This window comes from Balaenoptera musculus, chromosome 1 (genome assembly GCF_009873245.2).
Source record: "Balaenoptera musculus isolate JJ_BM4_2016_0621 chromosome 1, mBalMus1.pri.v3, whole genome shotgun sequence".
Taxonomy (NCBI): Eukaryota; Metazoa; Chordata; class Mammalia; order Artiodactyla; family Balaenopteridae; genus Balaenoptera; species Balaenoptera musculus.
Genome location: NC_045785.1, coordinates 1,345,077 through 1,415,626, shown reverse-complemented (window position 1 = coordinate 1,415,626; position 70,550 = coordinate 1,345,077). Strand labels below are relative to the sequence as shown.

At 53.5% G+C, this 70,550-nt stretch overlaps 2 protein-coding genes across 4 annotated transcripts in view; both read left to right on the top strand.

Annotated features, from left to right (window-relative positions):
• The first annotated feature begins 18,744 nt into the window (after positions 1-18,744).
• On the top strand, positions 18,745-40,476 carry TTC34 (tetratricopeptide repeat domain 34). The gene is made up of 8 exons (XM_036871042.1): positions 18,745-19,525; positions 27,228-28,074; positions 29,505-29,730; positions 30,847-31,051; positions 31,924-32,090; positions 35,843-36,113; positions 36,898-37,112; positions 39,949-40,476. The coding sequence occupies exons 1-8, from the start codon at positions 18,745-18,747 to the stop codon at positions 40,474-40,476; spliced, it is 3,240 nt and encodes a 1,079-aa protein (XP_036726937.1).
• An 8,138-nt stretch (positions 40,477-48,614) lies between these two features.
• Positions 48,615-70,550, top strand: part of MMEL1 (membrane metalloendopeptidase like 1) — a 42,388-nt gene continuing 20,452 nt past the window's right edge. For all 3 annotated transcript variants that reach the window (XM_036869538.1, XM_036869529.1, XM_036869519.1), the window contains exon 1: positions 48,615-48,874. In XM_036869538.1, the coding sequence (XP_036725433.1) occupies positions 48,730-48,874 (145 nt within the window). In that variant the 5' untranslated portion in view covers positions 48,615-48,729. The remainder of the gene's footprint in view (positions 48,875-70,550) is intronic.

The following is a 70,550-nucleotide window of genomic DNA, read 5'->3' as shown; positions in this document are numbered from 1 at the left end:
TCTGCCATCCCTGGACCACCCCCAGGGTTAGAGCCTGGAAGTGGCGGCCAACTCAGTCTCCAGTCCAGGACCCATAGGAGCTGCAGGCTGTGTGGCCCTGATCAAGCCCCTGGCCCGCCTGCCTGGGTCTCCCCTCCCATGCCAGGGAGCAGCCTGGGGTGGCCCAAACACCTCTCTGTGCACCGTCTACCTGACCAAGCTCCCCAAGGCCAAGAGTGGACGCTCGGAGGGCAGGCCAGCCAGGAGGGCGTGCGGCCAGCAGCCCCTCACCCCCATCCTCCCCACCCCATTCACGGTGACATCTCGGACACCAGGTCCGAGGCCCCAGCTCCCAGTCCCTGCAGATGGCCTTTGTGCATTGGGGGTCCACTCTCCACCCAGCCTCCTGCATACACGGCAGGCCGCCTCCGCCGGGAGGACGGAGCTGTGCATGGAGCGCGGCCCCCCTCTGCTGGAGCCTGTGTGCAATGACCAGGGCAGGAAGCGGGTGGCCACCTTAATGGGGCTCAGGCCTTGGACCATGGGGCCCAGAAGGCAGAGCTGTCCTGAGCTGTCCCAGGGGGGACAGTGTCCCTGACCCCCCGCAGCCGCGAGGGGGCATCGTTAGACTGTTTTATCGGGAAGGAAACTGAGGCACAGAGGGGCGACGCGGTGATCCGAGGTGAGGCTTGCTCGGGTGGGGGCCCCTCTCTCCAGAGGCCACTCCCCTCTGGACAGGGACCGCCACACAGGCATCAGGGCCATCAGTCACCCTCCGCCCACAGCCCCGGCAGAGACTGAGGCGCAGGCCCCGTGTCACCTGCTGGCCCAGCCGGGCGCTCTTCCCTCTGCAGCGTCTCGGTGTGGGGGCTGCTGGCCTGGGGCTCCTGGGAGGGAGGCGACTGGGGACAGGGAGGAGGAGGAGCTGGGGTGGACTCTGGCGGGGGGGGCCCAGCACCACCCTCACACCCCTAAGACTTCATCCCCAAAGCAGCTGTGGGCGGGGCCGGAAGCCCAGGTGGGGCGGGACAGGGGAGCGAGAGGCTCCCGCTGCAGGCTCGTGGGGTCGCCCCGTGGCCGCCTTTCTGCCTGTTGCCGGGTCTCTCCTGAAACGCAACCCCCGGCCCCGCATCCCCACGGTCAACCGTCCTTCCAGCCGTCGCCCTCCTGGGTGCTTCCCCAAGCCCTCGCCAATGTGGGCTCTGCGTTCAAGGCCTGACCCCACCCCCCAGTGTCCAGGGCCGCCCACACCACCAGAGGCCCCCGGCGGCCCAACACCCCTTCCCTGGCACCCGGGCCCAGCCGACACCGAGCCCAGCTCGGAGGTTTCAGGTCTCAGGCTCCGCCCCGACGGCCCCCCCGGGACGCCAGGTCCCGCGGGCGACCCGCAGGACTCGCTGTCCCAGGCAGACGAAGAGCTTCTTTCATCACGTCACAGGCGACTCCCCCCACTCTGAAGAGAAGGGCTGGTGGTCTCGGCAAAAGTAAACAGCAGGCCGACTGTTTATCTGTCCTGACGGCAAAAACTGGGCCATTTCTGACCACCGTGCCGTCGCTCCTGAGCGGGGCTCCAGCCAGGACTGCGCATCCGAGACTGAGCTCACCCCCGCCCCTCCCCGACGCCCGGCTCACTGGGGGCGTGGGGTCAGCACCCCTGCAGACCTCCTGCCACCCCGGCCCCCCAGCTTCCTGACCTCCACCCCACCCCTTGTCCCCCAGCGCCCCATCCCCCCGACCTCCAACCCCCAGCCCCATAGCCCCTTGTTCCCAGGACCACCCCGTGGCCCCAGCTCTCTGGTCCCTAGGCCCCAGGTCCCGGGCCTGGCACTCCAGCCCCGCCTATGCGCGTGGGAGAGGACCAGGATGGCCAGCCCACCTTCGCCCCCAGGAAATCCTCCGCACGGTGATTCACGTGAGCCTGTCGACTGCCGTGAGCTCAGGGTCACGGCTACTAGGAGCAAACAGAGGCCCCTGAGGTTAAGGCAGGTGTCAGCTCTCACTCATAGCCTGGGCGTCCACACGCGCACACACACGTATGCACACTCACAGGTACAACGGGCACACACATGCGAACATGCGTATTTACGCACAGCGTGCGCACATTCACACACACGTGGATACATCTGTGGCCACACTCAAATGCCCACGTACACACATGTGTGTGCATGCGCCCACATGAACGTATACACACGGGTGTACTGTATGCACACACACACATGCACAGCACATGCACACGTACACACACAAATGCAGCCCCACACACTCGCATGCAGACACAGCACACACACGCACGTGCACAGAGAGCATCCATGTTTCCGGTGCTCTGAGAAGCTCAGGGCATCCCAGTGAGGAGGAGGAAGGGCAGAGGAGTGGGTGGATGGGCCTGAGTCTCTGCAGTGCTGGTTACGGGGGTCCTGAGATGCCCCCGAAGCAGCGAGGCCCCCAGTCAGCACCCAAGGGCCCGTCGGGACAGAGGGGAGCGGCACGTGTGGCCCCAGCTCTGAGTTAGGAAGGGCCTGGAGGCTTCTGCAACACCGCGGAGTGGGGAGCCCTGGAAGAGATGGACGCTGAGCCCCCCACCTACCCAGACAAGCTCAAGACATGGTTTTGTTTGAGTCCGAGAGTAAAAAGCGCTCTCAGACATTCTGGCACACCACAATGTTGTGGGATCAAGGTCAGAGCCGCCACAGCAGGCGAGAGCGTGCAGCCTTTGCGGGGAGTGGGGGCCTCGTCCCTGGGGCCATGGGAAGGCACTGGGCGGGGCTTCTCAGGGGAGAAACAGCGACAGGATGGGGCTCCGCTGACCAGCAGGCTCGGCCCAGGCAAGGCAACCCCGCTTTACGGGACCCCTGTATCTTGGCATCCCATAATACCACACTCTTTTTAAGACTCAAGACCCTGGAAGATGTGCGGGTGTACTGCCATGATTTCAGTGTTTCTAAAAATTCCAAACCTCACCTTTCACATCATGAGGTCAGGATCAATGCCTCAAATGCTCGGTTTATGCAAAAAGAAACCCACACAGAGCTTCCCAGAAGTCTAGACCGGCCGCCCTCAGGGCCCACAGTCTGCAGGCATGCAGCTGCAGCAGAAAGCGTCTGTGTAGGAGGAGTCCCAGCTCCAGTCCAAAGGAGTCCCAGCAAGGTGAAGTTTGTGCTGGATGGCAGAGGGAGCGATATCTGTATAATTGCGTCAGAAACTCCATGCAGACCACACGAAACCCAGGGAACAAAGAGGAAACTCTCTCTAAACGACAATGACGACTTGCTGCCAGCACAAAAAGGGGAGTCCCTTAAAAACTGAGGGCTTCTCAAAGGCCACAGAACATGGCCTTTCTCCTCTCCCCTCATTGCCTCGTTTGCAAGCTGCTATTGCAAGCATCCCACAAAGGTGGAATCCTGCCCCTGACCCTTTGGATCTGGGGTGAAGGATGCAAGTCCAGAGCAGCCTGGGTGATCTGTGCTTTCTCTCTGTCTCTCTCCTCACCCTGCTTCTGCTCTGAGAACAGCTCAGACTGGCCTGTGGAGGAGGCTGAGGTGCCCAGCTTACAACCAGCCAACCCCCAAGGGTGGGGGGGACACAGCCTGGCCTGCAGGCTCCCCTACCTGATCCACTGCTGACCAAAGAGATGTGAACAATAGTCAGCACTGATTATTTAAGCTCCGAGTGTTGGGGTGGTTTGTTATGCAGCTGTAGCTAACTGATACAGACAGGTTCACTTGGAGACAGAAGGGTCAGAGACAGACATTTGGAGAAACAGCAATCTCCTCACCATTTTCTAAAGTATTGAGACACAGAAAGAGCTTTTGTCCAGCTGTTCTTACGTGCATTAACTTTTTGTACAAGATACTTTGTTTTAATCCCCATCCACCCCCACCGCACACCACAGCTGCTACAGCCCAGGGGTCTTGTCCTTAAAAAGACCTTAAAAAGTTAAACATGTCCTTAAAAAGTTAAAATCCAGCTCTTCTTCCTTAAGCTCTTGAGTAACACGCAGAAACCTTACCATCATTTTCCTGACTTTAAAATTGCAACCATGGGACTTACCTGGTGGTGCAGTGGTTAAGAATCCGCCTTCTAATGCAGGGGACGTGGGTTTGATTCCTAGTCGGGAAACTAAGATCCCACATGCCTCAGGGCAACTAAGCCCGTGCACTCTAGAGCCCGCGCACCACAACTGGAGAGAAGCCCACGCACCTCAACAAAGGGTCCACGCACATGCCGCAGCAAAAGATCCGATGCAGCCAAATAAATAGATATTTTTCAATAAATAAATAGAATAAAAATTAAGAAAATAAAATTGCAACCATAATTTTTAAAGGAGGGAGAGTAATTAAATGCTTGTAAACATTTTAGACATTAATAAGGGAATAAATTGTATTTCCTCTTAAAATATTTCCATATTCTGATGAAACAAACCTCCCCAAGTACTTGTTAAATAACCCTTAAAATTCCAATGAATTAAACTGATAAATATAGAAAAATCTTTAAATTCTCTTCAAATTCCGATACTGTTCACACTTAGTAAAGTTATCTTATGTCGTTCAGCTTAAAATTACAAACCTGAATCAATTATTTATAATTTGAAAGTAGAAGCCCAGGGCTACTCTGTCGGACACTCTAATACACCAAATTCTCTTAAATATTGCAAGTACATAAAATACCAAAAAGAAATTATTTCTAAATTTAACAATAAGCTGTGGATAGTTTTGCTTTACTGTCATCTCCTTGCTGGATTCCTGTCCTCCGAGGGGACAGAGTTGGTTACTCACCAGGGAACGATGACTTGCCCACTCCCAAGTGACCTTTCTCATGATCCAAGCGGCTGAGCTTTTTATAGCAGCCGTGCAGTGGGCTCTAGCCCTAAAAAGGGATGGTCTCACAGTCCAAGCCCGTGGGTTTAAATCCGGTCGTCACTCAGTGCCCCTAGGGAAGCTGGCCACTCCTGCTCAGACTGGGGCTGGCCTCATTCCCGGAATCCAGCTGGTCAAGACCAGCAGAGCCCAGCAGAGCTGCGGCCAACCAAGCCTTCACGTGATACAGCCGAGAAAGAAACAGCTGTGGCGAGTCACTGAGATGCTGGGCGGGGCTGTTCCTGCAGCCGAAGCGACCACCGCACCTGTCTCTGCTCCTCTGGAAACACTGAAGCATCTTCTGAGCCTGAGCGGAGGACACTGGACACCATCGTCACGTCCTTCAGCCCCGTCGCACCCTCTCACTCAGCTTGGATTCGCCTCACCTTGCCCCCGGGGGCAGGACCACAGCTCCTACCGGAAATAAAATGGCTCTGGATTCTGCCATCTCCCTTGGCTTCAGATCCTGCTGACGGTAGCGACACTGACGTCTACGTAGAATCACGTCAGTCACTGGGCAAGGGACTCCTGGATTTACTGTGCTTCGCAGGCACTGCGTTTTTCACAAACTGAAGGTTGGTGGCCACCCTGCACCGAGCAAGTCTATCGATGCCATTTTTCCAACAGCATTTGCTCATTTCATTCATGTCTCTGCGTCACATTTTGGTAATTCTCGCAATATCTCAAACGTTTTCTTTATTATTATATTTGTTATGGTGACCTGTGATCTCTGATGTTACTGTTGTAATTGCTTTGGCATATTTTAGCAATAAAGTATTTTTTTGGTGAAGGTATGTACATGGTGTTTTTAGACAAAACGATATTGCACATTTAGTAGACTACAGTGTAATATAAACATAACTTTTATACGCACTAGGAAACCAAAGACTTCGCATGACTTGCTTTATTGCAATAGTCGCTTTATTGCTGTGGTCTGGAACCGAACCCGAAAGATCCCCAAGGTGCCCGTGGTGAGTTCCAAAATCACACCTTGCAGCATCTCCCAGATGGGCTCGGCAGCATGTCAGGAATTCCTAGGGGTCAGGGGGGTGGTTTCTGATTAAAGGTACCTGGCAGAGGCTTTGTTCACCCTTCGGGAACGTCCTAACACGTTAGACTATTAAAGGCTCTGAGAAGTCCTGCAATGAGAAAACCCGTTTACTTGTATTTAACCCTGTATTTTCCCCACCATGTTACATTGTTTTCATGTAACCCCTGTTGAAGACTGTATTATTTGTTCACAATTATCTGTTTCCCCCCAGTTCCCAAGCTCCCCACGGTCAGAGCTTCTCCACCCTCCTGACTTGGGGCCTGGCCACTTTGCTTCAGCTGAGGGAGGTGGAGTGCGTGTGCCGTTTGCTGGACTCCGGCCTCTGGCTCCTGCCCTCCAGTTCTCACGGAATGTGACCAAGAAATAAGCAGCTGTTGTGAGTCTCTGAGATGCTGGGCGTGTCTGTGCTGCAGCCAAAGCTGACAGATGCAGAAAGTGGTACACGAATGATGACCATGACAGCATCGTGACATTGGCTTTGGTGCAGAGAAAACTCATAGGAGGCTGCAAGAGCGGAGACCATGTCACGATGTAGCCAAACAATCCCTGAAACAGATGCCTGTGATGACTGGGAGGGCAGACCCCGCACCCAGTGAGCACGTGGCCCTGGGGAAGAGGCTCAGAGGCAGGTCCTCGGCACTGAGTTGTCCTCAGTTGGATTGCCTCTGATCGAAGGTACCACAAGAGGAGGGTCTGTTCACGGAAGGGGGAAAGGGGCATCCAGAAATTCTGGGGTCCAAGATGCAACTCCTTCTCTTGAATAAAAGCAAAAGATTTCAGATTAAGACTCGGCCTGGCGACAAAGACCACCAGATCGGAGAACAGGGTGCCCGCCGTCTGATGGGGTGGAGGTGCTCTTAGCAGGAAACTGAGGTGAAGAGGACACACCTGGAAAAGCCTGTGCTGGTCTCAGCTCTGCTCAGCCTGATTCCACACCACCCCCACCTTCTCTTTCCAGACCCCAGGCCGAGGGGTAGCCTTCCTCGGGGCCATGATGATCTCGTGTGAGGTGTGGCGGGCAGGATAATGTCCCCCCAAACACATACACACCCTGATGCCTGGAATCCATGGATACGTGACCTGACACGGCAAAAGGAAGTTTGCAGATGGGATTAGGTGAAGGGTCCGGGGATGGGGGTTATCCTGGATTATACAGGTGAGTCCAGTGTCATCACGAGGGTCCCCAGGGACCAGGAGGATCCGAGTCAAAGAGAAGAAATGACAGCGGGAGCAGAGTCCAGCGGGGAGAGGACCCCGGGCTGCTGACTGTGAGGATGGAGAACGGGGACGTGAGCTGAGGAGAGCGGGCGCCTCTAGAAGCTGGAAAAGGCAAGAAACAGACTCTCCCTGGAGGCTCCAGCAGGAGCCCGCCCTGCCCACACCTTGACTTTAGCCCCGTGAGCCTACTGGGGACGTCTGAACACCAGAACTGTAAGAGAATAAATTCTGCTTGTTCTCCACCACCTCAGCCACACCTGAAGCCCGTGGGCCACAAAAGCCCGCTCTCCCACCGGGAAGCAGGCGCTCGGGTCCCGCCCTCACCCCACTGGTGAGGTTGTGCTCACAGAGCGGGATCAGGGCCCTCAGTCAAGGAAACCGCGCCGACCACCGGCAGGTCTCGGGCCTGGGGGGAGGGGTCCAGACTGTCAGACGGGGGGGGGCACAGAGAATGCTGTGCACTCAGCCCGGGGCTGCTGGCCCCCAGGTTCCACGGGGTCCCCAAAGAGCCCTCCTGCACCCACAGCATCAGGACCCCAGGGCGATCCTCACGCGTGGGTCTCGGGGCCCCATTCCAGATCCAGTGAATCGACCTCACCTGCCCGTGGAGCCCGGGAACCTCCTTTGTTCAACAGCCTTTAGGGTGAGGCCAGAGGCCCAAGAACATGGGGGCTGCCATGGCAGAGTTTGGATTCGGGTAGAGGCATGGGGCCAGACCACAGGTGACCATCCTCAGGTCTGTGTGCCCCTCGCCAGCGCCATTCCTTATCCCTCAGGGGCACGGGGTGGAGGGTCTGGCATCTGTGCTCTTGAAGAGGTCCCCCTGCATGCCGGGGTGGCCACTGTCCCCCTGTGCTCCTGTGTCACCACGTCCCTGCTTCCCTTGAGAGAGGCTGGCACGCACAGATGTTGGCACGTCCCGCATGGGGCTGTGCCATCACCCTGGGTCCCTCCAAGGTGGGAGGGCACGTATAGCAGACCGCAGCCCCCCACAGCCAGGCCGACCAGGCAGGGCCAGCCGAGGCCAGGTGACCCAGCAGAGGAGGTGGGTGAGGGGGGCTTTCACTGCTGGTTCTTCTCCAGGGAGGGCCAGCATCCTGCGGGGTGTCCACGGCGAATTCTGCCCGTGCCGAGTACTTTGTATGTACTAGGAGTGGTGCCGGGGGTCCCCTCTCCAGAGGACCAGCCCCCCTTCTACGGGCGGGGGGCACAGGGGACCAAGAGGGGAGCTGAAGCTTCCCACTGTGGGAGCCAACATGGCCCTGTTGCCCAGCTCTGGCGTTTTCTACGGGCATCAAGGCCCCAGAGCCAGGCTCGCGGCAGCAGCACCGCCCCAGCACCCCTACCGGCGACAGTCCGGAATCTCCCCCATCACTGGTTACCCGGGTGAAGAAGCGTCTCGTCAACCCCCGCCCCTACCCCTCACACATCACCCCCGACTCAGAACCTTAGTGCACCTGTTCCCGGGAGGCTTAAACAGGACTTTGCTTTCTCACAGTCTGGAGGCTGGAAGTCCAAGACCCAGGTGTTGGCAGGTTGGTGCCCCTGGACTCTGTGAGGGAGAATCTGGTCCAGGCTTCTCCCCAGCTTCTGGTGTTGCCGGCAACCCCTGGCATTCTGTTCCGTGGCTTGTAGATGCATCGCCCGATCCCTCTCCTCCGTGCTCACGTGGCGTCTCCCTGTGTGTGTGTCTGTGTACAGATTTACCCCTTTTTACAAGAACGGCCCTATTGGAGTGGGGCCCGCCCTAATGACCTCCTCTTCACTCGGTTACCTCCATAAAGATCTCATCTCCAAATATGGCTGAATTCGGAGGCAGGGGAGGGTATGACTCCAGCACATCTTTTGGGGGGACACGATTCCGCCACTACACTTAGGGAACAGTTCTCCTTAAAGACCCTCTCACCCCCTCCCCCACCCCCGTTTCCTGGTTGCCGTAGAGAACGGAGCTTCCTGGGGGCCGTCCTGGACTCTAACACTCCCGCCCCCCAGAGCCACCCCATCAGGACCACACAAGCGGGTGCTGGCATCTCCTCCTCACACGCTCCAAGGGGCCGCCCGACAGCCTCTGACACCGTGGACCCCGGAGGCGCAGGAGAACACCCACACGGGCAGCCTCACGTTCCACGCCCCTAGCCCAGCACCCGCAGGGTCCACGCCCACGTGGTCCCCCATCCTGTGCATCTGCTGGCCCTGCGATTCCTTCCGAATCCCTCGAGGGCAGGGCTGAGCCCACCCTGAGATCATGGGGGAGGGGCTCCAGGAGAGAGGGGTGTCCTGCAAGGCACCTGCCTCAGCTGAGGTCTCTGGGTGGCAAAGGGAGGGGCCTGTGCTCCTCTAGGGGTCAAGGGTCTGCCTCTGCTGCCAGAGGACTAGGGACCCTCGGGCCCAGAGCCTCAGGTGCCCCCACCGTGTGTCCCCAGCCGGGTTCTCGGGGTCCTGCTCCTCTGCTATCACAACCCCACCCATGTCACAGGAGACCCTCAGAGGCCAAGCACCCAGCCACCCTTGCAGCCCTGCCACCCACTGTTACGTCCTGGGCCTGCTTTCAGCGGGGTCTGCCTGCAGTTTCAAGGGAACTTGGTAAGACCGCATCCCTCCCCGTCCCACTGCCCTGTCATCCATCAGCCGCCCTAACCCACCGCCTTCTCTCGCTGAGGCTTTCAGCACAGGACACAGAGGCTGTCCTGCCACGGTCCCCATCGACGCTGTTACCCTCGCTCAAGTCACTGCCACGGTCACTGCACGCCCAGCCTCTCACCTTCCACCTGTACCTCTGCCCCCGCTGAGAGCCTTCGCCCCACCAGGGCTCCAGACCAACGAGAGATCAGCTCCAAAACGCCTTCCTGACGGTCTGCCTTCCAGGGCCACCTAGGTCTGGGCCCTGCAGAAAACACAGCCTAATAGGGAGGCTTTGGGGCTGCTGTCTAACCAGGGAGCAGTGGGGAGGGAAGTGGAGGCGGGTGGCCACCAGGTCAGGCCCCCATGGCACAGCGGCCTGTGCCCGGGGCCTTCCCTCCTGCAGGGAAGGGGAGGTGACCATCCACTGTCTCAGCTCCCCGCCCTCAGGGTGTTCCCTTCTGCAGACTCTGGGCACCGCCCTGCGGCAGCGTCAGCAGGATGCCCTCCGGGGCCGGGAGGTGTCACAGCTCACACCTCCGTGGGCTGGGAAGAGAGCAGGTGTGGCTGGAGCGTCTGCGTGGAGTGTGGGGATATCTGAAACAGCAGGTGCAGAACCCAGAGGCCGGGGCCCAGGCTTGCCCAGGGTGACACTCAGACAGGGTCATCGCTAGCCATACAGCCAGGGCTGGACGGGGAGGCCCCATCCCCGTTAGTCAGCACCGGACAGCAGCTCAGGTGATGTGCGGGCAGGAGAGTGAAGTAAGAGGCACTAAGAGGAGGAAGGAAAGCCAAGTGCTTCCAGGGGCATGATCCAGTGCCGGAAAATCCACCAGAATCAGTTAAAGGCTGTTCTAAGCCGCAGGAAAAGTCAGCCATGTGACCTGGTCAAAATTAATGTAGAGAAGCCCGTGGCTCTCTTACAGGCAAACAACCCACCCAAAGCTACAATGGAAGAAAATGTCTGTGTAAAATAGCAACTGGTAAAAAAGATTAAGCAGCTCGGGGTGACTCAGAAATGTGCAAGATCTAGATGAAACTGGCCAGCCTTTCTGAACTAATCAGTACATTTAATAAAAATCCCCCTAAAATAGATAAACAACAAGGACCCACTGTATAGCACAGGGAACTATATTTAATACCTTGTAATAATGGAAAAGAATCTGGAAAAGAACAGATGCATATACGTGTCTAACCGAATCATTTTGCTGTTCACCTGAAACTGACACAACATTGTAAATCAACTACACTTCTATTAAAAAAATTTTTAATCCACCTAAAATATGCCATGCAGCTTTTTATTGGAACCAATCAGATTTTAAAGTCCACACAGGGGACTTCCTTGGTGGCGCAGTGGTTAAAAATCCACCTGCCAATGCAGGGGACACGGGTTTGAGCCCTGGTCCGGGAAGATCCCACATGCTGCGCAGCAACTAAGCCCGTGCGCCACAACTACTGAAGCCTACGCGCCTAGAGCCCGAGCTCCGCAACAAGAGAAGCCACCGCGATGAGAAGCCCGTGCACCACAACGAAGAGTAGCTCCCACTTGCTGCAACTAGGGAAAACCCGCGTGCAGCAATGAAGACCTAACGCAGCCAAAAATAAATAAATAAATTTTTAAAAATAAATAAAATTAAGTCCACACAGAAAGGGAAGCATGAAAGAATGCCCAAATCTGGCCCACTGGCTGGTCTTGTGAGCTATCAATGGTTTATGCACATTTTAATGGTTGGAAAATATCAAAAGAAGAGTAGTCTTTTGTGACACAGGGAAGTAATGAGATGTAGGTGTCAGTGTCCATAACTGCAACTTTACTGGCACACAGCCGGTCCACCTGCTGACCTTTGTCTGTGACCACCTCTGTGCCCCAACGGTAGAGCTGGCTTGTGGCAACAGAGACCTGACCCGTGAATCGTAAACTCCTCACTCTCGGGGCCACCCCTGCTCTGGAGTACCACGCAGCCAGACTTGGCCCCAGCTCCCCAGGGCTCCCTGAGTCCTGCCGCGTGCCAGGCTGTGCCAGGCTCCGGGAAGACGGGGGTCTGGGGTTGTGGGGGTCCCTGCCCTGGTGAGCTGACCTTCCAGCCAGAGAGATAGACAGTAAAACATGTGACGGGGTGGGTTCTGGCTGGGGCACCCAGGCAGGCTCTCTGGGAGGAGAACCCTAACAGACTCAGAGTGGCACAAGCGAGCCACACCAGCGTCTGGAGGGCGGGTGCTTTGGGAGACGGGAGAGGCAGGTGCAAAGGCCCCGGGGCAGGAACGCCCCTGGAGAGCGGTGCAGTCAGAGCGGGGACCCAGGGCTCACCAGACACCACGGTGACCCCCTCACAGGGCTGTTCTGTGGCGGAAGGGGGTGTAAGGCACAAGAGGCAGCACAGAGCTGGACCCATCATAGGAGCTGGTGAGGAGTAGGACCCGCAGTTGGCCGAGGAGCTGCGGGTCCAGTACAGGGAGGAGGTGCAAACCTGGAGAATCTGGACTTTGTGTTGACAAGGACTGTCCTCTAGGCCGAGCCTCAGACGGCCTCCTGGAGCCCCGTCCCCCACTAGGCCTTGTCCTTGGGCCCTGCCTTCAGCCTGCCCAGCTCAGGGGTAGCAAGAAGCCCCCCTGAATCAGTGAGGGGAGAGTGGCCCCAGCCCTGAGACCTGATCAGTGTCGATATCCGATCAAATTCCTTCTCCCCGACCCTCATGTCCCCCACCCTGGCCCCCCTTCAGCAAGAATCCCCCCCCCTTAGTGTCTGCTCTTCTAATTTTCCACCCCCTCCCCAGTCCTGCTCTGCGGCTATAGCTCGCCCTGTCCTGTTGTATGCGGACGGGAGCCTGACCCCCCTCCCCTGCTGCAGCAGTCCTGAGGGAAGACCTCCTTACCACCCGAACAAGTGTCAGAGTGATGCCTTCTCTGACAGCGACCCCCCACCCTGGTCTCGCCCGGCCCCAGCCAGAGCCTCAGCTCTCCCTGACCATCCTGAGACCGCAGCCCACGTCGGAGAGGGGCCCTACCCTAGACAGTGCCAGGGGCCAGCCTGAGACTCGGGGCACGCCTGTTCATCGAGCCGCAGTGTGTCCAATCATGGCGCCAACCCCATGAGGGCGCCCACCACCCCCGCCAGGAGGGCAGCTCGGCCCGACTTCATTAATCTAACGCTCGCTCACATGTCAAGGTGCACGGCAATTTCTGTAAAAATGATCTGCCTGCTAATTAGGCTGTTTATAACTTGTTTCCCTGGTCGCTAATGATAATTAACATGCAAATTAGCTCGGGGAGGGAAGGCTCTGGGGCCCCCAGTTCATTACCACGTTAATTACTGTTTGCATACTTAAGCATCACAGATATAAATGGCGGCATTTAGTGTAATGGGCAAGATGATAATTATACCAACGACATTTTGAAAAGTCATTTTGCTGTGTTATTTTTCTGTGTGATTAATGCTTCCATGCCTGGTTGATAAACTTCGTTAGTTCAAACCAATACAGGCTCCGTACACAAACCGGCCAGCAGGCGCAGCCCATTAATCTCCCCCCATTCCCCTGATGGCTACAAAGTTTTGGAGGAAGGAAAAAGGCAAAGGAGAAAGTTGGGCAGCTTTGGGGGAAGGAGAACTTCCCGAACTTCTTGCTTTTAAGCAGCTGGTTCCTTGGAATCTGCTCTCACAGCCACAGCAGCTGGTAACTGTTTAAGGTGCTGAATCTGGGCAGACCTGTGACTCGAGGCCAGCCCCTTCTCAGGGAGCTGGGCCAGGCCTCACTCCTTCCTTTCTTCCTACCCTCCCTCCTTCTCTCCTTCTTTCCGTCTCTCCTTCCCTCCTTCCCTCCCACCTGTCAGGCAGGTGCCTGCTGGGCAGTGGCAGCCCTGTCCTGCTGGAGCCAACATTCCAACAACAAAATCCCATAACAGACAAGGGGATGAGGCTGGGCAGTGAAGCGGGCGCGGGAGCAGAGGGGAACAGGGAGCTCTTTTATATGAAAGGGGGTCAGAGAAGGAAGTGAGGGAGGACGTGTGGCGGCAGAGGGGCAGGCAGTGCAAAGGCCCTGGGGCAGGAACAAGCTTGTCAGGGTACGGGGTGGGGCGGGCCCAACAATGGGGCCAGTGTGGCTTGGCCGAATGACCAGGGTGCTGGGTGGGGCAGGTCCCAGGGGCAGGAGCTGTTGGTTTAGGGGAGCCCCAGAAGCCTCCCTGATAAAAAAGAGGGGCCTTCTCCATCAGCCTAGGACCTCAACATCTCACACCTGCTCCTTCTAAAAGGAGAGCTTCACCCACAATGGTGCCCCTAAGGCGGAGGTGCCCTTGGCAAGCCACAGCCACTGTAATTGAGATTAAGAGACAGGTGGGCGATGGGTGAGGAGAGCAGTGGGGACGCACCTCCCCCGCTGCATTATTGATGGAGGGATGATGATCCGGACAGGCGTGGTCCCCGTGCCAGCCTGAGCGTTGCTGGGCCTGCAGGAAGCTCGGGGCGAGGCCAGCAGAGGGAGGGGTCCATGCCCATGGGTGGTCAGCAGAGAGGGGGAGGGGCCCGAGAGAAGGGGTCTCCCCGTCCCAGGCTCCCGGCTCCAGGCTCCAGAGGACTGTGCGGCCTGCAATTCCTGCCGATCTGGCAGGAGGGATGAGAAGCTGAAATTTCATCTGGTGACGACCAAGCCCCGGCCCACCCCGGTCCCCTGGATCCCACCGGTGTCCCTGTGGTGTCCCCCACTGCTGTTCTGGTGTGGCCGGCCACTGCTCCACAGGTGAGCCTCCAGGGCTGAGGGGGGGCTGCTCAGAGCCGGCGGGGGCGGGGGGCGGAGGGGGGCGGGTCGTCCTGAGCCCTGGCCGCCAGGGGGCTCTGGTGGCTCACACACCCTGGGAGCGCACCCTGGGGAGCACAGGATGGTGGGGGTCGCTGAGCCCAGAGAAATGACCAGAGCTGCTCCTGGCTCCTGGGGAGAGAGGAGAGCACCCCTGAGAGCCCAAGGTCAGCTTTGGGGGAGCTGGGTGCAGTCACAGGCTGTTGCTAAGAGCCCCCCTTTCTGACCGAGGTCGGTGGAGAAGCAGGGAGCCTGACTGGCTGGCTGGTGCCTGGGGAGGAGGGGCAGGCACGTTGGAGGCCAGTAGGCTGGGGGTCCCAGGAGAGCTCCCAGGGAGACAGGAGGGGCTACACGGGCCCTCCCCTCCCTCGTGTGCGGGGTGGACAAGACCAGCTTGCCTCCAGGGTCGGGCCAAGGCCCCTGCTTGGAGCCTTGGCCGTGGAGGCGGCTCACGGGCTTCAGGAGGCCCAGCCTCCGCGCCCCACCCCCGGCCAAGGAGCAGCACCCTCCGAGCCACTGGTCCTCCCGGGGCCACAGCGGACTCTGCAGGCAGCGCCACAGCAGGAGCGGGGCCAGACCCAGCACCCACCTCCCGATTTCTGGGCCCAGCGCTGGGATCAGGCCTGACCTTGGGGAGGCAGGTGCAAAGGCAGGGAATGGGCCAGGGTGAGTAAATGCACCTGCTTTTGTGGAGGTGATGGGTAAACTGATGTCCCCCCGCCCCTCTCAGAAGAGCCCCGGGGGAGGGGCTCGTGAAGATTCAGAATGAGCTCCCGACAGGGCCGGGGAGCTGGTCCCCGGGCGAGCGACCCCACTGCTCCGTGTCTTTCCATACAAAGGGCCCAGGAGTGCCCGGCACACCCCACCTCGAAGGAGGTAAAAGCCACGCAAGTGCAAGGTCAGCCTCAAGGCCGTCACCAACCGTCCACTTTCATGAGCTGCTTTTATTCCCAACTTCTCTGCCGTGCTCCTGCTCACACCGAAGAAGGTTCTGGAAACGGGGGCTCAGCACTCTCTCCAGCTGGCGGGCCTTTATCCCAGTCAGGGCTGTGACCAGGACGGTATCTGGAAAAGGGACTGTGACATGGGCGCCCACGTCCCTTGGGGCAGCCATCGCATGGCCATCTCGGGGAGCGTAGGGAGTCCCTGCGAGGCACCGGGCGGCCCCCCTAAACCCGCCCGGGTCTGACCGCGAACACTGGGGCGGCTGGGCAGGCAGAGCGTCCTCACGGGGGGCAGCAGCGGCGCTCGGAGGCTGTCGGCTCCGGGTTGCTTCTTGCTCCATTCCTGGCTCCGTGGGGCACCCATCCAAGCGTGTTCAGTTGGAGCCTTAACGCTTCCATCACAATGACACCCCGTGTGCCCCTAAAACTGTGGATGAGTCACAAACTCCCCACAAAGATGTGGCCTGGCCTGGCATGTCAAGGTTTTGAGGGGCACAGCAGTGTGAAGGGCAAGTGCACTGAATCATCTCCATCTGGATACCGGTCAGAAATGGCGAGAACCCCACTGTAACGGAGAGAAAGCGGCTTCTTTTTGAATTCGGTTGTCACGCCACGGCCTGAAGCAACACACGTCTGCACACAGGATACCTGCGCCTGGTCCAGCATCCTAAAGTTGCCCTGGGGTTACCTGTATCCAGGTGTGCTGCTCCCAGGTAGGGTCTGCGATCACAGCTTCTGGCCCACCGAGACCACTGGGCTCATCTGGCCAGCGCCCGAGGGTCCACGGGCACCATGTGCCAGGGCAGAGGCTCTGGGGACCAATCAGGCTAATGTGATGGCGAATGTCAGGCAGGACTGCCGCCTCCATGCCCCGGGCCCTTCCCACAGCCCTGTGACAGCCCAGCTCCATTACCACTCTTGCCTAATTAGGGTAATAAAATGAAAGTAATCAAAGCCATGGGAGATCTCTCACCACTAAGCTCGGGTATTGTGCCTTTGTGAATGTCAAGGAGCTAAAGAACGCGCCAGGAGTCGGACCGGGGGGCCAGGCCCTGCTGACCACACCTGCCTGACCCTTGCAGACCTTGAGCCCAGACTCTGACTGTGCCCGTGGAGCCCTCCCTAAAGGGCTGGTGGGCCACATCCCAGCAGCCAGGACCCTGGGGAGGACATCAGAGATGCAGCACCCCCTCCCCTGCCCCTGCCCACCCTGCCCCACAGCATCCAGTGCCCTAGTGGGCACTCCACCTGGTTCCCTGAGCCCCACAGAGGACCGGGGTTTCCTGGCATCTGGGAACCTTGACATCTTGAATTGGGAGGGGCCCTAGCCCCAAACAGGACCACGTCTCCAGGGACGTGCAACTCAGCGACCTGCCCAGGTGCCCCTGCCAGGGCTGGGCTCAGCGTCTCGGACCCCAGTGCACCAGCACCGCCCCAGCAGCCGTGCCCACCTCTGCACCTCTTCACACTTACCCTCCTTGCTGCTGGGAGGGGGTGAGTCCTAAAATATCACCCCCACCCCATGCTGCCGGCCCTCCTGCACTACAGTCCGGGTGACCCTGGGCCAGCAGGTGCATGTCACAGCCCCTTAGGGCCACCTTCTGGGCCTCATCTCAGGAAGGGACAGGCCCTCTGCTCAGGAGGCCATTGGGAGTGGAGGTGGCTGGGTGTGTACACAAGGGTCTGGTCTGTCTGCCCGGCTGGGAGTAGCCTGTGGGGAGGGAGACCCAGGGCCAGTAGGAAGACCTACAGGAGCCCAGGTGGTCGGGGCGACTTGGGGGCCGGCTTCCTAGGAAGCAGCCTGCAGGGGGGGCACCAGCCCATAGAAAGGGGCCCTGAACCAGCCCGACAGTTCTGGGGATGGCAGGGACCCAGGGCTCCTGCACCTCCCCGGAGCTCCTTCCTCACCTGTGAGGGTCACGAGGACGCGTGTGCGGCTAGCCCCAGACTGCGGGCAGCTCCTGCCCGGCGCCCAGGGGCCTCATAGCCCCCACCCTCCTCCCCAGACTCGGGGCTCAGGCTGCCCAGAGCCTGGCCCTGGGGTGGCGTCTCTCCCCTCCCCTCCCTGTGCTCTGGTGGGGCAGGGTCGGCGGGGCGCAGCGGGCCTGGGGGACTGGGCGGGGTCCGAGGCGGGGGCGCGCCTGGCCGCTGGGGGCGCCGCTGAGCCGCCGAGCCGCCGGGGTGTTGACGGTGTCCCGGGAAACGGACCCGCCCTCCGGACCCGGGCGCAGCGGCGGTGGGCGCCTCTGGAAGCCCAGCCGCGCGGACCCTCGGGCAGAGCCGCGTCCACCGCCCCTCCACCCGGCCGCCAGCAGGTGTGGTGGCTCGAGCCTTTCCCTTCCCCGCGCGCCCCGCACAGTCTCGGAGCACAGGCGAGTGTGAGCGCGTTTGCACATTGGGGGGCGCCTGTGTGTGCACATGCGTGTGAGTGCGTGCGTGTGTGTGCACACTCGTGTGTGTGTCTGTGTCTCAGTGTGTGTCGGAGAGCATACATTGGGTGGGGGGCTTGTTTGCAGGCACTTTGGGATCCAGGAGAGAAAGGGCCACAAGCAATTGGTTCTTCAGGTCAGAAGGTTTGGGGACGGGGAGAGGCATGAGACAGGGCTGGTCCTGGAATTGACCTCAAGACCTGACCCTCTGGCCTGGGCCATCGTGGCTCCCCGCTGCCACCCAAGAGCCGGCCAGGTGCCCCTCACCACCCCAGCAACCGGCTTCCCCCCTCCGCATTGCCCCCGTGCGGGAGGTGGGCACCACTGTGGTCCTGAGGTTGGGTGAACAATAGAAACTTAGAGCCCTGAGAAGGCGTCGAGAAGGCCTGTGTGAGCTGGATTGATGGGAGGGCGTCCCCCTTCCTGAGGGGCTCTGTGCTGGGAGGGGCAGCAGGTGGAGTGAGGGCCACCCAACTCCTCCCTGCGTGGATCCTCAGGGGTCAGATGTCCACAGAGGGCCCATTGCTGAGCGGAGTCACGGCCCCATTCTGCAGAAGAGGAAGCAGAGGCCTAGAGGCAAAGAGCCAGCTGGGGGCCTGGCTTGGGAGGCGTGCCCCAGCCCCATGGAGACGCCTGCAAGGCAGGCACCCCCAATGCCTCTTAACGGTTGAATCCACCCTGCCTTCACTCGGGGGCTCTGCGCTGACCCTGGGGTCTCCATGGGGAGGGGCAGGAGGCCTCTCTGGAGCAGGACTGGGGGGCCGTAGGGCAGGTGGGCTGCCGGCCACCCACGCACTAACCACGCTCCCCCCTCCAGGTGCTGGGAGGACCGGACATGGGCCCATCTGAGGTGTGGGCGTGATGTCGGCCCAGGAGCTCGCAGCCTGCCTCTGCTGGCAGGCGGACCGGCACCTGGCCCTGGGGGAGACACCACTGGCCACCGCCTTCTACCTGGCTGCCTTCAGCTGCCACGCCCCCTCGGCCGTGCGGAGCGTCCGAGCTGCCCTGGCTGGGGCTCGGGGGTCCCCCGTGGTGGCCACGCTGGAGGCCTGGTGCCGAGGTGACAGCCAGATCCCGGCCATCCACTGGGACGGCATGGCCGTGGTCTCTCTGACGGGGACCCTGGCCTGCGCCTTCCTGGCCACCCTCTGCCCCGACCACCCAGCTGCAGCCCTGCACTCCCTGGCGGGCCTGCTGGCCCACGGGCACCACGGGGAGGTGGTGCAGCGCTGCGGGGCCCTGCTGGACGCCCACTCCCAGCAAAGTCTGGAGCTGCGGCTGACCCGTGCCCTGGCCTGGGTCCTGTCCCGGACGCGGGTGGACGCCGGGGTGGCCGCCTACCTCCAGGCCTTTGCGGCCAGCGCCGACCGGATGGTGGCCTTCGTTCACACCCACCAGCAGCCCTACCTCCCCGCTCTGGTCAGCACCCTCCAGGACTACATCTCGGGATGCCAGGAGGCTGGGGACGGTGCCAGCCAGCGGGAGACCGACTGCCGGGGACTCCTGGCAGCCCTGGACCCTGTGGGCACCTGGAGCAACACCCCGTCACCCGAAGCCCTGCTCCAAGGTGGCAGGTATGAGGACTGCCAGGCGGCCTGCAGCCGGGCCCTGGAGGCCGCCTCAGCGGGCAGCAGACCCCAAGGTAGGCGTGCCCTCCACACCCCCTAAGGGCCGGGGCAAAGGTTGCTCTCACCACCGCCTCACTGCATGGTTAAATCCTGCTTATGGTGGGGGTGGGAGTTGTGCTGGGGCTGGGGACACCACAGTGACAAAACAGAAAGACCCCTGACCTTATGTAGCACCAAGATAAGAAGCAAAACAAAATCTGTGCTTTGAAAAATGGACTATAAGAGGTGCTGCTCTAGCTTGATGGTCAGGGAAGGCTTCTTGGAGGAGGTGTCATTTGAGCTGAGACTGAAGGATTCCAGGCAGCAGAAACAGAATGTGAGAAAGTACTTGGGGTTCCTTGCCACTGAATGGAGCCAGAATGGCTGGCAGGGGGGCGGGGATGGGGGCAGAGGGAGCCAGGAGACGCTAAAGACAGTAGCGGTGGCTAAGCCCTCCTGGCCTTGAAAGACTTTGGATTTTATCCTCAGGGCAGCAAGAAGCCATGGGAGGGTTTTAAACTGTGGAGTGAGGTGCTCTGATTTGCATTTTTAAAGTTTCCTCTGGCTGCTGTGCGCTGAATGTGCCATGGGGGCCAGACTGAGAACAGAACCTGCTGGAGGCTGGGGCGCGGTCCAGGTCTGAGTTATCACTGAGACAGAAACGACAAGACTGTGGCCAGATGTAATGATGGGGAGAGGACGGGGGCGTAGAGAAGGATCAGCAATGATTTTAAGAGTTCGCCTTCAGCAACTGGATTGCAGAGGCCGGGGAGGAGTGGACGGGAAAGGGGGCATCAGGGGCTGGAGACACCCCCAGTCTGAGATGCCGCTCCTGCCAGGCCCCTTCGCTGGGTCCTCCTTCACGGCGGGGGCGGGGGCAGTGGGGCGTGTGGTTGGGAGCACCCCGGAGCTGCGCGCCAGCCTGCCGCCACACTCCCGGCTCCCTGCCGCCTCTCCACCTCCCCGTGCGCAGGTGAAGGTGGTGGCCACGCCCACTTCTGAGGGTTGCTGTGCAGATTCAGTGAAACTGTGTATCAAGCCCTGAAAATGTTGTCACCCGCTAAGCGCTCCCCAAAAGTGTCCCTTGGGCCCCTCAAGTGGACGTGTCATTAGGCAGCTGGACACATGAGCCTTGAGATGAGTGCGGGCTTGGTCTGAAGAAGGGGTTTGGGGATCGTCCACACAAGGAAGGGATTTAAAGTCAAGGTCTAGATCGGGAGGGAGCACGGGAGAGAGTGGGGCAGCCGGACACGTAGAGGTGGGGGGCCGGGGGGCCTGCCATTCACTCAGCGGGCGGACCCATTGTGCGGGCTTGATACGCATTTTCATCGCATCCACACAGCAACCCTCGGAGGCAGGTGCAGGCACATCCCCACGTGCCCGTGGGGCCGCCAGGGGCACACAGGGCGTTCACAGAAGCTGGGATTTGACCCCCGGGTGCTCCTAACTGCCCACCGCACTGCTCCCCACCAAAAAAGGGCCCAGCAAAGGGGACAGGAGGACGGAAGAAGGGGGAAACTCAGGAGCCTGCAGGGCAGTGGCGAGGGTGTGTGCGAGATAAAGAGCTGCACCAGCTCCCAGCTGCCTCAGCCGAGCCCACGTGGAGGGTGGGGCGTGTCTGTGTGTCCCACGAGGCTGTTGGTAACCCCAGGGTGAGAGGGGGGCCAGACAGAACTGAAAACTGAGCGGGCCAATTTCTTTCTGGAAATATGCCAGACCAGATATCCTGAAACCCTCCTGCTATAAATTACCTAGAAACGCTAGAGTCGCAGAGAATCCCGAGTAGGAGGCCCTTGGTGCCCAAAGCACAAACATGCAGCGGCCTGTGCGCTGGGGGCGTTCAGCAACCCCTGGGGCGGAGGGGGTCTTCCACTTTAATGGCCAGAAAAGCCCCTGCAGAAATCCAGAATCCCCAAAGGGCTGCAGCCTTGAGGAACAGTGTTCTAGAAAAACTCTGCTCCCCACCCCCACCCCCAGAGACTGCAGGAAGCTTGTCTGTCCCGCCTGGGCTCTGAAGCGGACAGGCGAGCCTTCACTATGGAGCGCTGCGTTCATTAGGACAAAGTCACTTATGTCACTGGGAGTCACCTTATCATCCCCACCCACACCAGCATGGCTTACCATGTGAACAAATAAATTCTCCTGTAACAAACTTTTTGCAAATGTAGATTCCTATAACAAATGCATTCTAATCTCCAGGTTACTTATCCAAAGTCCTTGGAAACATCGAACAAAACCTTCCATATTTGGGAATATGCTCAGCCCTTCTTAGTACGTGGACATACAAGGACACTCAGTGTATGAGGACAAGATACAGAACAAGAGTAGCTTTAACTCACGTCCCCCAGGGGTCTCAGTTCCCTGACTGCTTATCCTCTGAAAGTCCCCAGGGCAGCCATCTCCAGTTCGTTCAAGGTTCCTCATTAAGAGCTACTGGGGTAGATGAGAGACAGAGCCATGGTTGTAGCTCCGCCCAGCATGGAAACAGAGTTCACTTGGCCTTGAGATTTGCTGGGACCAGCAGAAAAATAGTGGAAGTGATGCCTTGTGGTTCTGGAGACCAGGCCCCACCTCCCTCCTCTTGCAACATTCCCAGTGCCCTGCAAGAAAGCTAACTAGTGAACCACGAGGGCACACACAGAGAGGGAGGCTCAGCCCACGGCCAACACCAGGGCCCCAGACATGTGAGTGAGGCCACCTTACACCCTCCTGCCCAGTTGAGCCACCAGGTGGCCGCAGCCACAGGAGTGATCCCTGGTAAGACCAACAGAAGAACTGCCAGCTCAGCCCAAATTGAAGAAGAAGCACAGACAAATAGAAATGGTTGTTGTTTTAAGTCACTAAGTTTTGTGGCAGCTTGTTACACAGCAATAGTAGCTGATACAACTGCATACTGAGTCAAAGCATTGGCTTTTGATGCATCCTTTAGCCAAAACTGAGTTAAATAATGCAAGACTTATAGTTTTATGTTTCTGTAATAACACAATTTACTACATTCATTAATGGAAGAAAAAAGAATATATTATCATTGCAATAAATCAGGGGAAAGTATTTTATAATATTTAACATCTCCAAAATGTAAACAACCAGGAATACAAGGAAGCTTACTTAATTGCAGAAGATAAAATCTATCAAAACCTACCAAAATATCATACTTAATGTGATATTTTAGAATCAGGAACACGGCGGCTGCCCATTCCCCCATTTATCCATCATTGCTCTGGAGATGCTAGCCAAGGCAATGAGGGGAAAAATGTAAGACCAGAAAGGAAGAGATAAAGCAACCATTATTTCAGACAATATGATTAGCTATGTAGAAACCCCAACAGAAACAACAAAAATGTATTAGATATAGGAATAGAATTTAACAGGAGATACAAAAAGTATTTATGTTTATAGACACCAGCAACAAATAGAAACTTTATGGGGGGGTTTTTTGTGTTTTTTTGTTTGTTTCTTTAGATTTATTTTTTTATTTTTTTAACATCTTTATTGGAGTATAATTGCTTTACAGTGGTGTGTTAGTTTCTGCTGTATAACAAACTGAATCAGCTATACGTATACATATATCCCCATATCTCCTCCCTCTTGCATCTCCCTCCCACCCTCCCTATCCCATCCCTCTAGGTGGTCACAAAGCACCGAGCTGATCTCCCTGTGCTCTGCAGCTGCTTCCCACTAGCTATCTATTTTACATTTGGTAGTGTATATATGTCCATGCCACTCTCTCACTTCGTCCCAGCTTACCCTTCCCCCTCCCCATGTCCTCAAGTCCATTCTCTACGTCTGCGTCTTTATTCCTGTCCTGCCCCTAGGTTCTTCAGAACCTTTTTTTTTTAAGTTTCCATATGTATGTATTAGCAAACTTTATGGTTTTAAAATACACCATTTACTGTAGGAAAAGGAAATAATTTATTTCAGTGAGTCATATGACTTAATGGAGAACACTATAAAACTTTATTAAAAGAGAATAAATTATACGTATATAAGCAGAGAGAGTTACTGTCCATTGATAGGAACACTTGATATTATAATAGAAAAGTACCAATAATAGACAAGACAAAGGAGAATGAGCAGGAGCAGAGGGGGAGGGGGAGGGGAGAGAGGGGGAGGGGAGGGGGAGAGAGGAGGAGGGGAGGGGAGAGAGGGAAGGGGGAGGGGAGAGAGGGGAGGGGAGGGAGAGAGGGGGAGGGGAGGGGAGAGAGGGGGAGGGGAGGGGAGAGGGGGGAGGGGAGGGAGAGGGGGGGAGGGGGAGGGGAGAGGGGAGAGATGGGGAGGGGAGAGAGGGGAGGGGAGAGAGGGGGAGGGGAGCGGGAGAGGGGGGGAGGGGAGGGGAGGGGGAGGGGAGGGGAGGGGGAGGGGGGAGAGTGGGGAGAGGGGGAGGGGGAGGGGGGAGAGGGGGTGGGGGAGCGGGAGAAGATGGAGAGGAAGGTGGTGGTACAAGGATTTTCTCTACCAGTTAATACAAAGCTATGTTAATCAATACAGAAGGATATTGACTTAAGGGATAGATAGACTAATAAAATCAATAAGAGAGATTAGAAATAGACCTATATTTGTCTGGAACTTAATATGTGAGAGTGTGCATTGCAAATCTGTGGGGAAAAGAGGACCATTATCCAATGCATGGGGCTGATTCTCTACCTCAAACCATGCAAAAAAAAGTAAATTCCAGGTGAATCATGTTAATAGCTAAGTTTTACAGTTTCTAAGAGAAAATATGAGAGAACATCTTAAGACTTCTGTGTACAGCTGGGCTTCTTAAGATACAAAAAAAGTGGAAACAGTAAAGAAAAATTTGATACATTTGATTAAATTGAAAATTTTAAACTTCTGTTTTGCCCATAACTATAGAAAATGAGAAGAGAATCCACAACAGAAGAAAATATTTGCAAAATATTCAGTGGGCAAAAGATGAGTACCCAGAGTATTTGAAGAATTCCTACATATCCATAAGGAAAAAAAAAAATCCAGTACAAGAATTGGCAAATGCATTTCCCAAAAGAGAAAACACAGATGGCTAATAAACGTGCGGAAAATGTTCAACATCATAGTAATGATACAAATGCAAATTAAAACAATGAGACACCACTTTCTACCACCAGATTGGCAAGAAAGGTTTTTTAAATAAATGAGCCTTAACCAGCAATCAGGAAAATGAAAATTAAAACAACAGTGGGGTAGCATTATAGCATTTTATATTCCCCCACCGCCAGATTTTCAAAATTTTTAAATCTAACAATAAAAGATTCTGGCTTTCAACAATGGTGAAGTAGCTGGACTAAACTGTGTGTCCCACATATAACTATAAAATCGGGGCAAAATATAAAATGCAAATATTTGGCAACCGAACAGTGACCAAATGCAGGGAGAAACTGGAGACTGACCCCTAAAAAATGAATACTGTACAAGGTAAGATTTGCAGGCTTGCAGCTTTTTGCCTCCTCAATCCATGTTTTATCCATGTAGGACAGAAAGTTGCCGTTTTACTGGCTTGAGATATCATGTGACAGAAGTTGGGGATGAGAAAAGTGACTGTAAAGTTAGAAGGGAAATCCTGAAAAAGAGAGAGCCACATTCAAGGGGGAAGGGAGGTAAGACCCCAAATCTGTGTATTAAATCCACTTAAATTCTCGGCTGACCACTGAACTATACACACATGGGAGAGACTGGGTGGCCTGAAAAAGCAACAACTGGAAGCTGCAAGAACTAAATGGAGATTTCAGCTGCTGTCCGATAAAGAAGACAGAGAATTTGGAGTTTGATCCTAGCCAATTTAACTGCCTGCTAAAGCAAAATTCAATTCTCTTCAGAGGAACACAACTGAACCCAGAGTCTCTACAGAGAATCAACCAGATGTCTAGTGTACAATTTAAAAAATTACTAGACATACAAAGAGACAGGAAAATAAAAGGTGAGCCACAGTCAGGAGAAAAAGAAGTCAACAGAAACTGACCTCAAGATGATCCCAGGGCTGAAATTAGCAGACTAAGGACTTTAAAGGAACTGTTATAAATATATTCAAGGACTAAAGGAAAATATGGTCATAGTGAATGAACAGTTGTGGAATCTCAGTAGATAGGTGGGAACTATAAAAAAAAAAAAAGAACCAAATGGAGATTCTAGAACTGAAAAACACAACTGAAATGAAAAATTCAGAGCAGATTGGAGACAGCAAAAGAGCCAGTGAACTTGAGATAGAGTAGAAAGTATTCAATAGGAAAAACAGAAGGAAGATGAGCAGAACCTTGGTGACCTATGAGACAATATCTGGAAGTTTAATGTGTGCAACTGGAGTCTCAGAAACAGAGCAGAGAACACACTTCCATGCGGGTAAATAATAACCGGCCCCCCAGGCCCCATGAGCTCTCCGTCTGCTGCAACTCCCTAGGATCCACGAACTATTGCAAAAATCAGGGATACAGGTGTTTTCTTCAGGACTTAGTAAATGACAGGGAAGTCTCAAAGTTTCTTTAAATTTGGCCACCAGGACTAGACTGGGTGACCTTGTTGTTGATTGGTTGGTTGATCTCAGGGTGCAAGATGCTTCTTTTACTTGGCTATGTGCTGTGTTGTGACACTTACCCACAATGGCAACAGGGCAGGGCAGCAGCAACTTTGCTTCCGTGCAGACGTGAAGGTTATTTGCCCTCTCCTGTTTCAGTGTAAAGGATTATTACTGTTGCGGCTATTGAGTTAGGTTATAAGGAGAAGTTCTGAAGGAGTCCGTGCAAAAGGCACTGAAGTGGAGGTTCAGTGCCCCAGCATTGTGACTCGCCGGGCCCTGAGAACTCCCATCCCCAGCAGCACTTTCCTGACCTATAATACTATAAGGGTGGGCACCCATGACCTTGAGCTCCTACCAGCACTGAGTTTTCTGTGATTCTTTCAACGGCATGCACCTGCCTGGCAGGGATGGGGTGGCTTGGCTTTCTTTACCAGTCGGAAAGCCCCCATTCACACAAGCATGTTTACGCTGCTTGGATACAAAGTCTAGGGCCGGTGGAGGTGAGGCCGCTGCTGATGGGAAAGCTCACTGAGTGGCGCCACCCACCAGCCCTGGTTCCAGGCCTGGACACACATTAATCCATTCAGTCCTCGCAGCCCTGTGAATGGAGACCATCCTCACTCCCACTATAAAGCAGAAAAGGAAGCTGAGGCACGGCAAGATGCAGTAAATCCCCACGTCCCCCGCTCTTTAAGCGGCATTGGGTGCATCATCCGTCTTTCCGGAACCTGACGGGGGATCTCATTTCAAAGAGGGAGGCACTGGGTCCCACTGTAGCCGAAGAAGGCATGAAACAAAGGTGCTGCAGTGACACCTGGCCCCTAAACCGTCACAGGCTCAGAACCTCAGCTCTGACCTGGGGGAGCAGGGGTGGGGTGGGGTTGCTCTCAGAAGAGGGAACTCAGCCCTAAAATCCATCACTGAAAGTGCCAGGGGTGTTGTGACGAAATGTCCAGAGCGGCTGGGCTGGCTTTGACCCCACGTGGCGAGCAGCGCTGGGGAGGCCCACCCTGGTTCCCCCCTTCTGAGCCTGCTCTGTCCCTGACGGGCTTAGGGCCTCCTGCCAGCACTCATCCTTCCGGTGCCATGTCCTGGGCTTCTGGGAGACTCAAGGGAATCGCCGTGAGACGCTTCAGACGGTCCCAGCACTGGAGGGCTGGGGTCTGCAGGTGGCTCCCCTGGAGGACGTGGCCCAACAGGCAGGACCAACACCTCTGTTCTCTCCGCAGGTGAGCGTCGGGCCACCCTGCTGGTCACCCGCGCTGCCGCGACCTTCCTCCTGGACAGCGGGGCCCAGGACCTCCTTCAGGACCTGCACGAGGCCTTCTGCGAGAGGCCCTCAGGAGCGCGGAGGCAGTTAGAGGCCGTGCTCTCGGCCGGGGACCGGGAGCGTCTGCGGGCGCAGGTGCAGGAGGCCGCGGACGTAGGCTTCGCGCGCTTCCAGGAGACCGTGCGGAGCCGCCCCGAGCTCCGCGAGGACTCGGGCCGCGAGCTGCTGGCCCCGGTGACCCGCGCGCTCCGGGTCCTGTGGCGCGTGGCACCGCCCGGGGCGCGCCCGGCACTGGGCACCAGGCTGGCCGAGTGCCTGCTGCTGCGGGGGGACGCGGTGGGCGCTCGGGCTCTGTGCGAGCGCTTGCTGCGGCCCTGGCGCACCGGGGACCGTGCGCGGGACCGGGCCGGGGACCGCGCGCCCCTGCTGGCGCTGCGCGGCTTCTGCGCGCTGCACGCCGGCGACGCGGGGCGCGCCCGGGAGGACTTCCAGGCGGTGGTGGAGCTGGGGCCGCCGCACCCTGGCAGCTGCGTGCGAGCCCTGTGCGGCCGCGGCCTGCTGCGGGTGCTGGCGGGCAGTGCGTTCCTGGGCGCGCTGGACTATGTCACCGCCTGCCGCCTGCGGCCCGAGGAAGCTCTGCTTGTCACCAAGGCCTACGTGCCCTGGAACCAGCTGGGGCTGCTAATGACCGTGCTGCGGGAGGAGGGCCGCAGGATGCTGCAGCGGAGGCCGGAGCCGGCATCCGAGAGCGGGCCGGGCCGCAGGAGCGACGCTGCGGAGACCGACAGCCGCGCTGCGCAGGAAGGGTAAAAACTAGACCCGCGCACGCCTGGGGCTGCTGCTTCATCCTGGTCTCCCCCAAGTTAGTCGCGGTGTGTTTCCTACCACCTTACAGTAAACTGAGGCAGGGAGCTGCTAGGTGATTTCCCTAAAGCTTTGGTGGCAGATTTAGCTCCGGGGCCCGGATCTTAGGACCCTCGGTCCCAAAGGGCAGGATGCATTATGGACTTAGTTGTCAAAGAAAATTAGAAACGCAAAAATGGGAATGAAAAAATAGAACTTACGTGTCATCCCACTGTTACATTTCCTTGTTGTTTCTCCTTGTGCATATAAAATAGAGTCCACGAAACTGAATTTGTGCTCTATGTGCAAATGCATCCCACCTTTTTTACTCCCTAGATCATGAACACTTCTTTGGTCACTAGATACGTTTCTTGGGCAGCCCCATAGCTCATCCTGTGAATGTGCCATCGATCCTTCGGGCACTCCAGTATGTCTGCTCTTAGTTATAACGCATCCCGGGTAACCTCCAGCCTATGCAATGTTCTGCGCTGCAGATGGAGACAGAGGTGGAGCTCCTGGGTCAGACAACACAGCCCCCGTGAGGCCCTTGACTTCGGAGCTGCCCACCTGCCCATCAGTCCACACGCTCCAGCCCTCGTGCTCCTTTCGCAAAATTCTTTGCCAGCCCAGTGGGTGAACCTGCAGCTCTTTTGACTTGCATTTCTCTGGTAGCTGGGAGGTGGCAGGAAGGTGTTTTAGCAAAGCTAAAAGCACTGAGCTGAGGGGTCCCTGGGGGGGGGGCATGTTTGACGTCAGCCCCCTCGCCCCTACACGCACGCGCGCGCACGCACGCAGGCACAGGCACTCACGCACTCAGGATTCCTCAGCCCCCTAGTTCCTTAATTTGCATTGCTTTGATTTGATGGTGAGGAGGAACTTTCTTGTAAGAGATTTGGGGCCCTTTCTATCTTTTCTCTCTGGGAACTGTCAAATTTGAGGCTCTGGCCCCTTCTCCCAGTGGGAGCTCCTTCTCACTCCCAAGAGGGCGCCGGGATCATTCCAAGCGCAGCCTGGGTGTTATCGAGCTCTGCCTACGGCGCCCCTGAGCCCTGCAAGGCCAGCATTTTTATGCTGCTTTTGCAGAAAAGAAAACTAAGGCAGGCTTGGCTGGGGGTCAGCATACAGCCTCGATTTCTCTCCTGTAAAAGGCCCGCCCTACGGGGTGGGGGAGAATGGGGGGTGAGGGCCAAGGGCTGTATGTCGGAAAGGGCAGCCGTGCACTCTGGGGACGACACGAGGGTCCTTCCAGCAGGAGCCTGGTCTCGGAGGTCCAGCGGGAAGGGCGCCGCCTGGACCAGGTGCAGGGGATAGGATTTGCCTGCAGCCTGCCTCCCTGGGCAGGTGAAAGGGGTGTAGGGGAGGGCCAGCCCTCGCCCAGCTGCTCTCTCCGCAGGGACGCCCGTGGCGTGTACCAGCTGGCTGTGCTCCTGATGGAGCTGGACACGGAGGACGAGGCTTCGCGCCTCCTGGCAGCCGATGCCCTGTACCGCCTGGGCCGCCTGGACGACGCCCACAAGGCCCTGCTGGTGGCCCTCTCGCGAAGGCCTCAGGCGACCCCTGTGCTGGTGCGGCTGGCCCTGCTGCAGCTCCGGAGGGGCTTCTCCTATGATGCCAGCCAGGTGAGGGGGCCCCGGTGGGCCACAGCAGGGCAGATGGAAACAGGGCATAGCTCTGCGGAGGGCACCAGGCCTCCACCGGCCCTCGCTCAACACCCTGCAGCCCAGACTTGAGAACAGGCAAAGCTTGTCCCAGCCCCGGTTCTGCCGCCTTCAGCAGGTGCCTCACCTCTCTGACCCTCAGTCTCCTCATCTGTGCCCCGGTCTTTCAGGTTCTCATGAGAATTAGCTGCGGCAGGTACCCCAGGGCCCAGCAGGTCTCCAGCATGCAGTGATGCTCTGTATTTGCCTTTCTTGTGTTATGAAGAAAAAGGGCCATGAGCTGAGTGTAAGCAGAGCTTAGTCCCAAATCTCCCACGTAAACTAGGCTTGGAGGTGACCCTGTCCCGGGGAGGGAACGAGCAGAGGCGCCCCCAGGCCCTCAAGCCCTGCTTGCCTCCCCTCCCTCAGGTGTTATGAGGGCTTCCCGTGGGAACGCGGCGGAAGATGATTCAGGCTTTGGGGCAGGGCTGTGGGGCCTGTCAGCGTCCCCCTTCCGCTCTGGCCTGGTCTGGGTTCTGGTCTCCCTGCGCTGGGCCGTAGGGGTGGGAGGGAAGGATGCTCTGGGACCGGCGTCCGCACAGGTGCAGCCAGCCAGGGCAGCGTCGGGCACGCCTCTGCGAAGATCTGTCTCCCCGAGGGTCTCGCTCCTCCCAGAGCAGGGACTGACTCCAGGGCTTTTGCTCTGCACCTTCTGAAGGACTCCCTGGGCCCTCTGTCACTTTACGACTGGAAAGCCCCCTTTCCCCAAATTTCTCAGACCTGTGGCGCGTGGGCCCGTGAGGCGAGGTCTCCATGTCGCCGAGAAGGAGGCGCGGCTCAGGGACACTGGGACCGCCCCTCCCCAGATCCTGACACTCAGCAGAGGAGCAGCCCAGAGCGGGGCCCACACCTCCCGACCCAGTTTTCCCTGTGCTCAGCTCTGGCAACCCGTAGTCCCTGCCCCCACGAGCCACGCCCCCCGCGAGCCACGCCCCTGCGGGCTGCATCCCTGAGCCACACCCCTGCACGGAGGATGGGGGTGGAGTGGTCTGGCCTGGGGCACAGGGAGGACCGGTGGTGACGCCCCTGCCCCTGCAGCTGGTGAAGAAGGTGGTCCAGTCTGGAGACACAGCCTGCCTCCAGCCCACCCTGGACGTCTTCCGCCACGAGGACCGCCAGCTGCTGCAGGACCACTGCCACGCGAGGGCCCTGGCCATCCTGCAGGCACAACCGGGCGGCGCCGAGGGCAGGGCCCACACCAGGGAGGCCATCGCCTACCTCTCTCTGGCCATCTTTGCTGCAGGTAGGAGCCGCCCTCGTACCCCCGGGGCCCCTACCCTGTGCCAGGTGCCTGGGGGCAAGGGGAGCCTCTGGCATGTGGGGAGGGGGTGTGGTCAGGCACCAGGGAGTCTGAGCATGTGCTTGGCTCAGGGGTGTGGCGTTCTCCCGGGCCATTCACTGCAGCAAGCGCGTTAACGCCTAGGAGAGGGCCCAACCAGCTGGGACCTGAGCTGGGACCCTCTCCTGAATCCTGGGCCGCCATCGCACACACCCAGGGCCCTGAGGGTGGGAGGGCCAGACTCAGCTGAGGCCCTTCTCCCAGCTCAACCCCTCTCCCTCCATCCGTGGGGGATGAGCGCCCCACCCCCCGAAGCCCTTCTTAGGAATAGCGGGGGCAGCTCTGTGTGTGCGCGCCTGGTCTCCCCGCTCGCCCAGCCCACCCACCGCGCCCTGCCCTAGGCGCAGGAGGGTCAAAGAGTTGGGCCTTCTCAGCCTGGCACCTTCACGGCTGCAGCCATTCTGTGACCTGCCCCGTGGACCCTTCCCCCCACCCCCGCCCCTCCCCTGCCCTCGCTTCAGATGCAGCTGCAGTGCCCCCTCCTCTCAGAAGCCCCCTCGGACTGTCCACCAACCCTCCCAGATGCCACCCCTCCTGGCTGAGCTCCCCGTGTCCCTCAGCCAGGGCCCCCGGATCAATCCACACTGCTGCTGCCTGGTGTGTGGTGGTGCCCAGCAGTCTGTGAGCTCCCTAGGTGACCCCAAAGCTGCCGCACCCCCTCCCCTGCCCCTTAGAGCACCAGGACAGGGCTAGTAACTCCTGGATGAGGGCAGACACGCTGAACCTGGCCGTGCCCAGCCGAGGTCGCATCCTGACGCCACACCCGCTTCCTCCAGGGAGTCAGGCGAGTGAGTCCCTGCTGGCCCGCGCCCGCTGTTACGGGTTCCTGGGCCAGAAGAAGACGGCCATGTTCGACTTCACCTCCGTGCTAAGGGCTGAGCCGAGGAACGTGCAGGCGCTGTGCGGACGGGCGCTCTTGCACCTGGCGCTGGACCAGCAGAAGGTACGGGCCCACCCTCCCCACCTGGGGCTGGGCAAGTGGGGGCGCCCAGGGGAGGCGCTGCCCTCCTGCTCAGCCCCCCCGGAGAGAGGAAGCAGGGCCAGGCCGTCTGAGCGTCAGTCATCCATCAAAACCCCGCCTGCACTGGGGCTCACGGGAGCCTCACCATCACATCCCCGGTTCGGGGGAGTCTTTCCCTTCCATCTGCAGAGTCCCCGTGCCCCCCCCCCGGCTTCAGTCAGCATGGATTGATGTGCAAAGCCTCAGGAGTACTAGGGGGTCCCCCACCTTACAGTAATGAGACCTCCGCTGCCCCCTTGGGTGCCACTCTGTGCTGTCTACACAGGGCCTGTGGGTTTGGGTGGTCAGCGTGCAGGGGCAGGGGTGGGAAGCAGTCCCTTGCAGGCCCAGGGCAGGTACTTTCCAAAGGGAAGACGTGCAGCCACAAACAAACAGCCCTGGACAAGGGCACTCTGCAGCCAAGAGCAATGTCACTGGTGAATAACTGAAATCGATTGTCTGCCCTGATGCTTCGCTGGGCCAAAGTACAGCCCAGTACAGGAGACAAGGAAAAATTATCCAAGATGCCACTGGGATGACAGCATCTCAAGATGGTGCTTCTGCCTGTCAGGGTGTCTGTGTTTCCCCCAAGGGCACTGGCAGCCTGATTCCTGTTCCAGCTGGGCACACACTTGTGCTTGGGAGCCCAACCCTCTGCAGGCCCCTTCCTGTGCTGGGAAGGCACCTGTAGTTCTCAGGGACAAGCCCATTAAACAGAGACGGGATTCAACCAGGAGGGCCCTACTGCATTAGGCGGACCTCTTGGAAACCCACCCCTGGGTGATCTCAACATGCCAGCAACTCCTCCAAGAGGTGCCTCAGAAACATCCCTCCTGCCGCTCTGTCCAGGGCGGCAGGGAAAGTCAGCCTGGATGTCTGTGAGTCAGGATGAGGGAGCAGGGGCAACCCCACATCGTCACACCCATGAACTTCCTCCTCCTGGAGATGGGCTGCGGCCAAGCACCCACACACCCTCTGGCCCTTCACCAAGAGAGGAGCTCTGAGCCAGCCTGCCGGGGTCCAGAATCCAGAACCCTGCTCCCCCTCCCCTAACTTTCTGAGCAAGTCCTGTAACATCTCTGAGCCTTGTTTCAACATCAGTAAAATAAGGGGGGGGGGGGGGGGTGCTTGTTCAAGGCCATCATTGCTCAGCCTTGAGGGGGTTGCTTATTCGATGCTGTCAGATACTCAGCGTGGTGCCTGGCCCCTAATGAGGGCTCCATATGTGGCAGCTGGGATCCCCATGAGTCAGCACAGAACCGGACTTTCCCAGCTGATCAGGTTCACCACTGGCCAGCACCAGGGTCACGCAGGGCCCCGGTCATAGGGTAGGAAGGATCGGAGAGGACCGTCTTTCCATCCACCCATCTGAGGGCTCTGTCTCTCCAAGACCTTCATCCCCCACACACCTGCTCCAGGAGAACCCCATCCCTGGACTTTAAAAGTATCTGGGCAAACTTGCAGTGCTGGCTAGGAGAGGGTAACTGGTACTGGGCTGCTGAAAACAAAGTATCTGGATAAAATGCATGACAACTGTCTTCGGGCCCTGAACACAGGCAGTGGAGAACGGCCGTCCCGGAGGAAAGGGCAACCACACCAGGGGAGTCACAGGGGAGCCCCACGATAACCTTTCTGCCTGGGGAGGCTTTCCTGTTACTGCACAAGGAGGTGGGGCAGTCAGCTTGCTGAGCTGAGGAGGCAGAGGCTGGGGTTCCAGGCTGCTGCAGTAGCTGGAATTTGCAAGGAAAGGCGACGGAGAACATGGGGCTGTGCAGAGAAGTCTTCATGGGATTCCAAGTGGTTCTTGTCTGAGTCTGGGCTGCACATGCAGGGGCCCAGCAGAGCTCACCCGTGGCAGGAGATGTTGGAATTCTGACCTTACCAGAGCAGAGACCTTTCTGAATACCTTGGGGCACTTAGCTGAGACCACACCCTAAGTAAAGGTCATATCTTAGGACTAAGTTCAAAACTGAAATGGACCTGCCCTCACAAGGAACAAAACCAAGTCTAGCAGAACCAAAATGACCCACCAGAATAAAACACAACCTCCTTTATGAGAGGGTGACATAGTCCAGACTCTCTACAATGTGCCATCCACAACGTCCAGCCCAAAATCAAAAACTGCTAGACACACAGAGAACCGGGAAATGTGACCAATAATAAGGAAACTAAGTACTCAATAGAAACAGATCTTGATCTTGAACAGCCACCTCAAGATGGCTCAGATGCTGGAATTAGCATACAAGGATGTTAAAACAGTGATTGTAAACATGTGAAGAACTTCAAGGATAATTTTTTCATAGTGAGTGAACAGATGGGGAATCCTAGCAGAGAAATGGAAACTATAGAGAAGAATCAAGTGGAAATTCTGGAGCTGAAAAGTATATCTAAACTTTTAAATTTACCGGATGTGCTTAACAGCTGGTTGGAAACTGCCAAAGAAACGGTCAGTAAAATTGAAGATGGACCAATACAAATTATCCTGTCTGAAGAACAGAGGGGGGGAAAGGATTTTTTTTAGTGAAGAGAGCTTCAATGACCTCTGGGATGATTTCAAGCAGTCCAGTATATGTATAACTATAGTCCCAGAGGAGAAAGAATGGGGCAAAAATATATGCATGTATGTATATATGTATATGTATATGTATTTGAAGAAATAATGGCAGAAACTTTTCCAAGAAGCTCAACAAATCCCAAGATGATAAACACAAAAAGAACCACACCTAGGCACACCTTGATCAAATTTCTGAAAACAAAAGATAAAGAGAACATATTCAAGGCAGCCAGTGGGAAAAAGAAACATTACATACAGCAGTATGAAAAAATGACTGACTTGTCATAGAAACAATGGAAGCCAGAAGACAATGGAATGGTGTCTTTAAAGATACATCTTGTGGGGACTTCCCCAGCAGTCCAGGGGTTAAGACTCCGCGCTTCCACTGCAGGAGGCACGGGTTTGATCCCTGGTCAGGGAATTAAGATCCCACATGCCACAGAGCAGGGCCAAAAAATAAAAAATAAAGGTACATATTGTCACCTTATGGGACAACTGCCAAAAAATGTTAGAGAGGCAGAGTTAAAAGGCCAATGGAGGAACTAAAATAAAATACTAAAACTATTCTATTTACCCAAAAGAAGGCAGAAAGGGAGGGAAAAAAAACAAAAGACACCTAGAAAACCAATAGGAGGCTGGACCTGAAGGTGACTCCATGGCTGCCGACTGTTGGCCAGGTCAGAGGTCAGATGCAAATGACTCACCAGGGTCAAGGCTCTCCTGACGGGGCCCAGCCTCCCCCCGGCTTCGTGTGCTTCCACAGCACAGTCAGGGCCTCCAGACTCCTCCCCCGCCACTCCAAGCTGCAGACTCAGCCCCTGGCCCATGGCCCTTCTGGTACCAGCCCAAGCGAACCTCTGTGCCATAGCGGGTTCTTTATCAGTGTGGCCCTTCCAGGGTTCCAGACCGTTTCCCCCGTCCAGAACTCTGACACGCTTGCCTCAGTTTCACCACGCCCTCCTTGAATGCTCACCATACGGGCCCTCATGTTGGCTGACCCCCACTCCCACCCCACGGTGGGAGGGCAGGAGCTGGGCCATCTGCCCGTTCTGGTGTCCCCAACACCCGGCACCAAGAGGAACACGACAGATACCCAGCTGGGACCACTTCTGCCACCCACCCTGCCCTCCTCCCCTTGCAGGAGGCTGTGGACGACATCCTCTCGGCTCTGAAGCTCAGCCCAAGAACGGCGGTCCCTGAGATCCGCTCTCTGAAGCCAGAGGTCCAGGCCCTCATCACGCAGGGCCTCTCATCCCGCTGCCGGGCCCTCTTGATCCAGCTGCCGGACACAGGGGCCCGCCTGAGCAACGAGGACGCCCAGAGCCTCCTGGCCGCGGGGGAAGCACTGATCGAAATCGATGCCGGGCAGCCCAGCTGGCACATCCTCCTGGCAGACGTGCTGGCTGCAGTGGGTATGTGTCGGCCCAGACATGAAGAACGTGGGCATCTGTCCCTCCTCCTCCCATCCCTGGATCCTTTTCTGTAAAATGGGAGAAAGAGACTCAGGGCTCAATGGCTTCTAAGTTCCCCTCCACCCTGAATCCCAGGACCTGGTCCCCGTATGGGTCCTCTGTGTGGCTTTGCCCACTGGGAGATGAGACAAAGGAGTGATTTGGGGTTTCGTAAAAGGCTTAGATGCTCAGGCCCCTCATTAACTCATGCATTTATTCAGCAGCTGTTTATCGAGTGCCCTTTTCTAGGTGAGATTGTCTCAGGCCCACATGTGTCGGTCTTTCCTGCAAAATCTTGAAAATATTTCGGCACTAATTTGAAAGGGGAGACCTCTCTGCAGCCTGCGTTTCGCGGGCCTGTCATCGTCACCTCCAAGCCTGTGAGATGCCCCCACCAAGGCCTTCAGGGCCTCCGGGGCTGCTCTAACCCCAGGCGGCCCCGCTCAGGAGAGAGAGCAGGTCCTTGCAGGGACCACGGTGAGGGGGCTTAGAGTCCTGCTACCCCACCAGGGGGGCCGAAGAGTTTAGTGACCGCCCCCAAGTCGAGGGGCTGGGTCACCAGGTGAGTCCGTGTGAGCGACATGGCGTCACCGTGCCCCTCCGCTCCCTGCTCCTTCCTTCTGGTGCTGAGCCCCTCCATCAGCCAGCCACTCCCAGAGCCAGCCCCAAGAAAGGCTGAACTGGGCTTCCCAGTGGCCCCCCTGCCCCAGCCCCACGCTGACTGTCCTTCCCCAATCCCTGACAGGCAGCTTTGAGGAGGCTGGCGCCCGCCTGCAAAAAGTCCTGCACCTCGCCCCTGCATCAGAGGCGGCCCGGGCCCGGCGTGGCCTGCTCCGGCTCAAGAAGGGTGATGTGCCGGCCGCCACACAGGACCTGCAGCGTCTGGCAGAGACAGACGCCCAGGACCTCAGCTTCCTGCTGCATCTCCTGGAGGCCTCGGAGAGGCAGAGCCTCGCCCAGGTGGGCGCAGCACCCCACGGAGGCCCCAGCCCAGCCCCTCTCCAGCACCTCAGGTCGGAGACCCCCCGGCCCGGGGCTCTGGGTAGTGCTGAACTCCCCGTGCGCCTGATCTCACCTGGACGTGGGGTGGGATGGAGGTTCAAGCGGGAGGCACCCGGATCTAGCCAGCTCAAGCCCTGACACCCCCAGAGACCTCAGGGCTTCTTTACATGAGGCGTACAAGCCACAGCTGAGTCGGGGTCAGAGAGAGGGAGGGGACCCCATCCGCAGAGCCCGACTGAGCCAGGCAGGCACACCTGGCCCTCGTTGGAAGCCCACCCCAACCCCCAGGTCGGGCCAGGAGAGGCGTGTCCCTCCCAGTGAGCGCGTGGGTGGCGGGCCGGCTCCTGCCCCTGGGGAGCTGAGAGGGACCCTGAAGGCATGCTGGGCTGGGGCTGCTGCCCCTCTGGGTGGGTGACTGTTCCACTGCTCATCTGACAAGAACAAAGAGCACCTTCCACCAGGCCCCGGGTGGAGCCGCTGCCTGCACTGTGGCCCTGGCAACTTAGCGGGGGACCGTTTGGGGGGAGGGGGAGTTCACTTCAGGGGGTGAAAGTGTAAGGAAGACCCTGAGACAGGGAGTGGGGCTTCGAGGCGGCCCTGGAGGTGAGACTACAATGGCGACAGGCCAAGGCAAAAGCCTGGAGGCAGGAAGGATCTCAGAGTGTTCAGGAAACAGGTGGGCAAAATGCAGCTGGTGTGGCGTGCAGGAGGAGGGGCTTGGGGTGGGGGGCAGAGGGAAGGGTGTCCTCCATTCTGGTCTGGCCACCTTATTCCCTTCACCTGCTGGAGGCAGGAGCAGGAGAGGCAGGACTGGGGGAATGAACACTGCAGAGTGGATTTCCCTGCAGTGGCTGAATTTAACCTTTTTTTTTTTTTTGGTGGGGGCGGGCAGTGAAGGGACCAGCAGGTTGGAGTGGGGAGGGGCCAAAAGCATCAGCCGGTGAATCAAACCCCTGCGCGGCCTGGGGCAAGTATTTCCCCTCCTTATGCTTCCGTGGGCTCTATCACTCAGGGTCCTTCAGGAAAACAAACACCGCACTAGGTGTTTCAACGAGGGAGTCAGTAGGGGAGGTGGCTAAATGAGCATTAGGGACGGAAGGAGCGAAGCGAGCAATGGGTCATGCAGCGGGGACAGCCCTCGTAGGGTCATGCAGGGGGGACAGCCCTCGTAGGGCTGAGGGGGCCAAGGAGCGTGTTAACAAGGCCTAGAACTCAGAGGAGCGGCCGCGGAGCCCGGGGATGTCGGAGGAGGGGGCCTGGCTGGGGTCTCAGAGCCTTGAGGTGGGGGCAGGGGGGCTCTAAGCTGGGAGGGGGGAGCTAGGTGAGGGTCTCTGAGTTCACAAGGCGGGGCTGGGCAGAGCTCTGTCTCTGAGTTCAAACGACGGGCTGGGCCCGGAGGAGAGCACTAGGCAGGGCCGCCTGGAGCCCAGATTCGGTGCCGCCAGAATTCGCTCGACGTTGGGCCGTGGCATGGCAACGAGGGCCGACCCGGAAGTGAGACGGAAGTAGTGGCGCCCCGTTTCCGGCGATAGTACGGCTGCGCGGCCGGTGGCTCCACGCTTCTCTCCAGCTCCGGGGGGACCACGCAGAACCCGTGGGGAGGGCGCTGCACGGAAAGGACGGGTCGCCGGTCCGCGTCGCACAGCAGGGCCGAGCTGGCTCCAGCCCGGGCTCCGGCCGCCCGCCAGCCTGTGTGCGCGGTCGGGCTGGTGGGAAGACAGGACCACGCGTTCACCCCGCCGGTGCCGGGTGCCCTGTGCTCTCCTGGGGACAGGCGGGGAGCGGGGGCGTTGCTACCACCTGGCTGCGTGGAAGAGGGAGGGTCAGCAGGAGAGGGAGGGTCTGGAATATGCCCCTTCAGTCCGTGGGGAGCCACTGTGGGTTCTTGGGGGCAGGAGGAGCCGAATGGGCAGGCGGATTTACCCAGGGCAGTTCGGGGGAAGAGGTAAGGCGTTCTGGCAGGTTTGGAGAGTGGGCTTCAGTCACACTCAGAAAAGGAGAGTGAGCCTGGGGGGCAGAGGAGAGGCATCGGCCCTCGGGGCTGCGCCATCCAGACGGGGGCAGCGGGGGACTCAATCCAGCAGTCCCCGGGGAGAGAAGTGCTAGGGTGGACAGCGCCCTCTGATCTCTGGCCTTGCCCTACAGCATCCAGCGAGAATGAGGCTGGGTCCACCACAGCCCTCCTGCACGCCCCGCTCTGCCCGTCCCAGGGGAGCAGACACAACCCCAGCCCCTGGGCCATGCTGGCAGGCGCTGGCAGTGCAGGGGGCGCCCGGAGAGTGTGTCCCTGGCCTTGACTCTGGCTCCACAGGGCCTGCGGGAGCAGCTCGTTGGTTAGCAAAGTGAGAAGCACAGTAGCGCAAAGCAGACCCTGCTTTTCTGGCCCGGGGCGCGGGGGAGGCTCGAGGAGCAGGCTGAGCAGAGGCGGCGTTTGCCGGTGTCCTCGGGGCCAGGGCAGCCTCGGGAGGGTGGGGGGGCCTGTTGCGGAGGTGGCTTTGCTGGGAAGAGCAGAGGGAAGGGGAGGGAGGGGAGGAGGTCACCCAGGTAAGAGAAGCTGGGCCGCAGGTGGGGCGGTAGGGCTGTGAGAAGGGGGAGGACGCCTTCTGAGCAGGGCCTGCCTGCGGGAGAGCTTGCAGGGTGGAGGGATTGCAGCGGGTGGCCTGTGCCCTGTGCCTCCACCGCTTCCAGAGGGAGCGGGCGGCTTCTGCCTGGGGAACAAGCAGCGGTCAGCCCGTGAGGGGCCTTCGGCGTTCTGGGTTGACCTGACCTCCCTCCCTCCGTCCTGTCTGTGCAGGCCGCAGCCCAGGAGGCTGACACCCTCATGAACTCAGGGCGGCCCGGCCAGGCGCTGGGCTACTGCTCACTGGCCGTCCTGGCGGGTGGCAGTAGCGCCTGTCACCTGCGCCGGCGGGCTGCCTGCCTAGCCGAGCTACAGGAGTTTGGCCGGGCACTCGGGGACCTGGACCACGTGCTCCGAGAGGGTTCAGGGGACGGTGACCTCCAGGCACGGACGGAGGACTTCTGCTCCCAGGGCCGCCTGCTTCTGAGCCTGGGGGACGAGGCCGGGGCTGCCGGGGCCTTTGCCCAGGCCCTCAGGCTGGCGCCCGCCCTAGCCCAGAGCAACCTGTGGCAGCGGCCAGGCCGGGCCCCCGCTGCCCACGCGCTCCTGTGCAGGGCCCAGCACTGCCTAGACGAGCAGCGCTACACAGAGGCCTGGACGGCGGCCGAGGGCGGCCTCCTGGTGGACCCGGAGCACAGCGGCCTGAAGAGACTGAAGGCGAGAATCCGGAGGGAGGCGTCCTCGGGCTGCCGGCTCCACTGACCCAGCGCTCCCCAGGCCCAGCCGTGGGACCACCCTGTCGTTAGCATTTCTCGTCCGGACCCTGGGGTGCACCCCGCCCCCAGATCGGGGAGGTGCTCACCCACCCTCCCCCTCCTCCCAGTCCTGGGGTGGGCTGGCAACAACCAGCCTCGGGAAGCAGAGCGGAGAGCTCCCCACTTGCCTGAGTCAGCATCCCAGGAGGCTCGGGGACCCTCCCCTCAACAGCAGCCTGGTCCCCAAAGCTGCGGCCCTCTTGGCCCACACGTGGGGCTCGGGCCTCGGAGAGCAGCCCCAGTCCTGTCCCTGGCTTGGGACCTGCAGGTTGGACGGGGTTCAGACCGGCCCCTCGTGGCCCTGGGGAGACGGTGCCAGCCCAGGAAACCCTCCTCCAGGTGTGAAGCAGCCCTTGACCCTGGCCTGACGTTCGGGCCAGCCTCCTGCAGGGCCTGGGCCCCCTCAAGGACAAAACTCCCAAGCTGGGCCCCGAACCCACGCTTTCATCAAGGTTGCTCTCCAGGGAACCCAGTGCCTCCTCCCCCACCTGCCATGCAGAGCCCTCCGCCCCCCGAGGGGCCCCGATGAGCAGGGCAGCCAGGCGTCTATTCGGCAGGTCTCCGGCAAAGCTGCCTGATGTCAAGGCGCTTCCTACGTGGAGTAAACTTAGCCACCCCCGCCCACCACAGTTTGCTTGGAAAACCTTCTCTCCTGGAGGGAGCGGAGAAGCCCACCCTTGTCCCATCACCGGGGGTTTCAAAGAAGCCAGGTCCGAGTTACACAGTTTTTCTCTCCACGAACGCAACTGCTGGACAGGCCATCGGGTAAAGCCAGGGGCCAGGGGGTGCATTCGCCCCTGCTGTCCTCCCCCCAAGACGTCCTGCCCTCATCCGTCCCCTCAAGGCCAGAGCTCCTCACGCTGAGCCTGCAGGAGCCCGACGCGCCACAGCTCTCCAGGACCTGATGCTCTGCAGAGCCCCCAACGTGCCTCCCACCCCCGGCTCCTCACTGCTGAGCTGGAGGCTGAGAAGCCGGGCCTGGATGTGTCCCGACAGAGGGCACGGAGGGCAGCCCTCTCCCTGCAGCCTGGCCGCCTGGCCTCATCGCCTGCCCCTGCGGGGCGCCAGGACTGCTCACAAGTGGGCCTCTCAGCCCGCGGCTTCCTCTCCGCCCTCCTCCAGGGCAGAAGCTGGGAAGGTGGAGCTAAATGCTATCAAGCCCCTCACCACCGAGCGCATCTCCCCAAAGCTTTCACGTGTGTTACTGCTTTCTTTTTCTCCCTGGAGGCTAAAGTAAGCTCGTCCTGGTCTGAAAGCTGAGGCTGGAAAGGTCCAAAGATTCGCACATGGTCACAGTCAAGTTAGCTGGGATGTCTGGGAACCACGCCCAAGCTCCCGGCTCTCCGGGCAGCTTCAACAGAAGACAGGCCTACGGGACCTGCAGAGAGGGGCTCATTCTCGCAGTTCCACGGGCAAAGTCGGCCCTGCCCCGAGTCGTCCCCACCCACCTCCACCTGGGCAGGGGGTCGTTCTCACAACTGCAGGTACATGTGAGGCCGCTGTCCCAGCCTCCCGTCGTGGCACTCAAGTGGCCAAGGACTAGCGGACGCCGGGTGGCCTCCGTAGCGGAATGACCAGGCGGGTCTGATATAAATCACACTCTTCCCCGAGAGCAGATGCCGCACCTTGTTTTCTCAAAATCACGTTTCAGGGTACCAAGAAAATGTTTATGATGTGGTATAGAGAGCATTACCCACTCTCAAGACAATAAAGCTATAAATTAATTTTTTTAAATTCCCTGCAGGTGAAACACCTCTTGGATCCAACAGGAAATCAAATCTGGAATTGCAGAATGTTGGAAAAAATAACAGTGACAAAAATAGTCCAGGGAAGCCCCTAAGGGATACAGTGTCCAGAGGGAAGTTCACACCCTGAGGATATAACTGACCAACGAATAGGAAGCACATCCTCATCTTGAGAAGTTAAAAAAAGACAGTAAAATAGAGAAAATCAGCAGGTAGGAATTAGTAACAATAGGAGCAGAAAGTAATGAATTAGGAATAGAAAAATGGAAGAACTCAGAAATCCAAAATACAATTCTTCAAAAATCAAATAGATGAACCAGTAGCTAACTTAATCTAGAAAGATGGAAAAAGCACAAAGACAAATTTTTTAAAGTAATAAGGACAAAATAACAGGAAATTTAAAGAATCATAAGGCATTACTTTTCTCAATTCTGCGCAAATAAATTTGAAGGCCTGGATGAAATGTATAGGTTCTTAGGAAAACATTATTTAACTAAACTAACTCCAGAGTAGACGTAAAAATTACACAGGACAATTACCGTGGAGGGAAACAGAAGGTTGTTAGGGAGCTTTCCCCAAAGCAGCTCCGGTTCCAGATGGTGTCAGGGAAGATCTGCCAGCCTTTAAAGAACAGTCAACTCGTAATTGCTTTCAACTCCTTCATAGCCAAGAAAAAGAAGAAAAGCTTCCAAGTTATTTTTTTTTCTATCAAAGTATAGTTGATTTACAATATTGTGTTAGTGTCTGGTGTACAGCAAAGTGATTCAGTTATATGTGTATATATCTGTATTCTTTTCTTTCGATTCTTTTCCATTATAGTTTATTACAAAATAGTTACTATAGTTCCCTTCCAAATTCTTTTTTGAAGAAAGCATAATCTCAACCAAATGAAAGCCACAAACCAATTTCATTTAGAGATTTCCAGTTCAGAAACCCTAAATGAAATACCAACAAACCTGAATCCAACAGCACGTTAAAAGAATAACACACCACAAGCAACGTACACGGGAATGCAAGGATGGTTCAAAATTAAGAAAGATGTTCATATACTTTATCGCAGAAATAGACCTAAGGAGAAAGTAAGTCCCGTGCCCCTTCCTGGGTCTGTAGCGGGGGCACGGGTCACGCGTGATAAGTCCACTCCAACATGTCATCTCCCTGCGCCTTTGGGTTCCTTCCTCTACGGCACACGAGGGAGGTTCTGGCACCTCAGCTTCATTGGCTACAGGCCACCATTAAGTCCAGATAGAGTCACTACCCGTGTGCCGTGAGCCAACACACAAGTTCAGAATCTTTGGCAGGTGCACCCATGTGAATGGAGCCAACCCGGCCCAGTGCCGGGCTCCCTCCACTGTGGTCTGACACCCCTAGACCCAATCCCCACACATAATCCTCAGGTTCCTCAGTGTCAGTTAATTATATCTTGAAAGTGTTTGGGTGGGTATGCTACTTCCTTCTGGGACAGATTTCATACTTTCCCCCACCCTGAGCACGCTGAGACTGGATCCTGCTTATGGGTCTGGGGTCAGCAGGTGCTGGGGGTTGAGTAGAATGAGGATACTCTTTCTAGGCACCTGATCCACGTGAGGTTCTCGCAGGGTTTATAGTGAAGAAGGGCTCATCTCCTCATGCCCTGGAGGGGCTCAGAGGACCCCGGGGGTTCAAGGTTCTCAGCTTCATCTGAGCCCGACCAGACACCCCATCCCTCGTTTCAGGGTCCCATTCCTTCCCAATCAATGCCCGAACTTTCTCGTAAGAAACTTGGTGAGGCTGTGAAGGCACCAACACTGCTGGGATTGTCCTACTCACAGCATCAAAGGTTGCGTTTGACTTTTAGCCACATCAGCCCCGTGCTGGTGAGGAATGAGGGACTTTTAGGGCTGGAGCTGGAGCTGAGTGCAGACCTGAGCTCGCGAGTGTCCAGGACACCAGGGACCCCGCGGCTGCTGTCATTCCATCAACAGTGGGGACAGCCCTCAGCTCCCGAGGCCCAGATTCAGCTGTCGCATCACAGCCGAGCTCGGTGGCAGCTCGGTCACTCCCAAAGCCACCACGTGCCACGAGTCACATCTCCCACGGCCTCAGGCCCAAGGACACAACCAGGCCAGTCCCCAAACCCCATCTCTGGAGGCACCTCCTGGGGCCACTCCTAGTGACAATTTATGTGTCATCAGGGTCCACTCAGGAGACAGAAACCGCACCCAGTGACTCAAATAGCGAGAATTTAATATAAAGAACAGTTAGTTATGGGGGTAAAATAACTCAAGGGATCATGGAAGTAGCAGCCGAGTTCCAAGACAGGCAACCCGCCCCTTGGCACGGGCCCCTCCCGCCCCCAGGTGTTTCCCAACCACACTGCTGGGCCAGACATTGCACATCTGTCTTCTCCTCTGACTCCGTGACAAACCTTGTAGGGGAGGGGACCAATGTTCCAGCTATTGGGGCTGGGTTGGGCACTCAGTGACGGAGCCCTGGGGCACAGTCAGACCGCCCTGGCTCCTTCCCTTCTGTCCAGGAGGCCCCAAGGCCTGGCTTCAGGACGCAGCGAGCAGGGGGTGGTGTGGGGGCTCCCAGAGGCCCGGCCCCTATCCCAGCTCTCCAACTGCCTCAAAACTATTTAACCTCTTCCAGCCTGGAGGTCTTCTCCAAGCGGGGCACCTCGTGCCTGCCTGGAGCGTGGATGGGCAGGGCCAGGAGAGGTCCGGTTCCCATCGTGCTGAGGCCCAGAAACGCACCTGCCAGGGGATGCTGGGCTTCCTGCAGAGGACAGGACCTGCCCCAGACCACCCAGCCCGAGAGCGTGGGGCAGGGAAGGACTGGACCCAGCAGTGAAGGGCAGGTGTCTACAGGGTCTGAGGGTAGCCCCGGAACAGAGGCTGCTCCCTGGCTGCCACGGTCCCAGGACTGATGAGGGAAGGGATGCCCACCCCCTACCCTCATGGGGCACTGCCTTCTTGGACCCCAGAGCTGAGGCTGGGCCTCAGACCTCCACATCCCGCATCTACTGCCTGAGAGACAGGGAGGGCTGGGCAGGGAGCCCGCACTGGCCCCTGAGCTCACCTAGGAGGAAGGACTAAAATCCACCTGGCGGAGGTGTCCTGAGCAGCTGGGTCGCTGTCTGTCTAGGGACCCGGCTGGGGCTGGGCGTCTGTAGCTCCTTGGCCTGTGGACTCCCCCGCCCCGCTTCCCAGCTTCTCTTGGAAGGGAGCCAGCACTGCTAGGCTTGGTTCCCCCCAGAACCTGCCGGCCTCAGCGCAGTGCCTGCTAGGAGGCCGGGCCAGGACCCCAGGCTCCTTGCTCCCTCACAGTTTCTATCTCTCACTGATGGAGCTACAGGCGGGGAGGACCCAGAACGGGGCAGTGTGGGTGGGAAAGCGCAGCTGAGCTCCGGAGACCGGCCAGCCCCTGCATCCAAGCGGCCTCTGGCAGGGATGGGGGCCGCTCTGGCTGCACTGCGTCGAGCGTGGGTCCCCAGGGCCATCACACTCTGGGAAGGAGTCTCTAGCTGGCAGGCTGGACCCTGACCCATCTCTGGCTCCCAGGAAGGGCAGTTGCAGCTTCTCAGTCCCCTGACCTTGACCTCATCCCCATTCAGGCCAGCAGCCCAGACAGCTTCCAGGCCAGGCTGACAGCTCCCTGCTCTGGCTGGGTTTGTTCGGGGGAGTGGAGGGCTGCCAGGGCAGCCGGGGGGCTGAGGAGAGCCTTGCCTGGGGGTCAGGGTGGTTTCTGGATCTGAGCCCCTGAAGCGCTGCCCTCCTCCCAGGGAGGGGGCCAACCTAAGAGGCCACCTGAACGTGGACTGGAATATTCCAACAAGACCCAGTGCGGTGAGGGGGTGGCATGAGCGGCTGTTTACCCTCAGACCCCCGGCTCTGTGGCCTGGCCCCTGGCCTTGGACACCCTTACAGGGTCCCAGGGGCCTGGGAGGATCCCTCTGCCCATGGGATTCTGAAACAGAGGCAGAACCATGCTGATGACCGAGTCGGGCCCAAAGAAGGGACATCTGGGTCCTGACAGGGGCCTACTCCACGCAGAGCCCCCCCAACCCGGCCCCCACCCCTGGGCCAGGGACGCCCGCCTAATGCTCTGAAGCACTGGGGTGCCTCTGCGAAGCCCGGAGGGCCCCTCCTGTCCCCTAGCCAGGGCCGCCTGCCTCCTAGGGGTTAGGGTCTGAGCCTCGAGACACCCCAGGGGCGGAGAGGCAGCCGAGCCCCACGCCAGCTGAATGTGGGTGTCTCTGGGTGGGGACCCCCCCATCATGATGAGCAGGGACGCCTCCTTCCCTGACACCCCGGCAAGACCCCCAGAGCCCACCAGCCTCACTGGAGATGGAAGGGAAAGGACCCCGCGGCCAGGGTGCTCCTCTGGTTCCGACCTCTCTCGGGCAAGGTGGGCAGGGTGAGGAGAGGGATCTGGCCGTCCTTCCCAGGAGCCTTGCGGCCCCTTCGGACTGAGGGGTCCAGAAGGAGGGAGGAGGGGCAGGAGGCGGGGCCCTCAGCCCCCGAGGGACACCGCTCATCAGGAAGCCTAGAGCCCCCTCCCCCCACACCAAACCCGGATGGAACCTGCCAGCTGTGAGCAGGGGGCGGGTCCAGGCCTCCAGAGAACCCAAGCCCGCATCACAAAGGAGGCCCGGAAGCCGCACCGGCCTCTCACAGCCCCACCCCTGGGAGCCCTCCCAACCCAGCCTTCGGAGACCTGCCTGTGGGTAGCGGCCTGTCTGAGTGACCCGCAGGTGAGCCGGGCCAGCTTTCCTGGGCAGTGCGGCCGGGGGAACACTCTCCAAGCGCCGGCCCATTTCCCAGGCCGTGGGGCAGGCAGCCCAGCACCCCGGAAGTCAGCGGACAGAGTGAAGTGGATTAACTGAGTGACGAGCGGAGTCTTTAGTTCTGATCAGAGAAGGAAGACGCTGGTGACCCCAGAGCCACAAGTGCCAGGCGAGGCTCAGACCCGGCCATTCATTCATTCGACAGTCGTCGATGGATGCCTCCAAGGTCGTGGGCACCCGTCTAGGTCCCGGGGACCAGGCAGAAGGAGCCCCCTCCCCTGGCACTGACGTTCCCAAGGGGGCGGTGGGCAACAGAAATAGAAATAAGGGCCGTAGAGTCTGAACCGTAGGTGAGGTGGTGAAGCAGGTCAGGTCTGGGGGCAGGTGGGGGCCGGACCCGGAGAAGGCCTAGCTGAGGTGACCTTGAGCATGGACTTCCAGGGGCGAGGGGGTCAGGTGGGGATCCGGGGTGGGGAGTGCAGAGACGGGTGATGGGGGCCAAGGAGGCTCCTGCGATCAGAGCGGGCCTGGCTTCTCCTCTCTGGTTGGTTCACGTGACAGGTGATGCCGGAGGTTGAGAGACCCACCCCCCCACCCCCCAGTGAGTCGGGACAGGTGTTGGCAGTTGAGAACAGCTAACCCAGCCCTGGGCGATCTCCGGGCTGCGCTTACCTGCCCGCGGGCACCTGCCCGTGGGCGGGTGGGACAGGGTCTGTCCTCTGTCCTGGGGCGGGGCTGGGCTCCCACCCCCACCTCAGGAGTGTGAGCTTGTGTGAGGACTGAAGCTCCCCCGGGGCCCAGGCACATTTCTGGGTCAGGGCTCTGTGTGCCAGCAACAGAGGCATGCACACGAGCACACACACATACACCCAGGAGCACGTGCACGCCTGTGCAGGCACACATGCTCGCTCACACACACCAGGGAGCACGTGCAGCCCTTGGTCCGCTGTCCCCACCTGACCGGAGCAGCACACCCTCTCCTGCACACAGCAGCAGCCCTGACTGGCTGGAGAAGGTGTCCCTTCTGTAGTGACAGGGTGGGGAGACGGTGGGAACTGCAGGCCAGCCAGGTGACCCCTGGGGCTGCCCTGCCGGGGCCCGTCGTGGCCTGCGCGGTCACCACTGCATAGGTTCCTGTCATTCTCGCCTCCCCCTTACCCCTCGGGCTCCAGGCAGGAACAGTGGGCAGGGAGCCCAGTGGCCCAAGCCACCTCCCAGAGCGTGTCCCTGGTGCACCCAGGCCCCCAGCTCCCGGACCCCCCCTCAGCACAAGAACCCCAGGCAGGCTCTGATGCAGAAGCCCCTTGACAAGCCTGGGAGCTGGGCCTCTGGGTCCCGCATACCCACCGCGAGCTGTGAGCGGAGGGGCCCCGGACCAGCCCCTGCCAGAGAACAAGCTTGGAGGGGACTGCCTCCAGAAGGGACGGCCACCAGGGCCAGCAGGCCAGTCCTGCCCCACCCCCCCGCACTCAGACTCTGGCCCTGGGAGAGAGAGGAAAGCCCTCAGGCACCGGCCGACTGTGGCCTTGGGATGGAGAGAGGCGCTGAGCACCCGCCAGCGGCAGGCAGGGCCTCAGGAGCTCCCCACCGCGTCCCCCGGCCCTGGCGCCCCAGGCTGTGTGGACGCCGCCCTGGCCTTGGTCTTGGGGCTTCTCAGCTGTGCGCTTTCCCCGTCTAGAGACTTGCAATGAGAAAGCCCGAGAGCCGGGCGGGGACGGTGGAGACGGCAGGCCGCGCAGGGCAGAAGCACCGAGGCTTCCTGCAGGGAGGGCTGCTGCTCCTGGTGACGGGCGCCCTGGTCGCCCTGGGCCTCCTTGACGCCGACAGAAGAGGTGAGTGAGGGCGCCCCTCCCCTCGGGCCGCCACCGACACCCTGCTCACCCCTCTTCCCCACGCGGCCTCGGCAACGCCTGCGTGCCCGCCCACCTGGGTAAGCCAGCCATGGAGCGGGCAGGTGGGGTCTGCTCGGGGCACCGGGGGCTGCCGGGCTGTGCTGCAGCCCGGAGAGAAGGGGCACTGACCTGCGGGGGCCGGGGCCCTTCCAGAAGGCTCTGCCCAGGCGCCGGCTGGCACAAGGCTGGTTCTGCCGGCTCTGAGCTGGCGGGCCCCTGCGGGACTCCCGAGACGCGGCAGAGCGGTTCCCCCCGCCGCATCTGCGCGGCCCCCTCCCCTCCCCTGCCGCACAGGGCGCTGCAGTTCCCGGCCGGCCCAGCAGCAGGAGCCCGCGCTCCAGCACTGGGGACCCGCGGCCCAGCATCCCTCCAGCCAGCGGGGCTCGCCTGCCGCCTCCCGGGCTGCCATCCTGCGGAGAACCTGCTGGGATCCCCCTCCCGGCCTCCTGAAGGCCGGGGTCCCCGGGGCCTCGTGGCTTCCCAGGCTCTGCTTTTTGCACAGTGGTGAGTGGGGCCAGGCCGGGGTCCTAGGGAGACGGGGATGCCAGGGCCACCCTGCAGGAGCACCCCCGCTCACACTCCCTCCCCCGTCTCCCCAAGACCAACGTGGAGGAGCCTGGACTGTTCCGCCCTTGGGTCAGGAGGCACTGCGGGGGCGGGGGGAGGTGCTCGCGTGCCTGCGCCTGGGCACCAGGTGGCCCGGGTCAAATCCCAGAGGCACCTTTCTCCCGGCAGGCACAGCCTCGGGCACGGCTGGGAGGTGCAGTTGGTTCCTCCTGCAGGTGGGTGCGTGGCCAGGTGGGCTCAGGACTCAGGAGGATCTGCAGGGGAAGCCCTCCCCATGGCCCCAACAGTAGCGCAGCACAGACTTTGTTACTAGAATATTCCCTCACTGGCCAGAGCCACCTGCGCTGTGGTGGGACCATCCATCCATCACTGGGCAAGGCTGTTTCTGAGAACCAGAAGCGGGTGCTGCCTGCAGATGTGGTGGGCGGCCCCTGCCCAGCGCTGCTCCCACCTGACCAGGTGCCTGGCCGGACCCTGCCAGCCGCTGCCGTCTCTGGCCCGTCCGGGTCTCCTGGCAGGGTCGATGGACACTTCATCTCCATGGGCACGGGCTGTGGGGAGGGACCGCTCACTGCTCGGAGAGCCCTGGAGAGCCCTGGAGAGCCCAGACCCCAGGGAACCTCTGTCCAGGACTACTGGGCCTCAAACACCTGGCTGAGAGGCTGCCAGGGGACAGGGCTGACCCCCCGCCCCACCCCAGTCCTCATCTAGGTGGTACCACCCTGACAGCAGGGACCCTCCCTGCCCAGCCTGCCTCCTCCTTGTGGTCCCCTAAGTACAAGTGGGGTCTCTGCCAGGGCCCTTCAGGCAGGACTCCTGTGCCGCCACCCCCCGAAATGACCCAAGCCGATCTCGGCCTCAGGTCCTGATGGAGCCCGTGGAAGAGTTTAAATGCTGCATTATTATTTATTTCTAAATACTTTCTCATCCACTATGGTTTGTTTTTTTTTTCATTGATTTATGAGTTATTTAGAAATCTCTCTTTTTAAAATCTCTAGATGCTTGGAGACTTTTTCTTAGTTACCTTTTTAAATTGGTTTCTAATTTAATTGCATTGTTGTCAGCAACTGTGGTTTATGTGATGTTGATTCTTTGGTATTTGCTGAGGCTTGCTTTAGGGCTAACACACGGTCAGTTTTATAAATAATCCACGTGTGCACGTGCAGTACACACAATCACCGTCAGGTGAAAGTGGAGATACAGGCAGAGGTTTAGATGCATCCATTAGGTCAATCAAATCATCTATATGTTTGGTTTTTTCCATTTTCTTGAACTTTCAATTATTGAAAGATGTGTGTGCTAAAACCTTGCCCTAGAGAACTATCAATTTTCTTTGTAGTTATGCCAAGTATTAATTTGTGTGTTTTAAGGTTAAATTATGGGTATTCCCTGGCTGTCCAGTGGTTAGGACTCCATGCTCTCACTGCCGAGGATGCGGCCAAAAAAAAAAAAAGCCACATTATTATGTGGATGCAAATTTAGAATCAGTGTATCTTCACTCTGTATGATTATGTAACGCCCCTTTATATCTTAACAGTGCCTTTTGCCTTAATATGTTTTGTTTTAAATTCTGTTTTGTCTGATATGAATTAGCATTTGTTCTCTCTTTTTTCCATTCTTTTTCTTTGAGACTTTGTCTCTTTAGCTTTAGGTGTGTCTTTTGGAACCGTGTACAGCTGGATTTTGTCTCCATCTAGTACCTGGAGGATTTAGTCTATGTGTATTCACACAGAAATGTATGATTTTTTTCTGTAGTGTTCTTTTGTGTTTCTAATACCTCTTCTTTCTCTTTCCTTGCCTTCTTTTGGATTGATCTATTATTTTTCACTCTGTTTTCCTGCAACTATCTTGAAAGTTTTATATTTCTAATCCTTTTAATGGTTACCTTAGATTTTTTGTTTTAATATTTATTTCAAAAGTTATAGATAAACCTTTTTCAGAAAATTGAGTGTTTTTTTAATAAAACTTAAGAGTGGAAAATACAATCCTACACCCACAATCCTGCCTCCTGGAATTCTACTCCTCAGAAAGAGCCATATTCATTGTCTAGTGCAGAGGTCTGCAAACTATGGCCTGTGGGCCAAATCTGGCCCACTGCCTGTTTTTGTAAATAAAGCTTTATTGGAACACAGCTGTGTCTACTCACTTATGTATTGTCCATGGATGTTTTCAGGCTACAAGCACTAAGTTGAATAGGTGAGACAGAGTCTGTATATGGCTCACAAAGGCTAAAACATAATTGTCTGGCCTTTTACAGAAAAATATTGCCAACCCCTGGACTGGAGTGTCTAAGCCTCATCTTTGGACCCTTCTCTCTTTATTGTCAGTGTTAGATCACAGGGAGGCATCGTAAGGTTGTGGTTAATACCCAGGCTCCTGAATCTGACAGCCTGGTTGGGGTTGCCAGCCCCCCAGATCCCAGCTGTGTGACCTTGGAAGGTTTTCTTCACACCTCTGTGCCTCAGTTTCCTTATCTGTAAAATGGAACATAACATAGAGGCTTACTGGAGGGTCCAATGATTTAATACATCAATAACACTTAGAAAAATGTCTGTCATGCTATCTATGATCAGATTTAATAATAAAATATTAGATTTGTCATTGATTCCCTATCAGTATTGTTATTGACATCCTGAATGGGAGGCAGATTTAGTTCCTTAAGCCACCCAGGCTTCCACTGTTCCCGTATAGGTACATCATTGCTTTTGGATAAATCAATATGCATCATTACAATAGTTCTACTGAGTATTTTTCACAGCTGAGCTATGAAGAACAGTTGGATTACATTTCCTTTCCTTGTTATTATTTTGTTTTCTTATCATTAATAGCTATCTTGTTTAGGGAGTTTCGTTTCTCTCCTGCCCCTTCTCCCCCCCCTTTCTCTCTCTCTCTCTCTCTCTCTCTCTCTCCTCTCTCTCTCTCAGACTCTATATACATATCTGTGGGGTGGTTTGATATTATCCCACAGTATTTGGGTGCCCTGTTCAGATTTTGTTCATTCTTTTACTCTTTGTGATACAGTTTGAAGAGTTTGACCCTAATTAGTCTTCAGGTTCACTGGTTCTTTCCTCAGTTGTATCCAGTGTGCTGGTCAGCCAGTCAAAGGAATTCTTCATCTCTGATAACATGCTTTTTCTTTCTGATATTTCCATTTCCCTCTTTTTTATAGTTTCCATCTCTTTGTTGTAATTTCTTGTCTGTTCATGCATGTTATCCACCTTTTCCATTAGATGGAAATATATTAACATATTAACCATAGTTATTTTGCAGTCCTCTGATAATGCCAATATCTGAGCTATCTCTGAGTCTAGTTCTATTGATTACTTTATCTCACGGCAATGGATTGCTTTTTCTTGCCTGTGTGTGTATATGTGTGTGTGTGTGTGTGTCATACATTTTTTTTTAATTTTATAGCTACTTTATTCATTTATTTATTTATTTATTTTTGGCTGTGTTGGGTCTTCGGTTCGTGCGAGGGCTTTCTCTAGTTACGGCAAGTGGGGGCCACTCTTCATCGCGGTGCGGGGACCGCTCTTCATCGCAGTGCGCGGGCCTTTCACTATCGCGGCCCCTCCCGTTGCGGGGCACAGGCTCCAGACGCGCAGGCTCAGTAGTTGTGGCTCACGGGCCCAGCCGCTCCGCGGCATGTGGGATCTTCCCAGACCAGGGCTCAAACCCGTGTCCCCTGCATTAGCAGGCAGATTCTCAACCACTGCGCCACCAGGGAAGCCCATACATTTTTACTGAATGCTAAACATCCAGAGAAAGAGCAGAGACTGAGGTAAACAGCATTTGCGCCCAGAAACAAGCACAGTTGTTCTGTCAGTCTGTTAGTGTGAGAGATTGAATCCATCTAGTCAGGAGTCAGCTGATTTGGGGTTTTGTTTTCACTTTTGTCACCCTCGGTGCACCACAGACTTCACCTTTCTCTGGCTGTGAGCAATGATTACCTGTGCTTAGAGAAATGGGCCCAGGGGGGCCAGAGGTTCCCCGCTGTTCCTGCCCCAGCCTCAGCTCTCAGCAGTCCCTGGATGTGTGCAACACAGAGGGGTTCTCTCCATGCCTCTGCCCCTCCACAGATGGTAGATTGCCCTTGCTTTTTAGTGCTTGGCTCATGCTGGGATGGGGGAATCTCTGGTGTCCTGGCCCCATCTCAGTCTTGGAGTGGGGCTGTCTCAGTGTCCCTGCCCCGATCCCCATGTCCATCAAACTTTGCCTTATGCCTGAGTCCCCTGCCCCTCTCCTAGTGGCAGCAGACCTCAGCTTGATGTCAGTCTAGGATCCTGGGCCCACAGGGGTCTCCTGTGCCTCTCCCATGAGCAGAGGATTTTTACATCTGACTCTCCTCCGGGCCAGTAGGTTTTCGTCTGGTCCATGGGAGTGAGAGGGTTTACTACCCTCCCCTCAGTGGTTTAAAGCTCTTGCTTCCTACAAGAGGAGGGTCCAGGCAAGCAGGAGACGCCTCATGCTGGCACCTCAGCAGAAGCAGATAACCTCCTGCATGCCTGTGCCACTGAGGGGGGACTCTCTGGTCTTCTGAGAACTGCCCCAGTTTTTCTCATTGGCACCTGGTAAGGATCCATGGAAATAACTGGTGAATGAGTGCAAAATCCCCCTGTGTTGAGGCTCCAGCTGTTCCACAAGCTGACAAGCTAACTCACACTTGGCCTTCAAGAATTCATTAAAATGTTAGCTGATTTCTTCTTACCCACTTGTGTGGTGACTGTCTCTTACTCCTAGGTCCTGTCAGAGTTCTCAGTTCTGCTTGGTGGGACGTGTCACTCTGTTTTCCTGATCACCCTCTTACCTCAGGTCCTAGATGAGCTCCAGAAAAGCTGTGATTTCTGTAGACTATCTGGATTTTTCCTGTTGTTAGAAAGGGAATGATACTCTAGTTGGCTATTGATGTCATAAGCGGAAAGCAGAAGTAATATACCTTAAATTTTATATGCATATTTAACTTAAAGTATTCAGCTAGTCAATATCTTCATATTTCTTCCAAACAATACAAGCATTTAGAACAGTTTAACTTGTCCTCCACCCTGATCACATGTTATTGTGGGTAAGTCCGTGGTTTCTATCTTATTTTTTATTTACTGCACACAGGCAACATTCTCTAATATACTCAATTTAATTTCGATTTTCCCAAGTCCTTATCAGTTTCGCTTTTTTTTTTTTAATTTACTTTTGGCTGCATTGGGTCTTCGTTGTTGGGTCTTCGTTGCTGCGTGCAGGCTTTCTCTAGTTGCGGCGAGTGGGGACTTCTCTTCGTTGTGGTGCGCGGACTTCTCATTGCAGTGGCTTCTCTTGTTTCAGAGCTCGGGCTCTAGGCGCACGGGCTTCAGTAGTTGTGACACATGGGCTCAGTAGTTGTGGCTCATGGGCTCTAGAGCGCAGGCTGAGTAGTTGTGGCGCATGAGTTTAGTTGCTCCACAGCATGTGGGATCTTCCCGGACAAGGGGTTGAACCCATGTCCCCTGCATTGGCAGGAGGATTCTTAACCACTGCGCCACCAGGGAAGTCCCTTATCAGTTTCTTTGCTCATCATTCTTCCTACTTCTCAGGTAACCCTTATGAAATCATTTTCCTTCTTTCTGAAGTACATGCTTTTGGAGACTCCTACACAAAGTGTGTCCATGGACCAGTGGTGTTGGCCTCACCTGAGAGCTTGTTAGAAATTCAGAAACTCAGGGCCCATCCCAGGCCTACTGGATTAGGATCTGCATTTAATCCCCAGGTAACTCATCTGCACTAAAGTTTGGGAAGCACTGATTAGGACACAGCATTTGTTGAACTTGCTTGATAATCAGAGTAACCTGGGGCAATTGTTAAAAATCCAGACCTTGGACCCTGTCTCCATCTGCTTGGGCCACCGTAACAAAATACCATAAGTCAGGGTGACTTAAGCAACAGAAATCTATTTTCCCCTAGTTCTGGAGCCTAGAAGTCCAAGATCAGGGTATCAGCCAATTCAGTTCCTGGTGAGGGCTCTCTTCTTGACTTGCAGACAGCCACCTTCTCACTGTGTCCTCATGTGGTGGGCAGAGCAAGTTCTGGTGTCTCTTCCTCTTCTTATAATGCACCAGCCCTACTGGATCAGGGCCCCACCCTTACAACCTTATTTAACCTTCATCACCTCCTCACAGGTGCCAACACCAAATGCAGTCACGTTGGGGGTTAGGACTTCAACATAGGCATGGTGGGTGGGGGGGAGAAGATACAAAAGTTTAGTCCATAACAGGACTCAACCTGGGCAGAACCAAGAAATCTTATAGGGTAAGACCTCCGAATCTGTACTGTAACCAGCATGTTAGGCCTTGCTTGTGATCAGGCAGGTTTGGGGAGCATGGCTTTAAAATACTCTTTCAACTGTAAACCTTCATTTTTGTTTACTTGAAAATGATTTTATTTGGTACTCATCCTTCAGTGATAGTTTAACTGGTTACACAAATCCGGGCTTAGTTACGTTCTCAATATCTTGAAGATTTAGTTTCGCTGTCTCTGACTTCCACTGTTGCTGTTCAGAAATCTGGTTCAATCTAACTGGCCTTCTTGTCAGATGAACTTTTTCCCCTCTGAGCTGTTTTCTCCCTGGTACTGTGCATTTTTACCATGAGTGTCTAACTATGAAGCTCTTTTTATTTATTCTGCTTTGCGTCTGTTGTGATTCTTGAATCTGAGCACTAATGACATTTATTAATTTTGGAAACTTGTAGCCACTTTCTTTTTAATATTGTGTCTCCCACATTATCTTTATTTTATCCTAAAATTCTGATTACATATGCACTCAATTTTTCTCACTCTATCTTCCATATCTTTTAGAGAAAAGTTTCCATCTCTTTGATTTTGCCCCACATTCTGGGTAAATTCTTTAGAACTACATTCAAATTCACTAAATCTCTCTTCAGCTCTGTTGTATCTGCCACTTCACCCATCCATTTTGGATTTTTTCTAAAAAAGAAAAAATTATTTTCAACAATTTCATGTTTTTTATTTCTAGAGTTTCCAAGTGATTCTTTTACAAATTGATTTTTTCAATTTTTTCTTTGCCCTTGTTTTTAATTTTTATTTCTTTCAATGATTCAAACATACTTGGGTTATTTCTGCATCAGCTAGCCACTGCTGCCTAACAAATCACCCCAATACTCAGGGGCTTAAAACAACACTTATTTATCATGACACACATCCATCAGTAGGCTGCAGGGCTCAGCTGATGTAGGTCAGCCTCAGCTGGGGCAGCTGTTCCATGAATTTCATCCTCCCACAAGGACCAGCAAGCATGTCCCTCTCCATACAGAAGCTCATGGGGACAAGTGGAAACACACTTAGGGCCTGGGCTCAGAGCTGGAGTACATTATTTCCACCTCATTCTATTACCAAAGCCATAGGGGCAAACCCACAGTGAAGAGAGAGAGGAAATATTCTCTGCCCCTTCAGGGGAAGCGACTATAGTGGCATGTGCAAAGGCACAGATGCAGAGAGACATTGAGGTTTGGGGCCCGTGATGCCAGCGTCCACATGTTATGGGTCAGATAATCGCAAAATATGGGTCCTTGGGTTCTAGTCCTGCTGTTTGCTGTTTCTCACTCATGGAATCTGGTCTTTTCATAAACCTCAGTCCATGTTCAAATTGGCTTTATATGCAAGAATCCTTTGTTACTTGGGCTAAGTTTCCCTCCAGAGAATATGTGTGTTTGTTTCCATCAGGCACCTGGGAATGCTACCAGCCTAAATTTAATTTCTCAGCTTGCGGTTTCCTTGACCACAGGGTCATGTAAGCTCACGCCCCACACCTGCATGACAACCAGCCTGTGATGCTACATTCTCCAGGAAGGACGGTTATTTTCCTCCCAATAAAGTTCTTTGTAGCCCTCTTTTGTTAGGGAGGGAGAGACAGAGACAGAGACAGGAAGAGGAGAGAGACAGAAAGAGGAAACAAATTATTCACATCAAGGCCAACCTTTAGGAGAACAGATCTTTCAAAGGAAATGTCAGGGTTTTTTTTTTTTTAATGTAGAGAGTCTATGTGAAAATAATTGGCATATTACAGAAGTTATTCAAGCAAATATAAAAAAGAACAAGAGTAGACACATGTCAACTGGGTACAAGGAAGTCTACTCCCTTCTGGAATCATGAAGGGGGGAAATATCCCTGTTTGGGGTCTGTTTGCTGTGTGTCCTGTTGATCCTATTTTAGCATTAGAGGAAGACTTCATTTCTATTCAGCTTTTGTGTCAAAGGCCTTGCTGTTTGCCTCTTCTCTTGCTCAGAAGAACAGATTTTGAATGAGAATATGGGTGCTGGAAGTCCAACCTCCACCAGTCGCTAGTGACCAGCTGTGGTTGCATCACCCCACATGCCTGTCAGTTTTCTCATCAGAAAAATGGAGGTGGTGACCCTCACAAATGAGGTGGTGTAAGTTAAAGGCAAACTGCACAAACATGGTGATCTCATCTCATTCAATTTTGGAAATGTTTTCTCAAGAGCCCACTGCATCCTCAGGAAACTCTTGAGCTGTAGCATCAGATGAACTTACCCCAGGAATTTCCCCCAACCAGAAGGTTACGGCAGCCCGTGCTGGGAATGCAGTGGAGGAAATGGGAGGGGGACATAAGCATGGAGAAGGCATGAACTTACCACCCCAGTGTTGGGTGTTTGTTCTGGTTTTGTCTGACTAGACTGGAAGCAGATCAATCAGATGCACTGTTCAGGTTCCCACAATGCTTCATTCACCCTGTTTACCCTGCGCTCCCCTTTCTGGTCCTGGTCATTATTCCTTCCCACCAACCTGGACTCCCAACTGGTTACCTGCTCTTTCTATGGGAAGACTTTCTTTAGTTATTTGTTGTAGTGAGTGCTGTGTAATGGAGACAAATTCTCTCAGCTTTTGCCTGAAATGTCTTTATTTCACTTTCACTTTTTAACTATATTTTTGCTGGATATAGAATTCTAAGTTGGTAGTTAGTTTGTTTTCTTCAAGCAGCCATTCAAGAGCTTGTTCCATTGTCTTCTGACCACCATTCTGACCACCATTGTTTGTGATGAGAAGCCAGCCGTCACTCTTCTTGTAGCTCCCATGAATTAATGTCTTTTTTCTCCTCTGACTGTTTTTATGAATATCTCGTTCTCTGTAGTTCTCAGCAGTTTGACTTGATGCTGCTACTTGCATGGTTTTCTTTGTATTAATCCTGCTTGGGATATACTGCCCTTCTTGGATCTATAGACTTATGTCTTTCATCAATTTTGAAAAATTATTAGCCATTATCTCTTCAAAGATTGCTGACTCATACCATTCTCCTGTGGGGCTCTAGCTACATGGATGTTAAGCTATTTAATATGGTTCCACAGATCTCAGATCCTCTGCTCATGTTGTTTCAAAGTAATTTTTCTAAATTTCTTTTTCCTTTTCTTTTTCTTTTTCTTTTTTTTGGCCATGCCACACAGCATGTGGGATCTTAGTTCCCTGACCAGGGATTAAACCTGCACCCCTTGCATTGGAAGAAGCATGGAGTCTTAACCACTGGACCACCAGGGAAGTCCAACTTTTCTAAATTTTAAAACCGCTTTAGATTTACAGAATTATTGCAAAGAGAGTACACAATTCCCATATACTTCATACCAAATCTTATATCACATAAGTGTGATACATCTGTCACAAGTAATGAACCAGTGTTTATATATTACTATTAACCCAGTCCATGCTTTATTCATATTTCCTCAGTTTTCCCCTCATGTCCTTTTCTGTCCCAGGACCCCACATGATTTAGTTGGCAAATCTCCTTGGACTCTTGGCTGTGATGGTTTCTCAGCCTTCCCTTGATTTTTATGATCTTGACAGTTTTTAGGAGGACTGGCCAGGTATTTTGTAGAATGTCTCTCATTTGTCTGATGTTCAGACTGGGGTGATGTTTTGGGGAGGAAGCCTACAGACCAAGGGGACATAATTTCAGTGACTTACCACGTTGATGTCAACCTTGATCACATGGCTTGAGGTAGTGTTTGTCAGCTTTTTCCACTGTATAGGTACCTTTGTCCCCTCTCTTTCCACACTGTCCTCTTTGGAAGGAAGGCAGCACATGCATGAGTTACATGGGGAGTTACACTACACATCCTTAGAGGTGGAGTATCTATGTAATCTATTTGGAATTCTTCTGTTTGGAAGACTTGTCTATTCCACCACCACCCCCATTTTTTATTTATTCAACAATTTAAAAAAACAATTTGTCATTATGGACTCATGGATATTTATTTTATACTTTGAGTTATAATCCAATACTACTTCATTTTGTTGCTCAAATAGTTCCACCTTTGGCCATTGGAAGCTCTGTCAGTTGGCTCTGTGCCCCTTCAACATACCCTATCATTGTGTGTTTGGGGTTTGGTGGGAAGGGTAACACTTTCTTACTTTGTGGCACTATAAGATGTTCCAGGTTCACCTTGTATACTTCTTTCCCCAATTACAGAATTAATCATTTCTCCAAGAATCGCTGGTTCCTTTTTTTGGACAATAGTGTTGGAAACCAAGATCTGGGTTCCTATTTGCTCATTGCTTTTGGGTTGTTTTTGCTTCTGGTCACTCTCAGCTGATGATCTATAAATACTTGTGTATGTATCCATCTGTGTCTATAAGCTAACTGTGAGTTTATACTGGTGTCTCCACCTCTAATCCATGACCACATGGATCATTCCACCTCCTCGCTTGCTTATCTGTAACTACCCTTGTAGCAGTAATGCGCCTGGCCTTCTGCTAGCCATTTGCCTACTTATTCAGTTCCAACATACATGTATGGTGGTTTCAGAACTGTTAACCTGTATTCCCATGGGGAACAGCTTTATCAACTAGAGCGCAGCACTGCATACAGCTCCTTTGCCTTCAGTTTTACAGTTTTTCTACTCATTTCCAAATTGATTTAGCTCAGCACCTTGTGCCTCTACCCCTTTTTAGTGAGGTTACTGCACACACTGTGATATGTTTAGATTCTCATGCTGCATTTCACCCTGGGATTCCCTGACCGCCTAAATGTTCTTGTAAAATTTGCATACATTAAGGTTTACTCTTTGTGTTATAAAGTTCTGTGGGTTTTGGCAAGTGCCTAATATATTGTATTCACCATTGCTGTATTAGAATAATTTCACTACCCTAACTATTCCTGTGCTTCACCTCTTCACACCCACCAGCACCACCCCTGCATCACATCCCCCACCAAACTGCTGGCAATCACTGTTTACTCTCTCTGAATTTTTGGTTTTCCAGAATGTCATATAATTGGAATCAGTGTACCTAGTTTTTCAACCTGGCTTCTTTCACTTAGCAATATACACTTAAGATTCATCCATGTCGGCCTCCCATGGGGACCGGCCTGAGGAGCAGTGGCAGAGCTTCGAGACTAGGGCAGTGCAAAAAATAGACAAAACAACCAGTGGAATAGGAAGCATCTTAAAATTAGATGCGAGTGGCACGCCTCAGGCTGGTGCAACATCACACCGACCTCTGCTGCCACAGGCTCGCCCCGCATCCATACCCCTCCCTCCCCCTGGCCTGAGTGAGCCAGAGCCCCCGAATCAGCTGCTCCTTTAACCCCATCCTGTCTGAATGAAGAAGAGATGCCCTCAGGTGACCTACACGCAGAGGCAGGTCCAAATCCAAAGCTGAACCCCAGGAGCTGTGCGAACAAAGAAGAGAAAGGGAAATCTCTCCCAGCAGCCTCAGGAGCAGCGGATTAAATGTCCACAATCAACTTGATGTGCCTGCATCTGTGGAATACCTGAATAGACAATGAATCATCCCAAATTGAGGAGGTGGACTTTGGGAGCAACGATTTATATATATATTTTTTCCCTTTTTCTCTTTTTGTGAGTGTGTATGTGTATGCTACTGTGTGTGATTTTGTCTATATAGCTTTGCTTTTACCATTTGCCCTAGGGTTCTGTCTGTCCTTTTTTTTTATTATTACTTAAAAAAAATTTTTTTTGTAATAATTATTTTTTATTTTAATAACTTTATTTTATTTTACTTTATTTTATTTTATTTTATCTTCTTCTTTCTTTCTTTCTTTCTTTTTTTTCTCCCTTTTATTCTGAGTCATGTGGAAGACCGGCTCTTGGTGCCCAAGCCAGGTGTCAGGGCTGTGCCACTGAGGTGGGAGAGCCAAGTTCAGGACACTGGTACACAAGAGACCTCCCAGCTCCACGTAATATCAAACGGTGAAAATCTCCCAGAGATCTCCATCTCAACACCAAGACCCAGCTCCACTCAATGACCAACAAGCTACAGTGCTGGACACCACATGCCAAACAACTAGCAAGACAGGAACACAACCCCACCCATTAGTAGAGAGGCTGCCTAAAATCATAATAAGGCCACAGACACCCCATAACACACCACCAGATGTGGACCTGCCCACCAGAAAGACAAGATCCAGCCTCATCCACCAGAACACAGGCACTAGTCCCCTTCACCAGGAAGCCTACAGAACCCACTGAACCAACCTTAGCCACTGGGGGCAGACACCAAAAACAACGGAAACTACGAACCTGCAGCCTACGAAAAGGAGACCCAAAACACAGTAAGTTAATCAAAATGAGAAGACAGAGAAACACACAGCAGATGAAGGAGCAAGGCAAAAACCCACCAGACCTAACAAATGAAGAGGAAATAGGCAGTCTACCTGAAAAAGAATTCAGAATAATGATAGTAAAGATGATCCAAAATCTTGGAAATAGAATGGAGAAAATAGAAGAAGCGTTTAACAAGGACCTAGAAGAATTAAAGAGCAAACAAACAGAGATAAGCAACACAATAAATGAAATTAAAAAGTCTCTAGAAGGAATCAATAGCAGAATAACTGAGGCAGAAGAACGGATAAGTGACCTGGAAGATAAAAGAGTGGAAATAACTACTGCGGAGCAGAATAAAGAAAAAAGAATGAAAAGAATTGAGGACAGTCTCAGAGACCTCTGGGACAACATTAAATGCACCAACATTCGAAATATAGGGGTCTCAGAAGAAGAAGAGAAAAAGAATGGTACTGAAAAAATATTTGAAGAGATTATAGTTGAAAACTTCCCTAATATGGGAAAGGAAATAGTTAATCAAGTCCAGGAAGCACAGAGCGTCCCATACAGGATAAATCCAAGGAGAAACACGCCAAGACACATATTAATCAAACTATCAAAAATTAAATACAAAGAATATTAAAAACAGCAAGAGAAAAACAACAAGTAACACATAAGGGAATCCCCATAAGGTTAACAGCTGACCTTTCAGCAGAAACTCTGCAAGCCAGAAGGGAGTGGCAGGACATATTTAAAGTGATGAAAGAGAAAAACCTACAACCAAGATTACTCTACCCAACAAGGATCTCATTCAGATTTGATGGAGAAATTAAAAGCTTTACAGACAAGCAAAAGCTAAGAGAATTCAGCACCACCAAACCAGCTTTACAACAAATGTTAAAGGAACTTCTCTAGGCAGGAAACACAAGAGAAGGAAAAGACCTACAATAATAAACCCAAAACAATTAAGAAAATGGTAATAGGAACATACATATCGATAATTACCTTAAATATAAATGGATTAAATGCTCCAACCAAAAGACATAGACTGGCTGAATGGATACAAAAACAAGACCCATATATATGCTGTCTACAAGAGACCCACTTCAGACCTAGGGACACATACAGACTGAAAGTGAGGGGATGGAAAAAGATATTCAAATGCAAATGGAAGTCAAAAGAAAGCTGGAGTAACAATTCTCATATCAGACAAAATAGACGTTAAAACAAAGACTATTACAAGAGACAACGAAGGACACTACATAATGATCAAGGGATCAATCCAAGAAGAACATATAACAATTGTAAATATTTATGCACCCAACATAGGAGCACCTCAATACATAAGGCAAATACTAACAGCCATAAAAGGGGAAATCGACAGTAACACAATCATAGTAGGGGACTTTAACACCCCACTTTCACCAATGGACAGATCATCCAAAATGAAAATAAATAAGGAAACACAAGCTTTCAATGATGCATTAAACAAGATGGGCTTAATTGATATTTATAGGACATTCCATCCCAAAACAACAGAATACACATTCTTCTCAAGTGCTCATGGAACATTCTCCAGGATAGATTATATCTTGGGTCACAAATCAAGCTTTGGTAAATTTAAGAAAATTGAAATCGTATCAAATGTCTTTTCCGACCACAACGCTATGAGACTAGATATCAATTACAGGAAAAAACCTTAAGAAATACAAACACATGGAGGCTAAACAATACACTACTAAATAACTAAGAGATCACTGAAGAAATCAAAGGGGAAATCAAAAAATACCTAGAAACAAATGACAATGAACACACAACAACCCAAAACCTATGGGATGCAGCAAAAGCAGTTCTAAGAGGGAAGTTTATAGCTATACAAGCCTACCTTAAGAAACAAGAAACATCTCAAATAAACAACCTAACCTTACACCTAAAGCAATTAGAGAAAGAAGAACAAAAAAACCCCAAAGTTAGCAGAAGGAAAGAAATCATAAAGATCAGATCAGAAATAAATGAAAAAGAAATGAAGGAAATGATAGCAAAGATCAATAAAACTAAAAGCTGGTTCTTTGAGAAGATAAACAAAATTGATAAACCAGGGCTTCCCTGGTGGCGCAGTGGTTAAGAATCTGCCTGCCAATGCAGGGGACACGGGTTCGAGCCCTGGTCTGGGAAGATCCCACATGCCACGGAGCGACTAGGCCCGTGAGCCACAATTACTGAGCCTGCTCGTCTGGAGCCTGTGCTCCGCAACAAGAGAGGCTGCGATAGTGAGAGGCCCGCGCACCACAATGAAGAGTGGCCCCCGCTTGCCACAACTAGAGAAAGCCCTTGCACAGAAACAAAGACCCAACACAGCCATAAAAATAAATAAATTAAAATAAATAAATTTTTTTAAAAAATTGATAAACCATTAGCCAGACTTATCAAGAAAAAAAGGGAGAAGACTCAAATCAGTAGAATTAGAAATGAAAAAGGAGAAGTAACAACTGACACTGCAGAAATACAAAGGATCATGAGAGATTACTACAAGCAACTATATGCCAATAAAATGGACAAACTGGAAGAAATGGACAAGTTCTTAGAAATGCACAACCTTCTGAGACCGAACCAGGAAGAAATAGAAAATATGAACAGACCAATCACAAGCACTGAAATTGAAACTGTGATTAAAAATCTTCCAACAAACAAAAGCCCAGGACCAGATGCCTTCACAGGCAAATTCTATCAAACATTTAGAGAAGAGCTAACACCTATCCTTCTCAAACTCTTCCAAAATATAGCAGAGGGAGGAACACTCCCAAACTCATTCTACGAGGCCACCATCACTTTGATACCAAAGCCAGACAAAGATGTCACAAAGAAAGAAAACTACAGACCAATATCACTGATGAACATAGATGCAAAAATCCTCAACAGAATACTATCAAACAGAATCCAACAGCACATTAAAAGGATCATACACTATGGTCAAGTGGGGTTTATCCCAGGAATGCAAGGACTCTTCAATATACGCAAATCAATCAACGTGATACACCATATTAACAAATTGAAGGAGAAAAACCATATGATCATCTCAATAGATGCAGAGAAAGCTTTCGACAAAATTCAACACCCATTTATGATAAAAACCCTCCAGAAAGTAGGCATAGAGGGAACTTTCCTCAACATAATAAAGGCCACATATGACAAACCCACAGTCAACATCGTCCTCAATGGTGAAAAACTGAAACTATTTCCACTAAGATCAGGAACAAGACAAGGTTGCCCACTCTTACCACTATTATTCAACATAGTTTTGGAAGTTTTAGCCACAGCAATCAGAGAAGAAAAAGAAATAAAAGGCATCCAAATCGGAAAAGAAGTAAAGCTGTCACTGTTTGCAGGTGACATGATACTATACATAGAGAATCCTAAAGATACCACCAGAAAACTCCTAGAGCTAATCAATGAATTTGGTAAAGTAGCAGGATACAAAATTAATGCACAGAAATCTCTTGCATTCTTATACACTAATGATGAAAAATCTGAAAGTGAAATTAAGAAAACACTCCCATTTACCACTGCAACAAAAAGAATTAAATATCTAGGAATAAACCTACCTAAGGAGACAAAAGACCTGTATGCAGAAAATTATAAGACACTGATGAAAGAAATTAAAGATGATACAAATACATGGAGAAATATACCATGTTCTTGGATTGGAAGAATCAACATTGTGAAAATGACTCTACTACCCAAAGCAATCTACAGATTCAATGCAACCCCTATCAAACTACCAATGGCATTTTTCACAGAACTAGAACAAAAAATTTCACAATTTGCATGGAAACACAAAAGACCCCTAATAGCCAAAGCAATCTTGAGAAAGAAAAACGGAGCTAGAGGAATCAGGGTCCCTGACTTCAGACTATACTACAAAGCTACAGTAATCAAGACAGTATGGTACTGGCACAAAAACAAAAATATACGTCAATGGAACTGGATAGAAAGTCCAGAGATAAACCCATGCACATATGGTCACCTTATCTTTGATAAAGGAGGCAAGAATATACAGTGGAGAAAAGACAGTCTCTTCAATAAGTGGTGCTGGGAAAACTGGACAGCTACATGTAAAAGAATGAAATTACAACACTCCCTAACACCATACACAAAAATAAACTCAAGATGGGTTAAAGACCTAAATGTAAGGCCAGGCACCATCAAACTCTTAGAGGAAAACATAGGCAGAACACTCTATGACATAAATCACAGCAAGATCCTTTTTGACCCACCTCCTAGAGAAATGGAAATAAAACAAAAATAAACAAATGGGACCTAATGAAACTTAAAAGCTTTTCCACAGCAAAGGAAACCATAAACAAGATGAAAAGACAACCCTCAGAATGGGAGAAAATATTTGTAAACGAAGCAACTGACAAAGGATTAATCTCCAAAACGTACAAGCAACACATGCAGCTCAATATCAAAAAAACAAACAACCCAATCCAAAAATGGGCAGAAGACCTAAATAGACATTTCTCCAAAGAAGATATACAGATTGCCAACAAACACATGAAAGAATGCTCAACATCATTAATCATTAAAGAAATGCAAATCAAAACTACAATGAGATATCATCTCACACTGCTCAGAATGGCCATCATCAAAAAATCTACAAACAATAAATGCTGGAGAGGATGTGGAGAAAAGGGAACCGTCTTGCACTGTTGGTGGGAATGTAAATTGATACAGCCACTATGGAGAACAGTATGAAGGTTCCTTAAAAAACTAAAAATAGAACTACCATACGACCCAGCAATCCCACTACTGGGCATATATCCTGAGAAAACCATAATTCAAAAAGAGTCATGTACCAAAATGTTCATTGCAGCTCTATTTACAATAGCCAGGACATGGAAGCAACCTAAGTGTCCATCAACAGATGAATGGGTAAAGAAGATGTGGCATACATATACAATGGAATATTACTCAGCCATAAAAAGGAACGAAACTGAGTTATTTGTAGTGAGGTGGATGGACCTAGAGACTGTCATACAGAGTGAAGTAAGTCAGAAAGAGAAAAACAAATACCGTATGCTAACACATATATATGGAATCTAAAAACAAAAAAAAAAGAAAGAAAAAAAGAAAATGGTCAGAAGAACCTAGGAGCAAGATGGGAATAAATATACAGACCTACTAGAGAATGGAATTGAGGACACGGGGAGGGTGAAGGGTAAGCTGGGACAAAGTGAGAGAGTGGCATGGACATATATACACTTCCAAACGTAAAATAGATAGCTAGTGGGAAGCAGCCACATAGCACAGGGAGATCAGCTCGGTGCTTTGTGACCACCTAGAGCGGTGGGATAGGGAGGGTCGGGTGGAGGGAGATGAAGGAAGGAAGAGATATGGGGACATATGTATAGGTATAACTGATTCACTTTGTTATAAAGCAGAAACTGACACACCATTGTAAAGCAATTATACTCTAATAAAGATGTTAAAAAAAATTAGATGCAAGAGCATAAGGGAATTGAGATTAAAATAAAAGGTACATTTTGGATCAGTAGCAAAACTTATTCAATAGAAGTGGGAAAATATGGCTATCATTAATAAATTCTAGATATAGCAACTAGTTAAAAGTAAAAAGTAATGAAACTGTAAAAGTATCAGAAACCTGGGAGACTTGAAGTAAATTATTCATTAGGAATACCTTTCTAAGATACAAAGAAAAAAGGATACATTTAATTATATAAGAATTAAATTTTTCCTCATGGCAAAATGCACTACAAAGGTCAGAAAACAAGCAAAAGAAATTGGGAAATATATTTAGAAATAGATATGCTTTCTTTACAACTTTTGAGAGAAGCACATGTTTCTTCTTCCTTTAACCTGTTATGTGGGTATTAATCTATAATGTAAGTGCATGGTTCCTTTCCTTTAACCTGTAATGTGAGATTTCATCTGTATGGTAAGTGCATGGTTCCTTTCCTTTCATCTGTAATGTGAGTGTCAACATGGGGCACTGTTTCCAAGCACAGACTTTGGATGTTCCTGTACTGGTCCCATCACTGACCATCCACAAAAACTTGCAAATGTTACTTTACTTTCCTGGGGGTTAGAGTCTTACCTAAGAAATGGAAGCAAAATAAACCTTCCCCCAGGGATAATAGAAGGTTTAAAGGAGTAAATATGTAAATGACTTAGGACAGTGCCTAGTACAAGAGACATCAATGTAAGTACTTATCAATTTTTTAAAGAGACAGATGAAAGAAATAAAATGTGGTGATTTCAATCTATTGATATATATTCTTGACATTAAACTACCTTTTCATTCAAAAAAAAAAGATTCATCCATGTCTTTTTGTGGCTTGAAAGCTTTTATCTTTTTATTGCTGAATAATAATTCCATTCAATAAATGTAATACAGTTTATTCATAATCCTATTGAAGGACATCATGGTTGCTTCTATTTTTTGTTTTTTGTTTTTTGAAGTTATAAATAAGTCTGCTATAAACATTCACATTCAGGTGTTTGTGTAGACATAAGTTTTCAAGTCAGCTGGCTAGACACCTAGGAATGGAGTTGCTGTATCATATCGTAAGACAGTGTTTGGTTTTTTAAGAGTCTGACAAACTGTCTTCCAAGACAACAAACGGTTCCCACTGTACCGTTTTTCATTCCCACCAGCAATGAGTGAGTTCCCAGGGCTCTGCACCCTCACCAGCAGTTGACATCATCAGTTTTTTATTTTGTCCATTCAAATAGGCATGTCATGGTATCTCACTGCTGTGGGTTTTTTTTGTTTTTTTTTGTTTTTTATTTATTTTTGGCTGTGTTGGGTCTTCGTTTCTGTGCGAGGGCTTTCTCCAGTTGTGGTGAGCGGGGGCCACTCTTCATCGCGGTGCGCAGGCCTCTCACTGTCGCAGCCTCTCTTGTTGCTGCGGAGCACAGGCTCCAGACGTGCAGACTCAGTAGTTGTGGCTCACGGGCTTAGTTGCTCCACGGCATGTGGGATCTTCCCAGACCAGGTCTTGAACCCGTGTCCCCTGCATTGGCAGACAGACTCTTAACCACTGCACCACCAGGGAAGCCCTCTCACTGCTGTTTTAATTTACAATTTCCTAATGAAAAATTATGTTAAGCATCTTTTCATATGTTTACTTTTCAACTGTGTATTTTCTTTGGTGAGGTGTCTTCATATCCTTTGCCCATTTTTTAATTGGGATTATGTTATCTTATTTTTGAGTTTTAAGAGTTCGTTGTATTTTTTGGATGCCAGTGTTTCATCAGATATGTATTTGCAAATATTTTCTCTCAGTTTGTGGCTCTTTTTTCGTTTTCTTAACAAGACTTTCACAGAGCAGAAATTTTCACTTTAATGAAGTCTCACTTGTCGATTTTTTCTTTCATGGATCATGCTATTTGTGTCATATTTTAAAAGTCATCACCAAACCCATAGTCATGTAGGTTTTCTCCTGTCTTCTTCAAGAAGTTTTACAGTTGTGCATATTATATTTATGTCTGTGGTTTATTTTGAGTTAATTTTTGTGTAAGGCATAAGGCCTGTGTCTAATTTTTTTGGTTTGTTTTTGTATTTGAATGTCCAATTTTCCTTTTGGAACATTTATTGAATGGCTATACTTTCTCCATCGAATTGCCTTTGCTCCTCTGTCAAAGGTCAGTTGACTGTATTTGTGTGGGTCCATTTCTGGGCTCTCTATTCTGTTGCATTGATCTATGTGTCTCTTCTTTTGCCAATACTATGCCTTGTAGCCTTATTACTACAAGGCTTACTTGTAGCCTTATCGTAAGTCTTGAAATCAAGTCATGTGTCTCTCCAACTTCATTCTTCTTCATTGTTGTTGTCTGTTCTAGCTACTTGAGCCTTTCCATGCAAACTTCAGAATCAGTTGGTCAATAAATGCAAAATAGCTTGCTGGGATTTTGATTGGAATTATTTTGAATCTGTAGATCAAGTAAAGAAGAATCAACATCTTGATAATACTGTCTTCCGGTCCGTGAACACGGAATATCTTTCCATTTCTTTACATATTTGATTTTTTTCATCAGTGTTTTATAGTTTTCCACATATAGGTCCTGTACATATTTTGTTAGATTTATACCTAACTTTTTCATTTTTTAGGTGCTATTGTAAACGGTATTGCTTTGATAATTTCAAATTCCAGTTGTTCATTGCTAATATATAAGAAAGCAATTTGTATATTAATCTTGTATCCTGCCACCTACTATAGTCTCTTATTAGTTCCAGGAGTTTTTTGTTGTTGTTGTTTTGTTTTGTTTTGTTTTGTTTTTGTTTTGTTTTGCTTGATTCTTTGGGATTTTCTACATAGATGACCATGTCATCTGCAAATAGAGTTGTATTACTTCCTTTCCTGTCTGTGTTACCTATATTTCCTTTTCTTATCCTATTGAACCAGTAGGACCTCTCATGTGATGTTGGATAGGAGAGATGAGAGAGGACAGTGCTGCTTGTTCCCAGTCTTAGG

Coding starts and splice junctions, on each gene's coding strand:
- TTC34 (XM_036871042.1), top strand. CDS start 18,745: ATGTCGGCCCAGGAGCTCGCAGCCTGCCTCTGCTGGCAGGCGGACCGG. Junction 19,526..27,227: donor AGCGGGCAGCAGACCCCAAG/GTAGGCGTGCCC, acceptor TTCTCTCCGCAG/GTGAGCGTCGGGCCACCCTG. Junction 32,091..35,842: donor TGGCGCTGGACCAGCAGAAG/GTACGGGCCCAC, acceptor CTCCCCTTGCAG/GAGGCTGTGGACGACATCCT.